At 40.8% G+C, this 70,696-nt stretch overlaps 5 protein-coding genes and 2 pseudogenes across 6 annotated transcripts; 3 read left to right on the forward strand and 4 right to left on the reverse strand.

Moving 5' to 3' along the window:
* The first annotated feature begins 2,123 nt into the window (after window positions 1-2,123).
* cog3 (component of oligomeric golgi complex 3) lies at window positions 2,124-13,798 on the forward strand. Of its 2 annotated transcripts, XR_011597617.1 has the most exons (24): window positions 2,124-2,291; window positions 2,578-2,724; window positions 2,826-2,887; window positions 3,333-3,498; window positions 3,999-4,073; window positions 4,387-4,479; window positions 4,769-4,894; window positions 5,003-5,083; window positions 5,166-5,209; window positions 5,324-5,450; window positions 6,111-6,202; window positions 6,571-6,710; window positions 7,259-7,419; window positions 8,304-8,412; window positions 8,512-8,630; window positions 8,767-8,856; window positions 9,475-9,595; window positions 9,883-9,971; window positions 10,097-10,231; window positions 10,691-10,766; window positions 10,905-11,032; window positions 11,672-11,770; window positions 11,938-12,178; window positions 13,037-13,798. XR_011597617.1 is itself a non-coding variant. In XM_070914405.1 (23 exons), the coding sequence occupies exons 1-23, from the start codon at window positions 2,124-2,126 to the stop codon at window positions 11,965-11,967; spliced, it is 2,478 nt and encodes an 825-aa protein (XP_070770506.1). In that variant the 3' UTR covers window positions 11,968-12,419. The 2 variants fall into 2 exon arrangements, 1 of the variants encoding a protein (XP_070770506.1); XM_070914405.1 differs by lacking the exon at window positions 13,037-13,798 and having other exon boundaries at window positions 11,938-12,419.
* LOC139292194 (glutamate-rich protein 6-like) lies at window positions 13,131-17,208 on the reverse strand (annotated as a pseudogene).
* Window positions 17,209-18,279: 1,071 nt separating this feature from the next.
* On the reverse strand, window positions 18,280-23,792 carry LOC139292645 (glutamate-rich protein 6-like; annotated as a pseudogene).
* A 906-nt stretch (window positions 23,793-24,698) lies between these two features.
* Window positions 24,699-27,593, forward strand: LOC139292057 (endothelin receptor type B-like). Its single transcript, XM_070914196.1, has 7 exons — window positions 24,699-25,115; window positions 25,273-25,385; window positions 25,584-25,788; window positions 26,106-26,246; window positions 26,334-26,467; window positions 26,567-26,675; window positions 27,423-27,593. The coding sequence occupies exons 1-7, from the start codon at window positions 24,699-24,701 to the stop codon at window positions 27,591-27,593; spliced, it is 1,290 nt and encodes a 429-aa protein (XP_070770297.1).
* Window positions 27,594-34,388: 6,795 nt separating this feature from the next.
* Window positions 34,389-37,382, reverse strand: LOC139292646 (leukocyte cell-derived chemotaxin 1-like). Its single transcript, XM_070915008.1, has 7 exons — window positions 37,314-37,382; window positions 37,016-37,150; window positions 36,263-36,403; window positions 36,032-36,145; window positions 35,755-35,908; window positions 35,146-35,333; window positions 34,389-34,616 (listed from the first exon to the last, which is right to left on the reverse strand). The coding sequence occupies exons 1-7, from the start codon at window positions 37,380-37,382 to the stop codon at window positions 34,389-34,391; spliced, it is 1,029 nt and encodes a 342-aa protein (XP_070771109.1).
* A 1,423-nt stretch (window positions 37,383-38,805) lies between these two features.
* On the reverse strand, window positions 38,806-42,180 carry LOC139292647 (protocadherin-8). Its single transcript, XM_070915009.1, has 3 exons — window positions 39,768-42,180; window positions 39,446-39,661; window positions 38,806-39,119 (listed from the first exon to the last, which is right to left on the reverse strand). The coding sequence occupies exons 1-3, from the start codon at window positions 42,178-42,180 to the stop codon at window positions 38,806-38,808; spliced, it is 2,943 nt and encodes a 980-aa protein (XP_070771110.1).
* Window positions 42,181-58,402: 16,222 nt separating this feature from the next.
* On the forward strand, window positions 58,403-69,445 carry pcdh8 (protocadherin 8). Its single transcript, XM_070915010.1, has 5 exons — window positions 58,403-58,507; window positions 66,061-68,355; window positions 68,487-68,557; window positions 68,817-68,950; window positions 69,096-69,445. Exons 1-5 carry the CDS (start codon window positions 58,403-58,405, stop codon window positions 69,443-69,445), a joined length of 2,955 nt encoding a protein of 984 aa, XP_070771111.1.
* The last annotated feature ends 1,251 nt before the right edge of the window (window positions 69,446-70,696 follow it).

Consider the following 70,696-nt stretch of genomic DNA (forward strand, 5'->3'; position numbering starts at 1 on the left):
CATTTATACTTGATCTCATTAAAGCTTGAACAAGCTCTCACAACACCACAGTGAAAGAAAAACACCAGCACCATAGAGAGAAGTGTCAGTCGTGCTTTACAGGACTCACTCTGACCCACACTGAGCCAAAATACAACTTCTGACAAGATCTGCTCTGACATCTCTTTTTGTTCTGGAGTAACGTGGCTTGAATTCTGCAGCATCTCTTTTCAACTAAAGTAGACAAGAGCAAAAAGGAAAAAAAAAAATCTGAACTCTGTGTGACCTCCCGTGAGACGCCCTGCAGATAGAGCTTGTAATACGTGAACACGGCCTCCTCCATGTAATGCCACCAGGAGTTGTCGTTTTGAGTTGAGATGTGTACATTATTCTGTGCAAAGAAACACTGGAAGCCATTTGTGTAATCATATCGAATCGCTACCTACTTCTGGTTTTGACTATAATTGTAGCTCTTTAAGTGATGAATAAAAAAATATATCATAATTTCAAAATGATCAACAAACAAATAATTTGTCAGTAACTTTTTTGTAAAGATTTTGTAAAAATATTAAAACTAAAATGTATTTTTTATTATAATCAGGTAATAAAATGTTTTCCTAATGTTGGGATCAGTTGGTGTGCAAGTTAATATATAACTTGGTTGATAAAAAATGCCTTAAGACCAAAAACAAAATGTGCAAAACAAAATTACATTTTAGTGTTGTATCATTTCCTCTCATACAACATGTAGTAGATGTAAAACATAAATGTTTTTCTCAAGACAATGAGCCATTGATTGTAAGATGTTTGCAATGATTTAGTCACTTACAGTATATTGAAACAAGAAAAAAACCTGTACACATATTTGTTCAGTGTCTGTTTTTCATTAAAAAAAGACCTTGTGGCAAAGAACGTATCTAAACAAAGACACATTTTTTGTTCTTCTGTGCTTTAACTTCTACATACCTAAACACAGACAGACACAGTAGAGTAGGCAGATATTGAAGTTAAGGCTCTGTATGTTGGGGATAAGACAAATTATCTTTGCGCAATGTGACTGCAACACTAAGTCTGATCAAATGCTTTACTCTGAGTGAGTACTTAGAGGAAATAAACTAAATTGCAGACACAATGAAAAAGAACTGAAAATCTCAATATGAAGTATTAAAAATGTGCCCCGGGGCTCCACCTGCTGGATTTGTATTTTCTGTGATAAATGATTTTGCTGCCAGAGGCCATATCTGGCCCACCCAGAAATCCCATCTATCATTTGTCTTGTGGTGTTGGTTTCTCGTTATATTATGGGCTTCAGCTGTCATCCAGGTGATATCTGAGGCAGATGTAGTTGAAGACAAATACATAATAAATAGCACTTGGTCAGGAGCAATCAAAACAAAACTAATGTGAAGTGAGTAACTTGTCAAAATCTACGAAAGGAATGAAAAATAAAGGTTATAAAACATTTTAACACAATTTTGTTCCAGCACTTCTAGCCATCTTTTATTTATTTATGTATTACAATTTAAACCTGCTAAATCTATTCATTCATGGACAGACACATTATGAATTGACTGTTTTGATTTGGTTTGATTTGAAGGTGTTATAACCAACACACATAACACACTTGTCCAAATACTTTACACTTCTACTCCACTACATTTCAGAGGAAAATATTGCTCCACTACACTACATCTCACAGCTGTAGTTACTAGTTACTTTCCAGATCAAGATTTTATATGTCAACATATGATCAGTTAATAGAATCTGCATTGTTATAGATGAAAGTGCCCAACAGTATATACAGATGTTAAAATGAGCTCTACCTTGACGACGTTCAGATGTTACTTGGACTGTAATGAATTAGGAATAAAATTCTAATAATAAATACAAGTACAATTTGCTGCTAATACTTTTGAAGGCTGGACTTTCTTTATGGTATTTTTACGTAAGTAAAAGATCATATAACTTCTTCCACCACAGATGAAAAGTAGTCATATTAAAATATCTTTGAGTAAATTGAACTATTTTTGAGATGTGTTTAGAGTACTGTAGCTGGGTCCGCCGCTACACCAAGCCCCGCCCACGCTCCCGGAACAGGAAGTACCTGCGCGTTGCTGCTGACGTTGGTGCTATACAAAGTGACGATGGCGTTTACAGATCAGTCCCTCCTGGACCTAACAGATAAAGAAACCCGGGAGAAACTGTCGTTATGGGATCGCCGCACCGATGCCATGGCTCCTCTCACAGACAAACAAATGGACTCTGTCCTGGAGATCCGATCCGAAGCTGAAACGCTCTCTATCCCGTCAGAGGTGAGATGTGACTCCGGTGCCAGCTAGCTAGCTAACAGGGTTGCTAACTTACTTTATAAACGTCAGTGAGGTTAACCAAAGCCTGACGCTGCCTCTATGTGAACTTGGTTAACTTCTCTGCCATGTAAACAGCATATGAAAGTTAATATATCACGGAATGTTAGCTTGTATGCTAACTAGCGGGCTTGCACTTGCACTCCGCCACGTCAAGCCGCCTAGCCAGCTTCGTATGAAGGCTTGTTGGGTATGTTTAGAAACGGAGAGACAGTCCTGTTTTGTTTTGCAGTTGCCCATTGAGGACTTGTGCAGCCTGTCGTCGCGGTCCTTGCAGTCCCCCTTCACAGCGACTGTGCCCGCTTCAACAGAGGACGTCCTGCTCAAGGGTTTCCAGATGCTTGATATGGAGAATGACAGGATAGAAACTGCACAGCAGGTGACTTGTCTTTGCCAGCAGTAAACAGTGCTGCTGCCAGTCAGACACACTGTACCATAATAACATGCACGATTTTAATACAATGCCAATTTGTGTTGCAGTTTTTTGCCTGGTTTGCCAAGTTACAGGGAAACATGGACCAGGATGACAACGTAAAATACAGGTGCATAAATGTTACAGTGCTTTACACACCTACACTGTGGTGTCCTACTGAATTTATTGGCCATATGCCTGTTTAGAGGAGGGCAGGCTTAGAGTAAAGTTTCTTGATAAGATAAATCAGATACGAATCACTTAGACAAGGCAAAGCAGTGTTGTTTACAGTTGATGGCAACATTGCATTGCATCATGACAAGCAAACTCGATGTGCTCTACATTAATGCTTGTCCATCTCCCACCCCACACCCACCAACCCAAAGTACATCTGCTGTGACCCCCCCTGTCTAAGGTTCGATCAGAAGTGCAACATGCTTGAAAGTGTCAACCCGTAAAGAACAGTGCATCTGTTAAAACATTGTCAAAATTGCTGTACAAACCCAAAGGTAGCTTCACTGCGTCGCCTTGTCTTTGGGTAAGCAAAACAGATAATATGTCTGCCTTCCCTTCAGGAAAACCAGAGATGATCTAAACTGCTACCAGGAACAATGCGATGCTATTCTGAAAGATGTCAGTACTGCCCTGGAGCACTTGGACTCCCTTCAGAAACAGTATCTTTTTGTGTCCAATAAGACTGGCACCCTGCATGAGGCCTGTGAACAGCTCCTAAAAGAGCAGGTAGGCTGCACGCCTTTCTATCCATCCATTAAGCCAAGCCACATGATGAGCAGATTGCTGAGACTTGACCAGCAGAAAATGTTTAAATCGTATGTATTGTATGCAAATATGAACATCACTCCCAAACCCAGAAACTGCAGAATTAGCTGTAATGTCTGTATGGTCTAAACTCTGGAGCGGTTCTGAACTGGAAAATTGTGTAAAACTCAAAGGAGTCACTGGAGATGAGTGGAAATGCAGCACACGGATAAAAGCATGTCTGAACATAAAATTGCTAGCAAGCATTCTCCAGGTCACAAAAAATCGGTCTGCTGCTCATTCTTTCTCTGGCATATTTAATATCTTATTTTCATTCCTTCTTTTCCTCCGCATGGCTGCTTATGTTCACAAATATATGTAGATTGGACCATTCGACTTGGACTGAACTGAACTTAAACCGAAATGAAACTGTCACGCCATATTGTGTCAACTGTGTGGTTTGTTGTTCTCTCTCTTTGCAGTCTGAGCTTGTTGACCTGGCAGAGAGCATACAGCAGAAACTGTCATATTTTAATGAGTTAGAAAACATTAACACGGTAGGCTGGGTGTTTTGTTGTTTACATCTTGAAACATTTGATAACTGAATTTTGTTAATTTCTAATTCAATATTAGAGTAGATTTAATTATTATCAGAGATCAGTTACGTCCCAGATAAAAAAATTATTCTGAAGAACTTGGATGTCAGCTACATTTCCTACATAATTACTTTTTGTTTCACCTTCTAAACCTTTCAAATGTCAAAGTAAAATCTGTGAAACTAGTTTTATATTAAAATATCCTTGAGCTGGAAGATTATAATCGTTTATGTGTGGAATTACTTCAAACCTCATTTTTTCTTTGTTTTTGCAGAAACTGAACTCGCCAACCTTGTCTGTAAATAGCGAAGGTTTTATACCAATGCTGTCGAAGTTGGATGACTGCATTGAATATGTTTCTTCACATGTAAGTAGATCTGTAGTCTTTGCAGATCTCATTTAATTATCATCGATAGAATACCTTTTTGAAAGCAGTAAATGTGTTTGAATGCTTCTATGTAATGAATGCACATTTGTGATGAGTTTTGTGATGTTTTTTCCAATGAGAAATATAAATCAAGATCATGGCAACATACTGTTGACTTGTTATAACTGTAGAGCTGTGCTTCCCTTGTAGTATGATCTGTGCATTGCTGTGTATGCTATGTGATCACAATTAAAGCTGTCTAACACTCGCCTATCTCTATTGATTGCAGCCCAATTTCAAGGACTATCCGGTTTATTTGGCCAAGTTTAAACAATGTCTTTCTAAAGCTATGCACTTCATGAAGATCCACATTGTTAACACTATGCAGAATCTCACAAGCCAGTTAACGAAAAGGGTAAGGAAAAGTCACATTTCCTCCTCCTACACAGCCAACAACAGTGTATAGAGGCATTGACACTGTATGTGCCAAATTCAATATCAATTTTTTTTTTGTCTCCCTCAGGATCCAATGGGCTTGACCAATGCAGACAATGCCTTCACTCTTTACTATGTAAAGTTTAGAGCAGTTGCACCTAAAGTTAGAGTGAGTATAATGTTCTCATTACCTACTGAAATTATGCATCAATTATGTTCTGTAATAAAATTAACATTTTTTTGTCTTTCAGTCACTGATTGAACAGATAGAACAGCGAGCAGAGAAGATTCCAGAGTGAGTCTTAGCATTTCTCCAGAATAAAGTAGCAACATTAGCATTCCTGTTATAGTTCCTTTCTACAGTTACCGTGCTAAATGAACTCATCCCTCCTTATATTGCTGTGAGCAGATACCATCAGCTCCTAGATGAGATCCATCAGTGCTACCTTGACCAGAGAGAGCAGCTCCTCAGTCCCAGCATTACATCCACCATCACTGACCTGACCAACCAAAACAGCAAAGACCACTGCGCTCTGGTAAGGCATGACTAGTTCAAAGCGGAACTGCCCTTTTAGATATAGTAAGGTGACATTTGAGCTTGCAAAGAATGCAAAGCATGGTTCCTCTGGGATATTGTCTGGAGTCTTTGGTACAGACACAAAGCTGTGCACATGATAAACGAGTGTAACCTGAGATTGTGTACAGCGGGCATCCAAAGCTTACTCTTGTTTTGTTCACAAGTGAATTACTGTGCACTGTTATTTTGTATACTCTGTCACACCTCCTCTATTAAGCAGTGACGATTGTGTCGTGTTCCTCTAGTGTTTAAAAATTTAATTGACCTAAAGGTTTATTCTGATGTCATACCTCAGACATAACTGATCAAATCTGGCACCTGGACAGACTATGTATTTTGACGCTGTTGTGGCATTTTAAAAGCACTTCACTAATTGGCTTGATGGGGATGCTATAATTAAAGGTCAGAATTTCACGCAATAAACATCATAACAGCCGCACCACCTGTCCGAGATTTTTTCCTTTAATGAAACTCGGAAAAGGTTATGCATCTTGTTAATGATTGCTGTAATGGGTGCCTGCATCATTTATGTGGGAGGCTGTGTTGCGTGTTTGAAGTGGAGCCGAAGCAAAGTATTGGTTGGCACTGCGGCAGCTGATCATTATGTGTATTTGTACAGGTTCGCAGTGGCTGTGCCTTTATGGTTCACGTGTGCCAGGATGAACACCAACTGTACAATGACTTCTTCTCTAAACCCACACCTAACCTAGAGTGAGTAGCATCCGCCTCGCTGGTAGCATGATCACTGAACACACACCGAGAGCGTCTAGTAGCACGCATGCAGTCATTATGTGTTTGTTTAAGGCGTGATGCTTCAAAGTGCACAATAGCCATTTCAAGTTTTCTAGCTTGATATGTTTAATGATTGAAAAACCAATTTACACAGCTTGGATGGACAATTTGTATTGCTATTTAAGAGCAAAAACTTAAAAAAAAAAAAAACAGTTTACATAATTATTTTTAGTCATTACTTTATTCCTTAACTTTGAGAAAACTCAACGCTTGAAGTGAACAGAAAGTATAATTTTAGACTTCTCTAAGTTGTACAAAGCAATTAAATGGTGTTTAATCTCTGACAGCGAGCTGCTAGAGAAGTTGTGCGTGTCCCTGTATGATGTCCTGCGGCCTCTAATCATCCACATCATTCACCTGGAAACCCTGTCTGAGCTCTGCAGCATCCTGAAGAATGAGATGCTGGAAGACCACGTTCACAACAATGGTAGGTTAGCACTTTTGTTCTCCTTAAAGCTTCTCACTTGTCACATGGGGTGTTAGATATTTCGTTAAGATGCAGCTGTTGTTTGATTAACAAACGAGATGCAGCGTCTTCAGATGTGCTGGTAGGCTGATTTTGTTGCCTTGGACAGAAACAGGCTAACTGTTCTCCCCTGCCTCCAGTCTTTGTGCTACCTGGCTCCTGGCGTTAGCAACATATTTACTGAACAAACTTTTTTGTTCAGTAAATTGAACAATCTTCAATTGCATGGGGTTTTTTTGTAACCCACTTAAGGGCCAGTGCACTTAAGTGGGTTAGTATCTGAGAACACAAACTTAAGTGAAAGTATACACGGTATACATGGGAATATGATTTTTCTTCCTTTGAAACATGCCTTTTTGGTTCTTATTCATTCTGGTTTCCCATCACTACACATCAACTTTATAGTTAAGACCCTATAGGACTTGTATCTGATGTATCTATTCGCAACAAAGTGTTGTGATTTTGATATTGGTTCAACTGTAAACTGACCCCTGTGTGCTTTAATGTAGCTGCTCAGTTGGGGGCCTTTGATGCAGTAGTGAAGCAGATGCTGGAGGATGTCCAGGAGAGGCTGGTCTACAGGACTCACATTTACATCCAGACTGATATCACAGGCTACAACCCAGCTCCCGGGGATCTGGCCTATCCTGAGAAACTGGAGATGATGGAGGTAAGTCTTTTGTGCTGAAAGGGATGTAGTTTTTCCCATTGTAAAATCTTCAAAAACAAAACCTCCACTGATTGTAATCAGTTTTAGCCAACCAGCTGTACGCAACATGGATGTAATTACGGCAACTAATGAATATTCTTATTAGGTGTTAATGTACTGTAAAATTCTTTTTTTTGATCGCTTGGTCTATAAAATGTAAAAACAGGGAAAAATCCCAGAGCCTAAGATAATGTTTTTCAAAATGCTTATGTCTGCAGGTCCTTGAAAAGTCTTTCAAGCTGTTTTTAAGTTGAAATGTATGTAAATGTAAGCCTTGTAAGGTCTTCAGGTTTGTGAATGTCTCAATATCAAATCTCCCCGATAGTGTAGGCATATGTCCTCTGGTATTTCTTTAGATATTTATCTGTCTTTTTGTCTGTCTTCAAGGCTTTTTCTTTTTAGCAAGTTTAATTTTATATAAGCTTTTAAAAACCTAGAGACTTCCTACTGAAGCAAAGGAGAAAAAAAAGTCACATTCCAACATGTAATACTTTATGTCTACAGGTCCTTGAAAAGTCCTAATGCTTTAAGTTGAATTATGCAAATTAAAGGCCCTCAAAAGTCTATAGTCTTGTGAATATCTGCACATTGTTAAATATGCCTTTGAGTCTTAACTGATATTTAACAGCTCTTTAATGTGTTTCATCTACACTATTTTCTTACTATGAAATCTCTATGATATTTCTTTAGAAGTTTATGTGGCTTTCTGTCTGTCTTAAGACTTGTTTTGCCAGTTGAATTTTATCTGTTAATTTAGCAAAAGAAGCAAATGGAAAAACACGACTTTCCAGAATCTAACGCTGTCTGTCTGCTAACTCTGTCCTTTCCTTTCCTGTCATCAATAGAGAATTGCTCAGAGCTTGAAGGAAGAGCAGATGAAGCAGATGTCACAAGAGTCCATGTTTTCTGATGTTCAGCTTGAGGATCCTGATGGTAGAAGAAACAGCAATGCCGGTCCGTGTTTCCAGATTGTGACGCTTGCTTTCTTTTACAACGTTTGATGTTATTGTCATTTGCCTGATGGCTCTTCCTGCTTTTGTACAATGAATCCAGGGAGTGTAGAAGCATCAAGCCTACAGACATCTATTTCTCCTGCTGATCTGCACGGCATGTGGTACCCCACCGTTAGGCGAACACTGGTTTGTCTGTCCAAGCTCTACAGATGTATAGATGTGAGTCTTCAATTTTTATTTGGCGCTAATTTATACTCTCCTATCCTAAAACATGTGCAGGATGTGTGGTATATAGTTTTTCCACTTTTGCATATCTTATTCCTGTGTTTCTTGCTGTGATTTGGTCTTTTTCCAGAGAGCAGTCTTCCAGGGTTTATCTCAAGAAGCCTTATCTGCCTGCATCCAGTCCCTGCTTAAAGCCTCGGATATCATCCTTAAAAACAAGGTTGGCACACATGGTTAAGAGTAGAGCATGGTTTTGTATTTTTACTTAACTTTTCAGATTGTTATTATTATTAAAATAGCTGGAAACGTGCCTTTCTTTTGACGTAATGAATAAGATCAGTTCCCTCTTAGATAACATGCTCTGTTATTCAAATTCCTTCCGGCTACAGGATCCTTAACTAAAGCAGCTGGGATGTCATTTAAAGTTTATTTTAATGGGTTCTTTATTATGCTCTACAGAGTGTTCAGCAGACCATCCTTTATTTATGGGCTTCTCTCACCTTCAGATTTGCTGTCTGTCTGTTGCTAACTGGCCCGTTTCAACCTAACACTTCAAATTAATGCAGCAGCATTAATCTCAGAGGATGTGTTCCCTCCCAATGTTGATGATGTCTTTTTCCAATGTTTTAGTCGTTAGATGAGTAATAAATGGTTTCAACTGCCTTTTTTGTCACAGTAATATGTCCCTTTCCAGCTATGGTTAATCAGCTGTTATTAATTAGATATATTCTCTGAGCCTGTGCTTTTTATGTTCTCTGTAGCTTGGCTACTCAGCAGATGCCCTTTTGTGTTGGCAGCCTGCAGTGTGGATTTAACAGTGTGCTATCACTTTCTGTAGACACAAATAGATGGGCAACTTTTCCTGATCAAGCACCTGCTGATAATGCGTGAACAGATTGCCCCATTTCACACTGATTTTGCCATCAAGGAAATCTCCCTGGACCTGAAGAAAACGCGAGGTAAGATAATTAAAGGTGGAGGGAACATTGGTGTTCAGCTCCATAAAGCCAGTCATTACATTCTCATGCTCATTAAGCAACTTGTGCCTATCACATGCACCAGTGGCAACAATTAATGTGGAAATTACAGTGTAATCCTACACCATAATGTACATTAACCGATGGCTCACAGGGCAGATACGCTCCTCCTATCACCCTCATCTCAGTCAAGGTCATATTAAATTTGTAGCACTAGAGGGCACTCTAATTCTACACCAGCCCAGATTTAATCTCTGCTTTGTGTTAAGATGCTGCCTTCAAAATCCTGAACCCTAAGGCTGTTCCCAAATTCTTCCGACTTAACAGTCACAACGCCATTCTTGAATTCCTGTTGGAGGTAATGTTTTTATTTTTTTTGCCTGTTTTATGGAACGTACCATACACTTTCTGTACTTTGATAGCACCCTGCCTTGGGGAAATGCCACTTAATAGTGCTAAACCCTTTGTCTCTATGGCCCCCAGGGAACACCCGAGATAAAGGAGCACTACATTGACTCTAAGAAGGAAGTGGACCGACACCTGAAGTTCAGCTGTGAGCAGTTCATCCAGCAGCAGACTCAGATCTTTGTGGGGAACCTTGAGGAGTTTCTCACCAAGGTAACTGCTAGAGCGAAGGCAGACTTAGCCTCAGGCAGCCACGGCTCATCCTGACCTTCATTTTTTCCAGCCTTTACCTTTAGAAAATCTTTTAAAAAAAGAATTTGCTTATTCACTGATCACTGAAGGACTCGGTACTTTACTGACAACTGAAGGTGAAATGGCTGTTTTTCATCCAGGATATTTAATTCTGTTTACTAGGCATTGGTGTGTGTTTCTATGCAGTAATTGTGCTTTTGTATTTGTAATTGTGCGGCAGTCATTTGTTGCTGGGGTTTTTTCTCCCTGCCCACCTCACTCAGTTTTCTATTGTCACTTAAGTAAATATTATTCTTTGTCTAATTCAAGACTGAGTTGAATTGGTAGCACAGCTTCTTGTGCTTGTTTGCATGGCTTACAGCAACACCGGTGCTATGTAAGTCTTTTCAAATTGTAATGTTTTATTTTGACTGCACTCAGGTTGCAGCTCTTAAAACTATGGCCATCCAAGGTGGTCCCACATACAGTCTGTCTCAGCAACCTTGGGCACAGCCAGGTAAGATTTGTCTCAGGAAACGCCACCGGCGTCACACTATAATTCATCAAAACTTGTATAGCGAATGCTAGAGGGCATGTCAATGTTTGGTTGTTTTTTGTCTTTTTTCCTCAGTACTTTTTTTTTTTCTCTTTTCAGCCAAGATCAACGATATAGTGATGGCTACCTACCGGGTGATGAAGAGCAAGCTGCCAAGCACTTTGCAGAGCATGTCCTTGTACTTAGCCAATAGAGACACAGAGTTCATCCTTTTCAAGCCTGTCCGGGTGGGTGGCAGGAATGCTAGGGTGCACTGTACTGCATGAGTCCATTTCTTTTCACGTCATTGTTAAATCTCAAACAATCCTTTCATAAAGTATTCACAAAGCAGGAATACCATGTGCTTGCACTCAAAGGTCAATCAATATATATTTTTTAAATAATATGAATTAGAGGTTTTCTCATGTATCACTGAAGAGTTCAACTCATAGATAGAAAGGCATTTTTGTCTCTCTCCCTCATAGATGTTGAATCTATCGTGCAGCGGTGTGTGCAGACATTACCATGTAAACAAACCTCACAGCACAAGAAAGCACCCATGACTTACATGAATTCATTATTTATTCACTGTAGTAAAAGGCCTGTCAATCAGTTTTTGAGAGACGAAGATGTCAATCCTGTACTTGGGCTGAGCCTTTTGTTTACATTTGGCTTGGAGATTGTGCCTTTAGCTGCGATTGAACTCTAATAGAGAAATCTTTGTGCTGCCTGTGTACTGTTCATCAAGGTGCCAGGTGAAGCTGAATGAGAGTGAAACAAAATTCTGCAGTTGACATGGAAACAAGATAGTGAGGGGACGTAGGCCAGATGGAAATGTAGTATTAATTTCCCTCCAGCACTCAGTAATAGGATGGCTTTTCCCACAGAATAACATCCAGCAAGTATTCCAAAGACTGCACACCTTGCTTCAGGAGGAATACAGCGGAGAAGACCTTCAAATCATTGCATGTCCATCTATGGAGCAGGTACAGTACTGTGCGATTGTCACAACCCAAAGGCACCTAACATTAGTTTTAATAATACCGCTACAACATCCAAAACTGCTGAGAGCAACTTCAGCAGAGAAATGTTTGATAACGTGTGCCAGCAAAGTCACGGTGAGCACTCATCATTTTTTTACGGCTCTTTTTAGATTAACCTACTACTGTCTGTGAATAAGTAATGTCCAAGTTCGGCGAGGAGACGCTGGTAAGCGCCCTCTGGATAGCAATGGGATGTTGCAACTCCAGCAATGACCAGGAGCTGTGAGGCTGAGTAAGCGAGATGACCAGAGAACTGCAAGCTGGCTGGACCGGGAGCGCTGCACTGATGGCAAAAAAACAAAATCCTGCACAAGGCCAAAGATTCTCCGACGGAGGCTCAAGTAGCTACAAGTATGTCGATGTTCAGGTATTCATCTTGCAGTCCATAACAAACTGGGAAGTGGAGGGTATTATTTTGGGAACTGAGTTGATCCATTTGTTTTGTCTAAAATTGAAGGTGGTGTTGTGTTTAGGGTTGTTTTCATGTCGGAGAAATCCATTTTGACAAGGGTGGATTTGTGATCACAGTTGCATCTCTCTTGACACCAAATTGTTTTGAATAACAATCATTTGCACACTATGTAAGGGTGAGGGTGGGGGAGGGGTGAATTGTATTAAGAGTGTTCAGACAAGGACACTTTGGGTGTGCAAATAGAGGCACTAAAGGGTTGTTCATCAGCCAGGTAGCTAATGGCCAGTAAGGGGGCTTTCATTCAGAAGACTAGATCCCCTCGATGGGTTTGGAAGGATAACGAGAAAAAAATGCTGCAAAATATTTTATTCCTCTATTTTAAAATGTAACAGCCTTTGTAACATTCAGTAGAACTCTATGGTGGCCTGATGTGCTACAGGACACTCGGGTCCAACAGGTTTTCCCCTCTGATCATAGCAAAATCGCGTTTTTGTTATTCTGTTGCAAATATGTAAAAAAAATACAATGAAATCTTACATTTTATACTTTTTCTTTTTATACATAGGATGATTGAAACTTATATACTTTTACTTTGGCAAAGTAATGGACTGTTGACCTTGGCAGTTTTGCACTGTATGAGTTGTGGGTATGTTTCCTAGTGGTCCTCCCAGAGTAACGACAATGCCAATATAACATTTGCTTTGGTGTGTCCCATGTAAAATGATGTGTACAGTTATACTATTTATGAACATTCGGATTAAAAAAAGGTTAATGATGTTCTTTGGTTTTATTTCTAGAGAGCACTTTGTCATTTAATTCAAATTCTGGGGACGCCACGGTACGAGTCACTTCACACAAATGAGAAACTGCCATTCAAGGACATCATCGGCTTTAGGGGGTCTTCTTGGCAGACTGCTGCTGTTTCATTGGCAGCCGCCGTCTTTCCATCTGTGAGATGAGGCTTTGCTGGGGCTTGACCTTCCGTGCACTGACAGTCTTTTGATAGGTGATGAGGGACTGGATGTTCTGGAGCAGGACATTGATCTCTGCACCCTTCTGCCGCCGATAACTCTGAAGCATGTCAGGCCCCGGCAGCGTTAGACCTTTGCCTTGATTCAGCTACGACAGCAAGGAAATATGGCCTAAAATTGCGTCTACTCTTCACATCCCTTATATTTCTGCTATTGCTACAAATTAATATTATATGAATATCATAAGCCACACTGACTGACCTACACTGTTGCCCCTACATTAAGCCATATGCTGTGTTCTCCAGAGGTGAAAGTGATGCTGATGTGCTCTTGGGATTGGATGTGGATGTTGAGGTTAGGGCTCAGTGTCAAGCAGAGAGGCTGCCAGGGCGGAGCGTGATCATGATGCTTATTGTCCAGCCACCTCCAGTGTTTCTTCAAATCTCCTGTGTCACTGCAGTAGGTGCCTCCCCATGGAGTCAGATTCACCCTGATAAAGAGAAGCAGTTTGTGAACAATAAGCCCCTCCCACCGGGGGTCATTATTTCTGTCTGCTGCCAATTTTATCAATAATTGAAATAAACTTGAAATGCTTCTACCAAGAGAGAGTGATAATGAAATATATTTTAATGACAAAATAATATGCCATCATATTTAAACAGGGAAATAAAATATTAGGAATGATTAAACAAACAATCATACCAAACAGAGCCATTGTTGCGATAAGAGATGCCCCGTCCTCTGGTGGTGAAAACTGCCTGGATGCGAGGCTGCTTTGTGTTTACAGGACCACCACACAAGACCAGTCAGCTGATTGTGCAGCAGAAACAAAAATAGCAAGCCTTCCAGAAGGATAGCTTTTAAATATGGTTAAGGTGAGCAATCAAACAAGTATTTATGATATAATTTCAATAAGTTGTCATTTAGATTCACTTGAAAGGATACGACACCTGCCCGGTTCAATCTGGTGAAATCACACTAAATGTTTGACCATTGTTGTAGTGTTTGACAAATTTATTAATAATTGTGTCAACATATGTGCTTTCAACATATGACAATACCTTCTGTCCAGCATTTTTTCCTTTGAAACAGAAAGTGTTTTCCAATTCCATGATTTCTATTTCAGGCAATGAAACCACCTCCTCGGCAGTCCAAGCATCATCTGAGAGTCGATTGTGTATGGTGGCAGATACTTGTCATTTGTGTCCTGTAATGTAGTTAAAGGTGTCACGTCATGGATGAACAAGAGGGAAAGATATGTGAATTTAATCAGCATTAGAGCTGACGGTCTGTAGTAGATTGTGTATGTGTGTAACTTGCTTTAGGGGTCTGACGATCTGAACTCCTTTCAAATTCCAAACCTTTCAACCTGCAGTCTGTCACAGAAAATCCAGCAAGATTCAATGGCATGGACATTTAATTTGAAAACCATTTAATGGTGGAAGCCAATAATGGACAAGAGCGATCCTGACCTTTGATCTTTCTGCATCGCTGGTTCGCTATCAGTCATGGCTTCTTCAGTGATAACCGCTGCACCCTTCAGCAAAATCTCTGATAACTCCATGCCTTCTCACAGCAGAAAAACTGACTCAAAGAGAGAAAGAAAAAAAGATTAGTGTAAATGTAGAAATGCTACAAAAATAATACGACCTGATGGCAAATGTGTAATTATTATTTATTAACATTTGTCATTATTACTCATCCCTTATGGAAGCAAAGTAAATTATAAAATCTAACCATAATGCATACTTAATGTTAATCAAACACCACATAATTAATGGCATTGAAATGGTTTGAATTCCCCTCTTTGAAATTTTCAATATGCATTTTCAAGTGGTTCTTGATTTTTGCACAAATGCAGACAGACAATTCTGATCTAAGAATCTGATTGAAGTCAAACATTCAGAAATTCAAACACCAAAATTCAAGATACATTGTATCTTGGGTAAACCAAAATATTGGACAAATTAAAATTTTGACCTGCTGGTGACAAACATCATTAGGATTTATATTCTCTGCACCAAATTTCACATCAATCCATCCAATAGTAGTCAAGATATTTCACTTTGAACCATGAATGTCAACCTCGTGATGGCGCTATAGGGAAAGTGAGGGGATCATCAAAGTCAGTAGGCTTCATCCCCTGGGGACCATGAATGTCTGTGCAAAATATCCTGGCAACCACCCAGTAGTTGTTGAGGCATTTCAGTCTGGACCAGAGTAGTTAACAGGCCAACACTGCTCTGCATATTGACAGCAGGGTTAGCTGCACACTCACTTTCACTCATTTTGGGTCAACGCTGTTGGCTATCTGATCACTGGTCACTGGGGGTTTCTTTCGCTGCTGGCAATTCTTACAGAAAATGTTCAACACGGTCTGCAGCGATGGGTCTGATGAGTCTGATCCACTTGAGGTTGGGATCTGAAAACGTTGTTGGAGTAGACACTTTTTTTTCTTTTTTCCTTTCTCCAAAAGACGGTCAGAAATTCATAGTGTCCAAATATTCCAGTTAATGAGGTATTCAAAAAGCATGTTACAGTCATGGCATGTTTTAAAACAAGCAGCAGCAGTGACAGGCAAGTTTTGATACGAGATAAACGCAGACTAATTGCATGTCCCGTAAATGAATTCATATTTATATGAGAAGAGGAAAAGGAACGGTTTAAAAGTGGCATTTTCCCCCATACCTTGTCCAGATTAGTTAAAGACTCCTCAGTTTCTCCTTGGCAGGCTGCGAGAGTTTGGGGAGTTTCCTTACTGAGCAAATCCAACACTTCATTATCTGGGGATATCTCCAACTCAGACTTCATGTTTTTAGGAACGCTCTGAGGAGAAAAAAACAAAGACACTTCATAATTTATTAAATTCTTTGAGGTCTTTAACTTGTGCTTCATGAATAAATCAAAACCGTGAAACTCCATGTCTCTGGATACCATGTCATATCATCTTTCACAAGATAAAACTTACACTGTGACAAGGATAGACAAGGCCATGAAAACTCAAAATTCAGTATTTCTTTGCCAATTGTAAATGTATCTCTAAAACACACAAAAAGACCTCATATATGCTAATTTAATCTATCCGCAATTTGTCAAAGTCCCTCCACAAAGTGCATTTCAAATGTTGGTTTAATCACATGAAAATACTCAGTCAAGTTCAGAGAAACCTCTAGTATTCTGAGTGTCTTAGCAAAGCTTTTACTTTGTCAAGGACACCATCTCTACAGTTGAGAGAGAGGGGGGTTTTTCAAGCTAGAATACCTTGTTGAGAGTTTGTCGTTGTAAATCATCTTCCGGGTATTTACCCGACCTTAACACTCTCATCTGCTTCGACGTCAACCCCAAATTCTTGAGGAGCTTTTGATGTTTCTTGGTTTGGGTATTTATAGTCTGCAAATAATTAAAAGTAATTAATAATTACCTCAAGACATTCACAGCCATTTACCAGCCAAGGTCAGAGATTCATAATTAGCATGAAATGTGAAGAAACTGTACCTTTGCTGCACTCTTCCTCATGTCTCCAGTCAGTCTGTGAACCAATGCTGACTCTGGTGATAAACTCGACCATCAAATGCACAGATTGTCAGATATCCACATGAGGTTACGCTGGAACCAGTTCTTCATTTTTGGCTTAATAAGCCCAAATATGTACAAGGGGTGTATGCAATAACTCCTGTAATAATATATAATAATACAATCCAATACAACTGCGCTGATATAAGTACTACCTGCTGTATGGGAAGTTTTTTTGAGACTGAATCAAAAGAATGAATAAATAAAACGTTCCTTTATTTTTCATCCTTTAAAGGTGAGGCAGTATCACATGCAAGCAAGATTTTTGTTTTCTGTCTTGGATCACAATTAGTCACACTGCTTAGTATTTGCTGTTCATGATGCTGTGACTAAAGTCTCTCTCCTAACCTCTGTTTGTTTACAAGTCCAGGATTTGCCATTGAATCCATCTCAGCTGATTTGCTAGGCGGGTCATGTGTTTGCATGAAAAAATCACACTAATTAACAGCCTTCCAGTGGGCCATATATAGTGACTAGATAACGGAAAGAAATCATTACAGTTATCTGCAACTGACTATAAGACTAGACTAGTTATAGTAGATTAAAACAGAGTTGCAGCCGCTGCCTTGCCAATACGAACCTTAGTAACACCATGCGAGGATGGCATTAGGTTCGGTATTGGGGACATGTCTGACTGAATGGTTATTAATGTTCAATACAGGAACATAACATAACAGATGATCAGTGATTATTACTACTGTTTAGTGTTTGTCAGTTGGATTACATATAAATGCCAAGTAATCGCTAGTTAGGGAGGAAAAGTGGTATTTGAGCTGGGAAAATGTGATGATTTTGGGACATGAGAGGTGGGATTAGATGGATGGTGGAGAAAGGGATGAGGGGGATTTACGTTAAAATCTGTGTGTTTATGGTTTAGTGTCTGTTTGTTGTTGCTGCTGGCCTGTTTGTACTATTTATAAAGTAGAAGATATGTACAACTTGTGTTTTTCTATTTAGGAAACAAGTCAGGTGTTGGAAATATTACTTAGGTCCCCTGAATAGTTGAAGGTCTTGGCCGCGCTGAGAGAGGTATTTAAATCGATTTCACACGTTTCTCAGTCTCATTCATTGTTCAGTTCTGTGATGTAGCTATTCTCTGTCATAAAAGCAATCCATTTAGCATTGAATCCATCCCCGCAGATCTGATGGAAAGTATATTATGATATATGGAGGAATTCATTTGTTCCCGGTGATCTTTTTAAATACTATATAAATGGCCCAAACACAGGCTTCTTCCCTAAGATTTTTTATTTTCTCCTTCAGTTCATTTTAACTATGAACTGATTTCTGATGTTTACAAAAATGTCTGCATTGCTAAACCAAATCACCCAATCTTCCATTAATCTTTTTTTATAAAGCTGAAGCCCTTTGCAGTCTGAATGTACCCGTGAATGACTATAAGCACCAGATACTCCAGAGGTTTAAAATAACATAAGGCTGTAAACTGTAACACAGCCATAAATGATACCAGCGTTTGCCAATTCTGTATTTCCCTCTTAATTTACATGGGCCCTTATCTTTTCGGGGTGACTTCTCCTTTTCCATTTGTCTGCTAAGCCGCTGCGTCTGGGCAATGAAACTGTAATGTGGCTTAATGTTGCTCAGATTTGCAGAGTGGTGGGACATGCAGGTCTGTATCTGGCCAAGCAGAGAGTAAATCTGTGAGCTCTTCATTTGGATATATCTCTCCAGAACGTCTTGCCCCAGCTTGTCATGGCTCCCTGGATAAATGAGCTGCATTAAAAGAAAAATAGCATGTTGTCCCTTTTCAAATCTATTCTTTTTTCTGTGCACATATTGCAAAGCACATGACAGCTGTAATTTGCTGCATACAGTTTGACATGGAGGCTCCTATATTTTCCATGCATAAGACAAAGAGAAACACTTACAGTACATCACTGCATGTGCATTTATAGTGTGTTTATCATTATCTACCTTAAGCTTTGACCCCGGCTGAAGCGCATGCTGTTTTGCCAATATGCCAAGTTGACGTACATGTGTTCTTGTGAGTGTATGTGTGGGTCCAGGGCAAAGGTTAGAGGCTTTAAGGGATGGTCACGTACACGCGGGTCAGAATACAACCAATTCCAGCACCTCCTCATAGCTCCTGTCTCACTGAGGCAGAGACCTCCAACAGGGGTCAGATTCAACCTCCAGACACACCACAGAGATTAGCAACACACACATCCTGCCCTGTAGCATGAGAGCAGCAGGTTAATCAAAAAGCTATCTCTGGTCAAAAAGTCATTAAGGAAACCTAAGAGGGCTTAACCATTTGGTGTCCAAGGTACAAAAGATACAGTTAAGATTGGGTTTTGATATCTAGTAACATTTTCATTCACTGCTTAATTGACTGATTCAAAGGAATAGTTTGTCCAGTTAGCTTAGTTAGCATAAAGACTGACGGGGGGAAACAGCTAGCCAGTGTCTGAAGGTAGCAAAATACACCTGACAGCATCTCTACAGCTCACTAATTAACATGTTATGGACTATTTTCTTGTCTGAGACCAATAACTTCCAGGAGTCTCCACTGGTTACCTGGCAACTGCTCCTAGTCATTGGCATTTTTACACTTTTTGCACAGATCACACAAACATAATATGACTTTAGACTTAGACTTTAGAGGTGCTAGTAGGCAGATTTTGCTACCTTCAGACACAGCTTGGCTGACTGTCCTCCTTGTTTCCAGTTGTTATGCTAAGCTAAGCTAACCAGCTGCTGGCTGTAGCTTTGTGTGGTATTGATCAACTCATCTAACTCTCAAAGCAAATAAGCATATTTCTCAAAAAAAAAAAAAAATCCCGTAAGGCCTTATTTTAGTAAGAACTTTGTTTCAATTATTGTAATAACCATTATTATGGAGTAACAATTACCATATGATTCCATTGGGATGGTAGCATGTGGAGTGGCCTTTATTTGTGAAAATGCCTTTGATGCTGGGCGCTACGTCCTTGTCCTCCAAGATTATGTAAGTGAAGTCAGCGGCTCCTGCAGAGGATATTATAATGGCTGCTTTCCCAGAAGGATAACTTTGTATATTAAGGATCATTAACACTGTGCAAACCTTTTATCAAAGGGAACAAATGTGTACCCTCTCATTAAGTACTTTGACCTTGTCCTTGATCTGATGACTTTGTGCACTGCTTAAAAGGATACAAAACATTACCCGTTCCGTCTGGACATGAGGTGAGAAAACATTTCCCACTTTTGTAGAACTTCTTAATTACTTCCTTTGAGTTGTGACACAAAATAGTCAAGTTATTTGTAACATTTCTGGTAAATACACTGATGATAAAGAGCAGCAACAATGCCATTATGAAAACATATCTTCAAACATACCTTTGGCTCACCATCTGTCTCTTCTTGTAGTGTAAACATATTTTTGATATCTGTCTGAGGGATGTGAAGCTCATCATTGATGAAGGGGAATCTCTTTTGACAGCCTGACGGAGGTTTTTACTTTTGAAGCCTGAGCAGACGAAGGAGAATATCCATTTAATGAGATTTTGTCAATGAGAAGCATGAAAGACTGCGTACTTCATGTCTTCATCATTTGTACTAATTTGTCTAGACGAGGGCCCCAGATTGCATACTTACCTTATTCTTTATTCAAGTTGTCTTTTTTGTCTTTTCTCTGGAGTTACACATGTCTCAACCTACATTAGATATTGACCACGTTATTTTCTGCAAAAGTGGGAAAATGTACAATACAATGCCAAAACCTGAAGGGCATGTTGAGAATCAAATTCAGATGCCACCTCGTACTTCCTGCTACAGTAAACACTGTATGGCATACAATATAGTACAATCAATATATATGCAATACAGTTACTATACATGCATGTGCTTTGCAGCCTTCCACATGATCCTAGCAACATATAAAATGCAGATGGGACAGGGCATGCATGTTACTCACCTCTTTCTTGCCTGCTCTTTAGCAGCTTCCCTCTCCTCACTCATGATGGGTGCATGAGGGTTCACATCGATCTTCCTATCTGACTCCTTCTGTTCCAGTTTTTCTCCCTCTCCCTTCTTGATAATCTCTCTAATTTGTTTAACTTGCTCACAGCAAAAGAGCTGAATAAAAAAACATTTTTACAACAATACACATTTCCTTTTCTTTTTTACTTGCAGTGCTCCTCCTCTCTAAAGCTTTTGCCACCACAGATGGAGATGATTTTGGCATTCTGGAAAGGTTATCTGAACAGTCATTATTTCTAATGAGTTTATTTTCAATTTCTTGTTGGAGGTAAACAAGCTACACTCACCCTCTCAAAGTCTGTTTCATTTCCCAACAGTTCACCGTGTATGAAGGGCTGACAGAGCTGCTGGCAATAGTCACACTGAGCGAAATGCACATCCTGTTTAGATTCAACCCCTGGAACCTACAGTGCAGCAAAAAAACTGATTCACAATCACCTCCCCACCTTTGATATTATAGCCTCCACATGCTGCTATTACTGTGGGGAAATGAAAAAGGCCATCACTGTCATTTCCAGGCACTACTGGCAATATAGAGATACAGGACTAAGTCGACGGTACCTTTCCAACAAGAGGAGTTTGTTTTGGCTCTGCCTTGTATGCTATGAGACGAGGTGGACCCACATAAGGTATGTCATACTCCTTCATCCTCTGACTCCTGATGTGAATATAAGAAGACTTGTGTAGATTGTTGGATATAAGCTACATATAACCTACATGTATAGCCAATAAAATTATCCTCACAAATTTGTCTTGGGGCTTTACAACATACAAAAATGTATGTTGCACAGATTGTGATGCCCTTGTAGAGACAAATCTATGATTTTGGAAATGGTGGCGGAAATACTCAGGTACAAGTAAAAGGCATGCAAAAGATACCCCAATAAAGTACTGCAGAATGACCCATTTCAGAATAATCTATATTATATTTTTGGATTATGATCATTGATGCATTAATAAATGGTAACTTGAATGTTGCATATGGTAAAGGTGGGTCTAATTTTAACTAATTTAACTTGCTAGCTAATTTTATATACTGCTGGGTACCTTAATCTATAATAATAATAATAATCATCATCATCATCATCATAATTTTTTCTTATGTTAATAATATGAATCTGCAAAGTAACTTGTAACTAAAGCTGTCAAATTAATGTAGTGGAGTAAAAAGTACAATATTTTCCTCTGGATTGTAGTGGAGTAGAAGAATTACAGTACTTGAGTAAACGTACTTATTTTCTAACACCAGATTTTGCACTGGACAAACAAATTCACTTCACTTGACTGAGCATAAAACACACTTTTTTCCGTGAGCAGCATACCTCTGACGGATGAGTGTCCCTGCTCACTACCTCTGCGTGCACCAACTGGGGATCTTCAATTTCCTTTTGAACTGCACAAGAGAGAAATAATTGGGAATTTGACAGATGTCTAAGTCATGAGAAGGCAAGAGGGGGCAGAAACAAGTGACCCCTTCGCACCCAAACTGATGACACGGCTTACTTCGACAGCTGAAGGAGAGGCTCTGCTCCACCCACTCCCAATCTGTCTGGGTCTGAGTGCTCACCAAAGTAATGAATCTTCCACATGCTGGGTACCTCCATGAACTCTGGTGAGGCCGAACTGCTCAGAAGAACAGAGCCAGTGGACAAAGAATTACAGCGATGCTTTACCCGAACAACTCTATTAATCTTACAGCGATATTAAATGATTTTTAGGAACCCCTCAACAAGCTAGGAAGAGATACATCTCACATGTTAGCAAACAGTCGCCTGTCCACACATTCAGCAGACATGAAGCAACATTAGCAATAATTTGGAGTCATTTGAAGCTAATGTTTCTGGTCATGATGAAGTCCTGTACTCTCCTTTCAGCTCTGTTTTGCTCTTCATCATCTTCAAAATATCTTGCTGTCTTTCTTCACCTAACTAACAATGTAAGAGGCTAAAATACATTTTGCTTTAAGGCCTCATTGTAGCCCAGATATAAACTGGTGACCTGTTCTGGGACTGTACCACTCAGGAGTGCAATGCATGCTGGGATAGAAATTATGGATTGCAAGTTTGCTGATTGATAACGTTGATTATGTCACGACCCGACTTCAGACTGTTTTGAGACTGAATAATATTCACATCTTAGACCGCTTTTATTTATTGAAGGGGATGATTGGCAACTGTAATAATCACAACCATCCATGTTTTCAAAGGAATCTGCATTCACTTTGACTATGCCACCGCAGTTATGGTGGCTTTAGTGAAAACTACTCAAATCAGACAGCAGCGGCAATGTTTTATATATACTGTATATATGTAGATATTATTTTTTCAGGCTGAAAAGCTTTTTAACTGCTTTGACCAGCTTGACCAGGAAAATGTCATTATATGACCATCAAAGGACAGCGTATAGACCAAAGGCCATGCATCACAAATTGGTTTCAGATCAATTTTACAGCATATCAAATCAAAATGTGGGTAAAAGAAAGTCACAAAAATACTGCAGGAGATTAAAATGTAACAGGTCAATGATATGGTCACTAAAAAGACTTCCTAAGGGAATGTTATATGCATATTATTGTCATGTTTATGGGTATTTCGGTCACGTTACTGTAAATTAAAAATGTTCCTTACAGCTCCTTTTTTATAGGTGATGAATTGAAGTATCTTGGTTCTCTCCGGTGGCCTGTATGGGGGAAAAAGTTGTAATAATGTAGAGTATATAGACAGCCTGGCTGTGAACAGTTGTCATACTTTTTCACTTTTCTTAATCAGTTGTTCTTGTGGAAACATGTCAGAACGTAGTTTCCCAAGGTCATTTGTCGCTAGTGGAGCGCAGATTTGAGTGTTCAAAAGAGAGCTGAAGTAGTTGTCGGTATGATATTAACAATGGGATCTTTGAGGTCTTCACATGTCTCGTGCTCCTCCGGGCTCTTCGGGTTGTCACAAAGCTGTCGAGGGGAGAAGTCACCTTCTTTAGGACTCTCAGGAGATGCACAGGCAGTATCTCTCCGGTAGGATGGAGACTGACTCATGTTTTAAAAAACGTGATATGTCAACTGAAGCAAAAACCTCTAGAGCACACTCACTGAATATTGCACGGTTCCATTTGTATCATTTCTGTTATTGTTCAAGTGCAGTTGCCCGGCAGTAGTTTTGCATCAGGCTCATGTACATTCAAAATGTCATGTAGTCGCAGAAGACAGTTTCCCTGTTCCCATTACATTCACTAATGATGACTTCTAAGTTTAGTGATAGAAGCTCTGTGGCTTTAAGCAAAAGAAAAAACATAATCTCTTCACTAAAATAGACATTTTGCTACATTTAGATTTTGTGTGGGACTTTTATGTCAAACAAGATAACGACCAAATTTTTAGTAAAAGAGAGGGGAACAACTGTAACATAATATCCCTACTGAAGCCTATAAAATGACCTCACTCTGTGATAACAGACAATGCACTTTCATTGAGGATGATGCATCAAGGGAAGTAATTACAGTCACTACTGACAGATTGATGACTAACGCTGACAACAATACCTTAGTCTATAAAACCCTCATTTCCCTCAGCTGGGTTCTAACATTTATAGTAGGCACTGCAATAAAGTAGTTGTAGAGTAGTCCTTTGAGTACAATACAGCCTATTTTGTAGGTATTACAGCGCCTCATCTCATGCAGAGTTTGTATGTGTTCTTCTAAAGGTAAACTGGCATAATTCAGTGTATCATATTGTATCAGTGCTTTGTTTATTTTATTATTATTATTTTATTTCATGTTTGATGCCTTTTGATCAGTAAATTAAATTAATCCTTTACCTCGCCTACATGCTTTTGCTGTAAATCTCAAGGCTAAGATGCTGTGCTAATTATTTTCACTCTCATTTTCAGTCCAGCGCTGGCAAAAAAGAAATCATTTCAGTGCCTTTCAGAGGAAATCATCAACAATGTGGACCGTGGCTCTCGTTCTTTGTTTGGGAAATATTCTCATCAGAGGCGAAGCCAGTGTTCAGCATTCAGGATCATTCCTTGTAATTGAACTCTCTGAAACGGCCTCCCCTGGTCTATTAATACTGGAAAAACAGAAATCCAACAGCTCAATTCATCCAACCCAAGTAGCAGGACCGAAAGCACCACACCCTCCTATGTGCTTGGAGTCAGCTGGAATCAGAGATGCCTTCAAGTATATCAATACTGTGGTCTCTCTTGTTGTGTTTGTTGTTGGAATAGTGGGGAATTCAGCCTTACTGAAAATCATATACGTAAACAAATGCATGAGAAGTGGACCAAACATTCTCATTGCGAGTCTTGCTTTGGGGGATCTAATCCACATTGTGATAGACATTCCAATCAACGCATACAGAGTAAGTTATTCACCTCATGCTGTGCAATGAGAAAACAATGCTGCGCCTTACCCTGTTCTCTCCTTTCTCTTTTATCCATTTAAACTTCAATCTCACCTTGAATTGATTGTGTGTTTTTGTTTTTTTTTACTGAAAATGTTCTTTGTTTTTGCTTCAGCTCATGGCAGAAGATTGGCCATTTGGTTTGGTACTGTGCAAACTCGTCCCCTTCATACAGAAAACCACTGTTGGAATTACTGTGTTGAGCTTATGCGCTTTGAGTGTTGACAGGTAAGGACATAAGCGGCAGCACTATTTTCTTGTTCTGTGGCCCACAAGAAAATAGTGTATGCTGGCCACTATCTGTATTTCATCAAGCAGACAGATTTGTTTAGCATTAGCCCTTGAAGTGTTCTTTAACTGAAAAATGTATCATTGTTACAGACAAAAAGTCCCCCAAGCCATAACATTTTTCCATTGATTTTGCAGATACCGCGCTGTAGTATCCTGGAATCGAATCAAAGGCATCGGGGTTTCAGTGTGGACGGCAATCGAAATAACTCTGATATGGGTTATTTCTATCCTGCTGGCTGTGCCTGAAGTTGTCGGCTTTGATATGATAACAATGGACTATAAAGACAAGCATCTGAGAATATGTCTGCTTCATCCCGTGCAAACCACACAGATCATGCAGGTAATGTAATAATCTCCAGCCAATGCAACAGGATAAAACAAACAGATCAACATGTGTTTGATTTGAGTGTCTATTCATATCCAACATACAGCAATATTTATAAGCACTGACTAAACATGAAACGAATAATGGCTTTAATATTATTTCTGCTCACTTCATTCAACAGATTCCCAACACATTCTTGCAGATGTTCTTGCAAACATATACGTGTGTCTCAAATATTGTTTTATGCATGGTGTAACGTAGCAGCCGCCGAACAACATCATGTCTTCTGCAGCACCGACTGACTGTGGGCCTCTGTCATGTTCAATCAACAGTTCTACAAATCTGTGAAGGACTGGTGGCTCTTTGGCTTTTACTTCTGCATGCCACTAGCTTGGACTGCCGTCTTCTACACGCTCATGACCAGGAAAATGCTGATGAATACTGAGAATACATTGAGCAACCACACCAAGCAGGTTACTAGTCAACACCTTGAAGCACATTTTGCACTTTTCTTTCTCATATTTTCAAATCTAATATGGATCTCATCTTTCCTTTTTAAGAGACGAGAAGTTGCAAAAACTGTCTTCTGCCTGGTGATCGTGTTTGCACTTTGTTGGTTGCCTCTGTACCTCAGCAGAATCTTGAAATTAACCATATATAATGAGAAAGATCCTGATAGGTGTCAGCTACTGAGGTGAGCATGCAGAATTAAGTACCCTTTCTTTCATTGTTCATTATCTGGTCTGTGCTCTGTTGTCTGATTAATACCTAATGTTTATCCTCCTTTTTTCAGTGTCTTTCTTGTCCTGGACTATTTTGGCATTAATATGGCATCACTCAACTCGTGCATCAACCCGATTGCATTGTACATAGTCAGCAAAAAATTTAAAAGATGTTTCAAGGTAAGATATACTGCCGTGCGCTTTTTAATTTTCCATATGGAGGGCACTACTCAATTGTAGACAAATCTGGTGGGGTTGACAACATTGTGATCCACATTGGATGAGCTATCATATGTGTCATCAAGGACATAAGGAGTCATGTCTGTAAAATGGCCAGACTGGAGCGAGCAATGACCTGGGGGGGGAATAAGTGAAAATGGTTTGGAAAAACATCGTCTGAAAAAAACAGACACTTGGCAATCTACCAGACAGTTCATCACTGAATCAGAGTGATGTGTTATGTGGAAGAAGAAAACATAGCTTCAAGGCAATTTTCAAGGGAAATTTTTTTAAAAGCCTTTATTGTATTACTAGCTCAGAAGGGCAAATCTAAAACATACTTTGATTTGTTTTGGCTGTCATCGGGTTTCTGCACTCCACAGTGCATGAAGAACTACTCTTCCTCTGCAGTAATGGTTTTTATATCAAATTTCTTACATTTCATGTGCGTTTTTCCTTTTAATACATCCCTTTTCCTTTAATTAAAAGACAACCCAAACTTAAGATTGCTTTCAACAAATGCCTCTACACACAGAAATAGAACAGAGCTGCTTTCTAGTATGCCCTGAATTCTGTATTAAAGCAACAAGGCTTTTACTGTAGGTCATTACTCAAAGACATTCAAATACGCAAAACTGCATGACTACATACTGACGGTAAATGAGTGTTGTCCCCTGACCAAATGTCTTTGTGTGTGTGGTCCTTCAGGCATGTCTGTGCAGTTGGCGTCTACCTCTTCAAGCTGTTCCCCATGACGAGGTGCAGTCTGTTTTGAAGTCCAGAATGCAGGATCAAGCCTCTGAGCAGAGCTGCAACATCAAAGCTCACAAGCAGACTTCCACACCTCCACCTGAGCAGGAGAACACCTTACCGTGTTAACAAAAACCCATGTGGATGAAAATACTTTGTGAGTTCTTTAATGTTTCTTTATTAAATATATATATGGCCATCAAAGCAGCTACCAAAGCTGTACAGCAACCTTGACATGCCATCCTAATGATATAAAATACCTTGTGAATAACATGCAGCACTGTCTTTTGTACTGCTGTCGTCAGTTGAACATCTGCTTTGGCATGAGCAACCTGGAGTCAGACTGTTCAGACTATTTGCCCCCGGGGTTTGACTCACTCCCAACCATTACATCAGATTTTACCTAGTACCTATCCTGTATCATGCATCACAGTTCTCAAATCACTGTTTTGGGCACGATGTTAACCTGGCACCCATCAACAGAAATCTTGTCACAGCTTACCGCCTGCATATATATTATTTTGATTCTGTTTCTGGATTCTGGAAAGACACTGTGCCGTAGGAAATCAAGCAAATGGGAATTCAAAATTATTACGGTGGGTTTTATGGGGTACGGTGTATTATTAGCACATAAATGTGTGTTTTCATCTCTCTGTTAAGTTTCCCCATACACAGCAGCCTGAGAGTTTATAGCGTTCCTTTCGTTCTTGAACCTTGAGAAACATATCAAATTGGTGCCACAAGTAGATTCTGTCTCCGCCACTGAATGACTGATTGATGGTGGCCTATTTTTAATGCATTGTTAAATGTGTAATGCATGGAGACACTTTATAAAAGACCTGAGAGTGGGGAAGAAGGAAAACGAAGATGACAGAATGAGGTCAGGAGGAGAGAGGGATGGGAGGGGGGGTGTAGAGATGAGCACCTGATAGGTCTTCCTGTCACAGGACAAGGCAAGCACAAATAGAGCGCTGTTCTTCTAGCTAATGATGTATCAGTCGGCAAAACTGTCTTGATGCTGTGCGCTGGAATGCCTATTAAAAGTTTATCTTGTCTAAGTAAAGAGCACAACTCTCAACTGTTTGTAAAGATTCAGTAGTTTGTTTGAATAAAAGCGTGTGAATGTTCGTGATGCTAATGTAGAAGAGGTGCGTCGTAAGGAGATGACTTTATGAGATTTTCTTAACATAATTAGATTTTCCAGTAAAGTACTGTATGTTGCTCAAATTAAACGTTCATTTTATTGCACTTTCTGTTATTTTGAAGCACATATAGTATAAACACATTGTGTTAAATAAAACCTTAGACAATTGAAGCCCCATACTTTTGACCCTCTTTTCTTTATTTTTCAATTAAGGAATCTGATATAAATACAGTTCAACTCTATAATTTGAAATGAAGCCATGTATATAAAAATGCCCACTTTGTTTTATGTCAAGACTTTTTCATATCAGTGCCATCATACAAAGTGTTTGTCGCTCTAATAGCTCTTGGCACATCAAATAGAGAGCACAAGGAAATGCTGGTTCCACATCACATCACATCAAACCAGCAGGCTGTCATCTTTATGTACCCAATCGATTATCCTTGCTTTCCTCAACACATAAACACTAGATTGAGCAAATGACAGTTAGAGTCAGGTTTAGGTTTGTTTATTATGACGGATTAGCAAGAATCAATGTAATCCTTTCAGATTTTAGTGTGTGTAGATACATCATAGACCTCAAAATTGTATATCTATATAAATTTAAATGTCATCTTACTGTAAAGTCAAATTTTAGCCATCTGACTCAAAATGTGTTTGTGATTAGAGATGCCAAAAATATGTTTCAAGAGAACAGAGAAAGTAGCGGGTGCTTTCCAGCCCACACAGTCATATTGCCTGCTGTGCTATACACTCGTGCACCTCTCTCTGTTCTGACATAAGAGAGAAAGTGTCTCTGTCTCTTTGACTCTTTGACTGTTGGATACAACAGGATATGGGAGTTCAATATGCTCATTTACGCTGAAGCCAATTTGTACTGTTTTTGATCTGCAGTAGCACAACACGGTCCATGTATTTCATGTGTTTATGTGTGTGTATGTACATATTTTGGAATCTATCCTGTTGGATTCTCTTATTTCTTCTTCTTTTGTATTATTTTAGACTCTTTTTTATTTCATATTGCATTTTTATGGCACTTTAGATGGCTTGACTATTAACTGGAAATCCAAGGTTTACATACTGCACTTCATCAGACGTTTCTGTCAAACACTAATTTGTGTCAAATGCTGTCAAATGCTCCAGTCTCCTTTGTTAATGTAAATGCCAGCAGATAATCAACAAATGGAGCAGTGCTATCATGTCCCCAGCAGTAAAAGCTCACAACTGCCAGATGACACTGACACAATCATGCTCTGGTATCCAGAGGAGGGTGACGTCAGTGTCAACATCAGCGAGAGAGCGGGTGTCTGAGACACCTTTAGTAATCTCTGTACACACCAGGCTCAGATAGGGCTCCCCACAGTGCTGCCCAGACTCCCCAGACTGTGGATTTAATTAAACAGTGTGAAATTAATTAATCAGTGGGGTGGCAGGTAAAAGGACTTCTCACTGGAACTGCTCACACAACCAAGACAAGCATTTCATGTGCGCTGACAGTTATTAATTTGCTGTATGTTTTATTATAGTGTTTCTATATAGAGATGCTGAAATTGTGGTAGATTAAAAAGCTTGGCATGGGAAAAAAGTCATGCAAATTATCAAAATAACAGCTCCCGAAAAATCAAAGTGTAAACCTGTGTTTGATCTGTTCTATCAATTAATTAAAAATTTCAGTTCTGTATAATAATGTGTTGCAAATTAGATGGAAATGAGATAAAATATTCATTTAGTTATCTGGGGAATCTGCCTGGAGGGCTTTTTAGTCTTCAGTCTGGCTCAAAATGCTGTCCATATGGCAATTATGTACAGTAGTGTTGCAGGAGGATTGGTCTGATGCCTACTGGCAGAGAGGAGCCTGCCTGTGACAAACTGCTGCTAGGATCTGATGTGAGTTGAGGGAGATAATGAGGCTGTTGTAAGCCTTAAGTATAGAGCCTGCCCCCGGGGTGGCATATCTAAGGGCTCAGGCTCCCTCATTGTTGCACGTGCTGCTGAGGATTAAAAACACATTTACTTTTTTCTCATAAACTTTGTCAGTACTTCCCACAACTCTGTGGACAACTTCTGCTTTCATGTGGCAAGCCTCTTGACATTGCTTTGTGGAGAAGCTGTTTTTTTTTTGTTTTTTTTTTACAGTTTGTAGATGTGAAGTCTTGATTTGATTCTGCTTTGAGCTATCTATAGCTCTTTTTAAGCACCCCACCAGAGGATGTGTACGTTCTGGGGTACATCCTACAGTTACTGAAGTTTTGACAAACTCCGTATTTTGATGGAGAATCTTTTGTATTGGTGCCATCGGCACTTCACTAACAGGGTAAAAAAAAAGATGATATGCGTGAGGTAACATAATTATGTTGTTGGTTATACAGCGACCTCGGAGAGAGCCCATGCCTGCTGTGTTAGAAAGATAACTGCCCACCCCCTCTTGTGAGGAACTCTTGACATCCACTGCAGGTTGGGCGCCTCCACCACACTGTCACATATACAGTGTGTCCCTAGAAAAACAATGGTGCAAATTCCAGCACTGTGTCCAATTTAGACTGACACCACACTACAGCTTTTCTATTTGAGTGTAACAAGGACACCATGCAACCAAGTGCAATACACAGGGAAGAAAACCCTGCTGTGTGTGCCGAGTAATTGCTATAATGTTTCATGACATAGAAAATGTAATTCACTGAATGCAGGTAGGTCTATAGACAATATTTACAGTTTTTACTTAGTGAAATAAACAAAACAGACCTCCTTATACAATACCAGCAGGCATTTAATTAATGGCCATTTGGGGCTTGCATACTAAACAGGAGGGAGAGAGAGAGAGAGAGAGAGAGAGAGAGAGAGAGAGAGAGAGAGAGACAGAGAGAGTGAGAGAGAGAGAGACAGAGAGAGAGAGAGTCGAGCAGACCCTCCAGCCAATGGCAAGGAAACTTCAGAGAGACCTGCAAATGGCAGACAGAGTCAGACTACTGGGCAGAGCTGCAAGTGGTCACTCAACCATGGGATTAAAAAGCATTTAAGCCTTGTACCAAGCCCCCTCCGTCCAGCCATGTTATTTCTGACCCTTCAGGAGAAAAGAAAAGACAAATGTTTGGTGCCTGGGTTGTTATTGCCGGCACAAAACTGCGGGTTACAGGTTTTTCACGACGCCAGCATCCATAAACGTACTGCAGTGCTGTCTTGCAGAAAAACATAATGAGCTAGCCTAAAAGGGTTTCTGTGTTCTGGTTAAGGTGCAAAATGGACTGTCACTACTGTTTATTTCATTCATGTCAGGATGTAATGGAAAACATGCAATCAAATGTAGGACACGTTTGCTAGAGTGGTTCACTTCACACTCCTATTCACACTTCTAAGGCCTCTTGGGCAACAACAGGCAAATTTATGACAGGCTATTGACGTATTTATAGGGAGCTGTAGTGAGTGCACGGGCTTGATTAGCACAAATTGTTGCCACAAAATAAATCACCAGCTAAGATATCCCAAATGTATTGCGCTGAGTGTTGGTGCCAAGAGGATGTTGGTGAAAAAGCTTTTGATTCGTTGGTCACCAGAGAACCACAGCACCCTGCCCGACTGTGCTTGTTTTGATGGGCAATGATGAAAGCACAGGTGGATGCGAGAAAGCCTCCCCTCCCTCGGCTGCTGCGGACTCCTTTTCTGTGGTTTCCTATTAGCACAGGAGTGGAGGTTTGCAGTCTGGCTGCTGGGCACAGTGGGTCAGTGCTCACAAAGCTCTGTTTGTTCCCTGGCCTGCAGGGCTCCCAGGGTAAGCTTGGCTCCAGAGGGGAGACAAACAAAAAGGCACCACTGTCTCACGCACTGAAGCTGCTCTCCAACACATTCGTCTTTTCTACTCAATGGGGGTACATTTCTCTTCTTAGGAGAGGAATGGCAAAAGGAAACAAGTTTTTTAGAAACAGGGCCTCAGGATAACAAAACTGCTGTTGTTCTGAGCTATGTATTTTTTCTCAGTTTAAATGCCATTTTGAGTTGTTGCTTGTGGTGATATGTTTTTTTTCTTTTTGCTTTGTGTTTTTCATCTCTTTTTGTCTAGCTTAGACTCAGAGCTCTTTGTCTTGTGCTGCTGTATCAACATATTCTGAGTGAAACCCAAGGAAACCGCCGACAGCAACAGGCACATAACACATCATATTCAAATATCAGCTGCAGTCACTAACTTTAGAGATTCCATGTGTTTATATAGTCCTGCTGAACCACAGAGCAACTAAGATACAAGAAGGTATCTCAATTGATGAATCATTTCAAGGTATCTGTTACGTCCATATACACCGTCTGCCTGTGATTTCTAAAGATGAAATAGTGCGCAAGATAGTCTTACAGCTGCTGTCAGGTCAGACATTCACTGTTGTGCTGCAATCTGCAGTCCAAGTATAACTCCATTATTGAGGGGACTTTAAAATGGGAGCTGTGTGACACACAGCGGGATGATTTAGTTTAATGACCATGGCAGTGACAGTGCTGTGATGGAAATTGGACTCCCCCTGCAAATTTACATCACTTGAGGGTACTTGGGGCTCCTTTAGCGGCTGCACTCCAGAGCACGAGCCATCAGGAGGTCCTGGATATGTCATGCTTGTCACCTTCCTTTAAGTGCATCTGCAGACGTGGGAGAGGGATTAATATTATATAGCCTACGGAAGCACAGAGGCCGTCTTATCAGCGCCGCAGATGTGATAAGCACCTCTACCCCCATGAAAACCAGAAAAGATCTCCAAGCAAAGAGACAAGCATCTCTTTGTGTTGTTTCCTCACACTGCTTCAGAGTTTCAATGCGGCTTTACTAGCAGATATGGTGCAATTTCACATCTGTTGTAATTTGATGTGCCTGGATCACCCTCTGTGAAATCGTCTTGATCGCAACATGGCTCCTTTCAATTATTTAGAAAGTTGGCATATGGCTTTGGAGATAGTAATCTGATTTCTTTTGATTTTGAGGTATTCAGAATAGTCTACACCACAAGCCCCAATAACAGCTGTGCAAAAAAAAAAACCTGTCTCTGTGATCATGTTATTTGGTAGCTTAGCATCCACACTCCTCTTTTTTCATAGGAAAAGTGGATTTATTTATTTAATAAAAATGTCACTTTTATGGAAATATTTTCCATCATTGCCATGACACTCATCTCACATTAGTTCACATCAATGCAGATGTCAGTGTGCACAAATTGCAATGCCCTCAAACTGATTCTGAGCTGTGAATGGAAGTTATGACAACCATTGCTGTCACTTAAGTTTTATCAGAAAAGCACCCAGTGGAACCATGGAAACAAGATGTGACACAAAAAAACATGTACATCAAAGCCAGCATATACTGTAATTAGATTTTATTGAAGCCTACTCAGTCAGGAAAGGTACATATTCTGCAGAGCCTTTGGATTCAGTCCCATATCTTCCATTAAACACAGTACAGTGCATTAAGCCTTGGTATTACGAAAATGAATGTGCTCATTTGTGAGTCTGTTGTTACAAATAGGAATATAGCATTTATGCATTCCAGTCGTACTGTAAAGAAGTAGAGTATGCCTACAAAGAGAAAGCACTTGTTTATATATAAAATGTGTCATAGTAAGTATAGGTATTATAGATATTCATACATCATGATCTGCATTTCATGCCAACAGGCGTAAATTTCTGACAGTATTTACAGTCAAACTCAACATATCTCCATACATAACTGCATAGAAGCTGGAAGTTTAGAGACCTTGGAGGTCTTTGAAAATAAAAAAAGATATGTTCTTTCTCACGTGTAGCTTGTTTTCTTACACAACACCTAAAATGCGTGCCACCCACCAGCGACAGGGCATAATGACTCGGCAAGCTACCTGGCATCCTCTGTAGTTGTAGGGCCAGGGCCAGTAGCCACGCAGAGGCTCGCATATTCTCTGACAGTGAGTGTAGCTGCGTTGGCATTCTGAGCAGCAGATCCCCTGGTGGTCCAACATGGTGTCAAAGGTCATGGCGCCGTCCTCTCCGGCCCCGCCGCTGCGCTGCAGTTTTGGAAGCAATGTTAATTTTGAAGAGCAATCTTTTTCTAAATTTATACTCATTTGCAATTCAAATGTTTTTCCAAAACTTCTCATCTTCCCAAACACGTGAGCACAGTTCTCTTAGGCAACATTCATTTTTATAACCAATGGGAATTTTCAGTTCAGTTCATAAGTTTATCAACTTGGATTTGCAGCTGTTACCCCCCTGCCCTGTAATTATAGCCACTAATATAACACCCACTCAACAGGCGCAGCAGTATATACCCACAGTTGACAGGAGGACTTAATCCAGGTTAACACATTTCCACACCATGCACTTCTATTTCTGTGAGGCTACATTTTTAACAAGCCTGGTGTTATGAAGTCATCTGTAAAATTGTTGACAAAACAGAGAAACTTCAATTCATAATGTTACTTTAAGGGTTGCTTCAGGGCTCAGTATATGCGCCTCTTGATAGTTAATCAAAAATTCACCAGCTCTGGAGCCTTGTTTATCGTAAACAGTGTTGTTGATGAAGCCTGTACTCACATGATAGGGGTTTTCGGGATTGTACGCTGACCCTGCAGTAGACTGAGCCCCCTCCTCTTCCTCCACAACTCTGGAGGTGTCATCCTCTGCGTGACTCACCGGGTCCCTCTTCTCAGCAGCTGCCTCAAACTCCTCCATGTTAAACTGCCGTTTGGCTCGCTGTGTGTCTCTCTTTCCCCTCTCCCCATCTGTTACAGCAGCCACGAGAGGCAAGAGTATTGGGTCAACATCCACAAGACGCCATACATGTCCTCAGAGCTCAATCCTACATAGCTGGGGCTGTCTCCGATGTCCTGAATAATTAAATTAGCAGCAGTGATTTCAAGCAGTCCTGCATATTTCAAGATCATTCTTTTTTGATTCAAGACCGGGGCCTTTTTTTGGTGAGTGACTCTAAATGTAGTGTATGTTCAAGATGTTCTCGGTGTTCTCAGGCAAGACTTTAAATTTTACAAGTATGTCAGCGGATAAGCAGGACAACCAAGACTTGAATAAACTATGAAAGAATGTACTATAATTCAAATGGAATAGACCATGCTCTATGATAGCAGACTGTGTGGGATGGAGGGAATCAATGCATCATAGCTAGAAAAAAGAGAAGAAGGCAACCTTTAGGATAGATAGGTTGGAGCCAGTAAATTGGAAGTTTCCTGCAAAGACCCAGAATTTTGTTGCTCAGGAAGCTGGTGTCCTTCAGCGGCTGCTCTGCAGCAACCCATATGAGGAACTCCTCATCAAATCTCACTGGCATGATTTCATCTGTCTGGCAAGAAGAAAAAGATAATGTCCTTGGATTACAAAGATGGAAAAAGAAATGACAGTGTTAAAAGCAAGCAGAAGATCCTCTGTAATTTGCAACATTCTGTATCAAGTAGTGTGCATATACCAGGTCAAACATCAGCGACTCTTTGTTGTGAGCTCCCATGTGTGGAAGGTGGGCTTTGATTTGGGATTTTATATAGCACTTGTCTCCTCCAAAGAAGCGGATTCCAGTTATTCCCTGCACCAAATCACAGAGATGCCATGTTTACACTCACGGCTTTGCTACTTTGTTAAGCACACAGAAAGTCTCAGCTGAACTACCTCGGCAAGAGAGAACAAGGACAAACTCACTCACAATTTGAAAGTCATGTATCTCCACGGCTTCCTCAGCTCCACTCCCAGTTTTAAATCGCTCCAGGTTGTTGTCAGAATCAATTTCCACGGAACCCTCCCTCACCTCCCCATTGATGCTCATACTGTAACGAACATTATAAACCTGGCAGCATTCAAAGTGGAACGTTAAAATGACTGATTAGTCAAGTTATGTAAATCACACTGTAGCAAACACAACAGAAGTGGGCTACAGAAAAACAAGCCTCATGTTGCTCATGCTATTCCCCTGCACAGTAATTGTTGGTGTTGCTTCTCTTACAGAAATCCTGTGTAGTTTAAGTACACTGAGAAGTGAGCAGAGCACCACAGGAAAGGCTTTTGCAGACCTTGATGGGAATGTTTTCCCTACAGGTGAGCTCAATAGGACACAAATAAACATTACACTCTTTCATATAAGATGGAGTAGAGTAGCAGGAGCAATTTAAACAGTGTGTCTGCATTGTAGACAGAATTAAAGGTGCAATTTCACAGTCTGAATTGTGATGATGAATATGATTATCGATAGGGCTTCTCACTCATTAACATAAATATCTCTAGTGATGGTCTCAAGAAAATAAAACTATGCCTATAATAACAAAGTTGATATTATCAGAGGATTTTGTAATCTACTTTGGATCCAGTTTGCTCCAAAAGCCTCCTCCTTGCATTCGCTTTGGATATCTGTTATTGAAGGGGCACAGTAATAACTACAGCATAATCCTCAGTTGACACTTACATTTTTATCGCTGACTTTCCACAGGTAGAGAGCAGCCATGGATGCACACAGCATCAACACTGCACCAACAATAAGAGCCACAGCTCCAAATCTCAGGAGGCGGCCGACTGCAGCAGAGGTCGGTGTGCTTTGTTCCTTCACGCAGTTCAGAGGATGCAGAGTAAGAAATGACCCACACTAAACAATAGCCAGGACAACTGGTAACATGCCTGGAAACCTTAAGAGTTTACAGAGTTTTATTTACATGTCATGGATGTCAATTATATTTCTAATGAAAAATGTATTAAGCTTGTCTTACCGGAGGCGTGCAGTGTTCAAAACCAGATCCATGAGTGGTATTTTGGACCTTTTCCATACTCTCTCTCATGGTGTCCTCTATAACTCCTCCACTAATACTGTTGCCTCTCTTTGGAGAACCAGGTTATGCTACCAGGAGGCTTTTTGACGTTTGAGTGTGAATGACGTACAGTTGATATAAATTCTTTGAGCTAAATTCTTCGTCTGAATGTTACCTGTAGGTCCAGGTTGCCCAAAGCAAGGTGGCCATCCTGTGGTACCAAACTAAAACAGGACTTTTGAAGCAGTTCTGAGCCCATCAGAAAATGGCTGGTGACATATGTTACAGGCAGTGATGGAATGGTTAGTAGACCTAGTTCTAGCTTTCAGAGAATATTTTCATGCCTTTCATTTATTCTCCCTCTTCTTATATATACTGCAGATTCCCTCCAGTTCTTCGCTGGTTTCAGGTGTCAGTGAGAATGAACAGATTGCACTACCTGTAGTCAAAACTTGTATGCAGAAGCAAGTCTTCTTCCCGCAATATGCTACAAGACAGCACTGACACCCGAACACCTACAGACATAACCTTAGCCTAATTACAATTTTTTTAGATTTGACAATGGGAAAAAGGTAGTTTGGTGGTCAAGGTAACTCGGCCCTTATCATAACTTAAAAGGAAGAAACCTAGTAAGAAAAGAGATTCAAATGTACAGTGCTGCTGTTGCTTGGAAACAGATTGAACCACATTTTTTGGATAATTGGTAAGCTGGGAGGCAATCAGAAAAGGTGATGGGATTCCTTGACCTTCAAGAAAATATGTAATTGTACAACCATTTGATCAGCAATGCAGTATTTGCATGCAAATTGAGGCAGCAGACTAACTACCATGTGTACCATGAAAAGAATGACATTTTGCTATCAATGTAGCTGTGATCGGTAGAGGAAAACATCTTATTTATTGCGGCTTATAAGCCTTTAAGGCAAATGAAATGCATTCAGTTGGCTAATTGAGGTTATTCTGTGTGCTTTCTGAATACTCCCTCAGGACAATGGGTTGTACTCTTCTTATAAGATTACATTTGAGTCCTGTAAGCCCACATAGCTCAACTTTTAAACCATCGTTGAACAGCGAAAAACAATTTTGCTTTTAACTGTTTATTTGTGCAACAATGTGACAAAATCTACCACAAACATGGTCCTCTTTTATATTGATTGTTTTCCACAGCAGAAAGGCCCCTTTGAGCCTAAAGGTCCATAGGTCATGCCCCTTAAATAGTAACACATGCTCTTGAAAATTGATAATAAAATTATTCTTTACATTGAATCATTATGAAAAATATATTATTAATGTACAAAATCTTGCATATTACACAATGATACAATGAACAGTCTTATATGAGCCAAAAGACACAAGACATACTACAAAACACTGCAACAATCCAACATAGTCAATTATGATAAAAGCACTATACAGTATAAAGACAAAATCCCTTTTGATGACTTTCTGATCTTTACGAGTTTGTGTACTCTGGAATGGATATCTCATCCGCTTCCTGTATTCTGGCCGGTGTCGGCGGACCAACAAGAATATAATCAAATTCCTGGTGTTGAACTTTCTCGTACACGCTTTGCAGAGCGTTGGTTTTGGGTATGTGAGCTGGGTAGTAGTTTTCCCTTCTGGTGTCCCGGGGAAGTGAAGCTGTCTTGGAGAAAGTTGACAGATGCGGTCCACAGGCCATGCTCGTGTTGGGCCTTGTAGCCGAAGGGCTCCAGCATCGGTCAGAGTGTCCCAACACTTTGCACTCGCTCGTACATGCCCAGAGACCTGTGGAAAACAGCAGTGCTGTCAGGGTGTAATATGAATACGTATGCTCAGGCTCACCTGGTTGAGAGTGTTTGATGCTGAAAGACCCCAGTGAGCCCAGGTAAGATCAATCATAATGTGTCCACTGTAACTGGATACAAGGTGTATGGCACATGGCTTAGATTAAAATAGAAACCGCACTGTAAGAAGCACATCACTGAATGGGTTTCCTTCCTTTACATCCTCTCATTTCAATCATTTTGAATTTCATTATTTATCTTATTTATATATAAATATCATTTATATATATTTATTATTATTTTTTATTGTTTTTTTGTGACACTCACTGTTTGTCGGTGGCGACTCTTTTTTGTGCACATCTCCACTTATGTCAGAGTCACTGTCATTGAAGTCACTGTCTCCTTTTCCGCTGTCTTTGCCACTGATGTGGGGGTCTCTTGCTGAGATGGTTGTGAATGAGTTACCCTTCCATATTGTTATTGGCCTGACGGTTTCTTTCCCATATCCCGGCAGCGTAGAGTAACCCTGCGGAAGATACGAACACATTCAACACAAATTCTACAGTCAAGATGCAAAAGACAAACAAAGTTGGTGTGAAACGAGCTTTAAATATCTCCGAAAAATGGTTACTCACCTTTAGTTTACCCTCCATCACCCTGCTGTTTGACTCAAAGATGCCTGCTGTCTGCCTGCCATCCTCACAGCCCGTCTCTGTTATGTTGCTGCTGGCCAATGGAGGCTTCTCTGGAAATGGATGGGCATCAAACACTTTGCCTTTGTGGTTGGCAATCAATGAATCAATATGACCACTTTCCACTTTTTCCACATTTGGTATGTCTTCTTTTTCATACCCCCCCTCTCTCGTCTCTTTTTTCCGGCGGCTGCAAATGGTTGTGATGAGAATGATAGCCAGCAGGAGGAGAGAGCAGCTCCCTGCCAGGACAATGATTATGGCTATGGACATGTCCCATTCAAAAAGCTCCTCGCTGCCATTTTGAGCCAAGGAAGGCATACTGGGTAGAGTTCCTTCTATGAAGCTGAAGTGTATAATGGCTGTGGAGGTAAGCGCGGGGGATCCATTGTCACTGACCGCCACTGTGACTTTGACATTGTCTGCGAGATCATACGTCAGCTGTCGGCTCACGTGCACCTTCCCTGTGTCTTTGTTGATAGAGAAACCCAGGTGGCCCCCCTCTGTGATTTTATAGGACAGCTGTGCATTTATGCCTTCATCAGCATCTGTTGCCTTTATCTGGGTTACCACATAACCTGCAGGTGCATCTTTGGGCAGGAAAACCTCAGCAGATCCTTTGTAAAGGGGTGGCTGTATGATAGAAGGTTGGTTGTCATTCTGATCAACTATTTTTAGTCTGATGACAGCTGTGCTCTGCAGCTGTGGTGACCCCCCATCACTTGCTTGGATGTGTATGTCGAGCTGTTTCATTACTTCATAATTGAAACTCCTCAGGGCATATATGGAGCCAGACACGGAATTAAGAGACACAAAGGTGTTCACTGGGGACCCCATGATAACACTGTCCACGAGTCTGTAGGTGATTTTGCCGTTATTGCCCAGATCTGCGTCGCTGGACTCCACTGTGGTGACATAAGCGCCCGGGGCGTTGTTTTCCACCACTAAAACTTCATAGACAGCTTTGGTAAAGTGAGGGGCGTTGTCATTCTCGTCGCTGAGTCTAATGGTGTACTGAGTGATCTTTCTCAGCGGAGGTGACCCAAAATCCTCGGCCATGACCGTCAAGTTATACTCACTAATCCTCTCCCTGTCTAGGGCTGCTGCTGTAACTATCATGTAGCTGTCCTCGTAAGCCTGCCGGAGTTTGAAATGGTCGTGGCCGTATAATGTGCAGTGGACCTGGCTGTTAACACCAGAGTCTCTGTCCAGGGTGCTGATCAGCGCCACCAGACTGTCCTTGTCTGCCGCCTCGCTGATGTATGCAATGCCCGTCGTGATGGAGGTCATCGGGGTGATGCTGATTTCTGGGGCATTGTCATTAACGTCCGTGACGTGAATTATGATTTTGCAGACGGAGGGGGTCGGGTTGGGTCCCAGATCAGTCGCCTGCACGTCTAGCTCGTAGGTGCTTTTGTCCTCAAAATCCACCGGGCTCCTGAGCGTCAGTCGGCCCGATTTGCTATCCACTTGGAAAAGTTCTCGGATCTCATGAGAGACCTGTTTTCCGAACCCGTAGACGACATCTCCGTTCAAACCCTCATCAGCATCAACTGCGTTCAAGTCCAGTATGACAGCGCCAAGCGGTGCGTCCTCTGGCAAACTGACTGAGAAACTATTCTGATCAAAAACGGGACTGTTGTCATTAAAGTCAGTCACTTTGATAGTTATCTTTGTTGACCCCGATCTGTAAGGGTTCCCCCCGTCTGTGGCGACCAGCTCCACAGTGTATGATGACTGAGTCTCCCTGTCTAGCTCTTTCATTAGCACCAATTCCGCATATTTAACCCCATCCGCTCTCAGGAGCACATCAATGGTAAAATGACTGTTGACAGAAATTTGATAGCTTTGGATGTAGTTTGAGCCGACATCCGCGTCCACAGCTGGGTCCAGAGGGATGCGGGACCCCGCTGCTGCATTCTCCGAGATCTCCACTATAGATTCCTTGTTTGGAAACTCCGGAGAGTTGTCATTGATGTCCTTTATTTCCACCTCGACGTGAATCAATTTGTAGCGGTCTTTGGAGAAACTGACCACGTCAAAAGTAACGAGACACTGTAAAGTGTGTCTGCAGATTCTTTCTCTGTCAATTCGTTCCCCGACAGCGAGTTCCCCGTCGCTTTCTCTTACCCTGATGAACGAATCATTGAATTGTTTCATCATCCTGAAATTGGTCTTGGAGGAATGAGACAGACCCAAGGACATGTCCTTGGCAAGGTTTCCTATGACTGTACCTGGCGCGTCCTCCTCATTGGTCTGGTACCGAATAGTATTTCCCCCGGACTGAGCCAGCGAGGCAAATAAAAACTGATGGATTGAGAATATAAAAATCCACCGGTGCCAATAAGTTACACATTTGCCCCGTATCATCTTCGTGGTAATCTTTCCCTCGGTAAGCAGCCTCATTGTGTGCTGAACAGATGGGAGCAGTTCACCTCTGGAGTGAGCTCTCCATACAGCTCCCGCTTTTATGAACTCAACTGTGCTGGAAGTGAAAGTTACTTGCTCCTCGCGCGCGCAGCCAGTCAGACAGGCTTGTTGCCTCGCCGTCAACACAGCTCAGAATTCTGCAGTGGCGGGGTTTATACGGCTCCTCATGCTAATGAGACGAAGTGTGACCAATCCCTCGCTTTAGAATTAAAAATACCCCCTATGAAAAAAAGAGAGAGAAGAAGCTCTAAGCCTGTTTTCAGAGTGTACACTGAAGGAAGTTGCAAAACAGAAGAAAAAAAAAAAGCAGACAGATATGCCGCTGCTTGAAGATATAGTTCCTGCACTGTTTATCGTCTTATTACAGCCATTACTGAGTGATGGTTTTATTTAGCAAAAGCCTGTTTCTTCTCCTTTTGATGTTGAGTTTATTGTATGTTGCGCGAGCAGGTGTGTACGTGCGCTCACGCGGCCAGCTCAATTGTTTTTTGGGGAGCTGTGCAAGGTTTTGTTCAGGGTGGAAAAACAGCTTCATTATCTGGTGGCACATTCGCATGAAAACATCCACAGCCCCTCCGAGGGAGGAGTGCTGCCAGATCGATCGCTTGATATAGCAATATCGGATTTTCTTTTGATTATTTTTCTTCCTGGTTTTCTGTTATGTGCTGAAAAAGATTATCAGTATTATAGCATCTCACTTTGTAACCTCTATGTAAAAACAGCAAATGAATAAAGGGACACTTTCCAGTGTCTCCCTGAGATGTTCTCATATTTGAGATTAAGAGATTGCTTATTTTTCCAGTCGTCTTTATCTCTCCAAATCACACTTTAGACCTGAGGCTACATCTTGCCTCTCTTCTGGTTTAAGGGAAACACATATTTGTTTGCTACTTATGCATGTTTATCTCCTGGGTTTTGACTAAAACCCCCCACTCTGAAAACATTTCTCCCAACTGTTATGAATTTCAAATCACATTTGATTCAACTAACATTCAGCAGACGTTGATAAGGTTGAGCCATTTACTTTTGCACCTTTACATGTACAATTGAACAGGAACTACACTAGGCTATATGGCCACATACAAGTATGTGGACAGCCCTGTTCATGCACAGTACTTTTGTACACGTTTGGTTTGGGGCTAGGTTTAGTTCCAGTTTAGGGAATTCTTAGCATACAATGCCCCCATGCACATAAAGAAAGTCCATAAAGAAATCGTTTTCAAAGTTTGGAGTGAAAGAACTGACTTCAGCTCCATCAACTCCTCTGGGTTGAATTGGACGAATCCCTGCAGCCCCAAACTCCTGTGGGAATTCTTCCCAGAAGGGCAGAGGGTGTTACAGCAGAATATCAATGCCCATGGTTTGGGAATTACATGTTTAACAATCACCTATGGATGTAATGTTGGGTTGTTCACGTACTTTGTTCAGGTGTCAAAATACTTTTGGCCATGTAGTGAACTCCTGATCTTAAGTGCTAAAGTTGGACACAATTCAACACCGCCACAATCTATAGCCTCAAAATTCAACCACAGAAGTGAGTCTACTCTTGTCTGGCACATTGGACTACTGTTTTGAATTGCAACACACCTGTTTTGGTGTATTTGTACAGTGTTGGCACAGCTATATATCAACAATTGTTAAGCTAATTTCCCATTTTTTTTAAAAAACGTGATAGCTGGATTGTCAGTGTAAACGAAAAATAAGTAATAATATTAATAATAAATCTATAAATCTTCACTGAGGACCTGATTTATTTTCCACCAAATATGTGTACATGCCTGATGTTGTGCCCAACCTCTAGTGGAGCTTATTAGATTTGATAGAGGGATTTTTCTCTCTCTCCAGTATAATTATGTTTTTTGCACTTCTTTGTTCTGCTGCTGTGGAGACATAGTGAGAAACTCAGAGGATAACTGTTCTACTACCCAGCATCTGGATAGAAGTCACTAGTGTTGGGGCCTCTGCTCACAATTTATCTCTGACTATTTATTTGTAACTTCTCCATCTACTGTATATCTTAATGGGTCGTGGAGACAGATGGCAGTTTTGTGTGTGTTTTGTTCAGAACGATTCATTAGTCAGCCTTAGAGTCCACAGCGTGCTGCTGTTGAAGTACAAACAATAATCTGAAAAAAATAACGCTAACAATAGCAATAATGATCTGAAACATTGTGAAAAGCCCACAGAGACACATTGAAAGGGAAAAGGCTGCAGTAAACAACAAATGTAGGAGGGAAATTTTACAGTATAAGCTTTCCAACTAATGGAGAGAAGCATTGTGACAGATTGTATTTGTTTCGTAAAGCAGAGGTGATCAAATTTGGCAATAAACTGTGTTTAGAAAATGTTTTGGAGTAAGATAATATATTCAAATTGCTCTAAATACAGACAATAATTGATTTTTGTAATCATCTAATTAGATTCACACCAAGGCTGCCAACATTTCTTGAAGCACAATGTTAACACGTAGTTTGTCAAAATTATCCACTCAAATAGAAATATACAAATGGACCAAGGACCTAAACACGTTTCCTAACTTTAAAATGGGTTGTTCACACATACCTCCTTGATTATCAGTGAGCTACGGTGTGTTTAGTGTGCAGAGGTAAAGATACGTTGACAAGGTATATGAGGATTCCCACACGATGATAATTCAGCAACAACCCTGTGGCATACTCAAATATGTTGTTACCTGTTTCTGTCTCATCCTCAAATCAATTCCTTCCGTTACTGAATAATGCTAGGTATATTTTTAAACGCCCAGCATATAATACAATCAGTCTCAGGTTAAAATGTTATTTTTTTAATGTTGTCACTTTACTGTAATTCAGGTGGATGTGTGGATGTTTGATGTTGTCTTAAACTTGTGCTGTCATTAAGAGGCTAAATTTGGAGGTGCTCCGCTGAGGATGAAATTGAGAAAAATGGTGGAGTTTACTGCACCCTCAGGGGGATTTTGTGAGAACACTGGCTACAATAAAAGCTGCACTAATCAGTATTTTCATAGTAACAATGGCTCAAATGACCATGTGCAATGTAAAAGGTGTTGTTGGCAGTGACAAACCCACAGAGAATCACCACCTGACTCTCCGGTTCCATCAGCTTTATGGAGCGTTTTAGCATTTTTTAGCTCACTGCTTCAGTGTCTTTTCCAGCAGCAGCAGCAGCAGGCAGCTGTTTACAGCCAAAAAGAAACACCAAACAGCAGACAGACAACTAGCTGGTGAACATAGTGGAACATTTAGCAGCCAAAAAGCCAGATATTTCCCTAAGGAGTTGGTGGAGTCCAAAACAGGAAAGTGGACTTACATTCACCAGGTGGACACAAACACGACTCCAAATGAAAGTCAATGCTGCTCCATATCTGCTGGATATGTAAGTATTTGTTAACACATTAGCCATACCAACTTTGTTAGGGGATAATATGTCAGTGCTGTGTTTGCAGCTTCTTGTAACCAAAAAAAAAATCCATCTAAGTACATCTAACATTGACTGGTGGAGTTTATATTGCAGAAAGCTAGCTTACTGTTATCTTCATCAAAATAAAGACTAAATAAAGAAAGAAAAAGGAAGTGAAATTCTGCGTTGCTGTGATAACATTCTACAAGGTCGTGTCATGCCCAGACCTATTTATACAACTGGTGGTGTCAAAGTCAATGCTGAAGTGGCAAAATAGCAGTTTAATGTACTTTTAATGCGGCAAGGAACAAGCGGAAACCACTGAGGACAGTTCATTAAACAGTTTGATAAACAGTTTTGTCTTCTTTCAGCTCAATTTAGAGCCACATGTTGCGTAGGCTGATTTTTACTTTAATGAGAACAGAGGTGATCATAGATTCAGCGTGGGCGATTCTCTTTGGATTACATTAAATCAGGTCAAATGGCTGTGGTGATAGATGGATTATTATACTATAATACAGCATTAGTTTGAACTGGGGCGCGGAGGAGTTTTAGTGAATTTATGATGAGCAAATGGTTGTTTATGGTTGAGAAAGGTTATTTAGCAGATGCTTGTTTTCATTGTGGTGTGCAAACTCCACAGTTTGCTGTAGCTACATTTACATATTACATTTAATTGTATTGTGTGGTGATCGGAAATATATTGAATGTTTTTGCAGTAATAGATTTTATGCTCATTATGATCTGTCAGAGATTCAAGCTGCGTGGATGTATGAGTTCCAGATAAGCGGTGCTCTCCAGTTAAAAACGATAACAACACAGAGAGCAGAATTTTACAGTATACTCTAATACATTTTCTCAAGGTCACAAGACTTTACACTGACTTTACACTCCATCCCAGCCTCTGAATTCAAGCTGCATTTTATATTAATATTTGATTTCATATCTTTGTAGCAATTCATATAATTGTTTTGCATTCCTTGTGCTGCAACCGTCAGAATCATCTGTCATAAAAAATGTCTGCACAGTGCTGATGGAAAATCACGATAGCATTTTCATGATTAATGTTATATAATTGTGTCCAGTGTAGCCATTTCCATGAAAGTTACTGGCAAATTATTCACAGCCTCAAACAGATTCAGCAAGAGACTGAAGGAAGCAAGCGGCAAACAGAAAATGTATGAGAACTGTTGCAGGGAAAGATATTTCAAATTTACTGTTGGCCCACAGACACAATTCCATATTTAATGGGATTGTAAATGCATTCAGTTTCAAGGGATGCCTTTGCATTTTAAGTTCTCTAATCACTCTGGTCCATAATGTGCCTGAAGAAATGCCATGATAGTCTGCCTTTGTGGAAGGCACTTAGCCTCGCATTCTTTTACAAAGATTAGAAATCAGAAGCAAATTATACTGTGGTGGAGCTCAGCCCAACTGAATATTGCTCTAGTGGGAGATCGCTTGCCTTAAAGACCTCAATATTCCATGATTTGAGAGACGTCAGACTCCCCTCGCACTCTCTGTATAACCCCCCCCTCACCCCAACTCTGTGTGTTTCATGTCAGTCATCAAGTGGCCTTTCTGACACATCTGGCAAATGTGTACTTAATTGTTATGTTACAGTTCAAGCAAGTGCTCTCTCTGCTCAGGAGGAATTGTTAGAGGAATAGTTTGACATTTTTGGGAAATATGTTTATTTGCTCTCTTGCCGACGAGATGAGAAGATTGATACCATGCTCATATTTGTATGCTAAATAATAGCTACCACCAGCAGCTGGTTAGCTTAGTTCAGCTTGGCACAAAGACTGGCTCTGTCCAAAGGAAACAAAATCTGGTCAAAATCAAAGTGTAAAAACAACAAATTGTGGTTTTACAGGGAGTTATGTGCCGGAGTATTTCCGGGCAACATGTTTTTACACTTTGGCTTTTGTACAAACTAGATATAACATGTTAATTAGTGAGCTTTAGTTGGGCTGGTGGGTGGATTTTGTTACCTTCGGACAGAGCCAAGCTAGCTGTTTCCCCCTGTTTCCAGGCTTTGTGCTATGCTAAGCTAACTGGCTGCGGGCTGTAGCTTCATATTTACCGCACAGATATGAGAGTGTTGTTTATCTTTTCATATTACTCTCTGCAAGAAAGAGAGTAAGTGCATTTCTCAAAATGTCAAACAATGACTTTAACATAAAGTAGTCAAAACATTTCACAATAAAAGCTGTGAATGTATATGTGAACAAAGAGTATTGTTGTCTTTGTTAAACTGTTGTTTATAGAGTTCTGGCTGAAAGGATTTCTTTCGCCTCTGAGATAACATGTTAATGGGGTCACAGTCCCCTCCTATTTAGCTGTGTCCTTTGTCTTCCATTGGTATCTACATATGTTGACCTGGTCCGCATTATTGCCCCATTGTATTGCCATGAGTGATATACTTCACAGGGGTTTAACCTTCTCATGAAAGTGTGTCTAAACATGCTATGCAGTTAGATTATTTTCAACACAAGTCTTTGAAGTAAATTTTACTCACCAAGGGGATAGATCAGGACATTAAAAAGCTGTGGTATATAGGGAAAAAAGATTGGCTGAGTTTTGTAGACCAGATATGAGAGGCACTATGGATCATCTTAGCTTATTATGGGGCTGTTGAAATGCATTCTTCAAAACATGCTTTTAAATACAGGCAGCGAAATCTCAGATGGCCGCAGATCCCATAGGCAACATCAGATCTTTTTGTTCTGAAGATGCTCTCCGCTGATTAATTCAAACATCAAAATAAAACTCTGGTGTTTTCATATGCGAGAGTAAAGCCTCCGAGGTCACATGGGGGTTTCAAACCCCAGCGGAAGTCTTAAACTCAAAAAGAAGCCAATGTTATGTTTTATTGATTCTTCTCCTGGAGTTTGGAGACAATCAGGCGGGTGTATATTTCATTTCTCTCTTTATGTTTGGACTGAGAGCTGTATCCCAGTGTTCAAGGTGTCTCTCCAGACATGTCCCATAGCAGACATAAACAAAGTTATTAGATGAGCAAGACAAGAGTCAGAGGGAAATTCAATGCTGGGAGCTTTGGAGGAGCCCTCTGACAGTACGTTGGCAATTCAGACTGTCATGCTTCATTGTTCTTTGGGCAAGATGGGTGTTGTTTGACTTTGAATGTTGCCACAGAGATTATAGACTCACCGGTGTTGAGTCTCGTTTTGCAATATTGTGCATATAAATGAAAATTTATGTTTTGGAATGAGGTGGTACACAATGGGTTTGGCATACTGAAGGCAGATCAACTTAAATATGTACAGTAAGTGCAACGCATTGTAGAAATGTAGGTCATCTTTCTCAGGCAGTGAGATATTCTCTCTTTGTGAGTATATTTTAAGAGGAGGCGGTGTTATATGTGTGTGTGCACATATGGGGGGTTGGGGGTCATATCTGTAATGCAGCGAGACCACCATGTTTCATACAATGCAGATGAAGGAGGCAGCTTCAACATTTAGTGTTTTCTTGCCACAAGCGTTAATATGGCTGTTTCTCCTTGTGCTGTTTTGCTGCGAGCAACATGGTGTTTGAGGCATGTGCTTCACAGGACTGAGTGAGGTATAATTATGTAAATTGCATTCAAAGGAATCAGCAATAGCTCATGTGGAATGGATGTGTCAACAAGGTGTCCACATTCACTGTGAGAATTTGCTAATTAAACATGACACCGTTTCTCTCTCAACACATGGGCACAGTGAGACACTGTGGGATTTAAAAATAATACTCTGGTATATATTGTATTGCTGGCTGAAATATAATCTCCTTGGAAAAATAGGCTTTCATTTTGCCACTGGAAGTGTAAAAAATATGCCCCCAAGTTCACTACAGGACCATTAAACTTTATACATGTTGCTGACGTGTGTAATGAAAGTACCTAAACTTCAAACAGCCTGTCACAGCAGCCTCTCTGATGCCCTACTACACAAAAAGGAATGATTTATTACACTGGTTTTTTGTCTAGCCCACTAATTGCTTGAATTGACAGCAAACATAGATAAACTACTGTGCCTGAATTTCTGAAAAGCAGTGTACCTGAAAAGCAAAGATTAATTCAGTCCATCAGGAAACATAAACACATTTTCCCCCGTTTATTGTGTGATATCTGTCCCTCGTTAAAACAGTCTGCGCAGACTGTTCCTTATCTACTGTGAACTTAGCAACACGGAGAACAAGACGGAGGGGAATAGCTGAGCTACGATCTCCTCACCTTTGGTTGTACTCAAGGCACGAGATGTTGGCGAAGCACTGACACAATTAATGAAGGAGAGACAAAGTGCTTAGAGAGCTCCTGAATGACACAAGAAGTGGAAAAAAAATGAGTTTTGAAGTTTTTCTTTTACTCCCTCCCCCCCTCTTGCGTTTGCCCAAGATGAATTGGCTTTTCAGATTTAAGAAAGTACATGGCTGAAATACAAAGAGAGGCTCATCTATCAGCCCCTGAATAGTGAGAGAAAATCCTATGGCTGTGTGGAGGGAGGGGGGCTGGGGAGGGGTGTGTTGTTGGTCTCTGATTAGACCTTGGGCCAGTTCTACTCAGGGGCTTGCAGCACAAACATCAATCCTCTCCTCTTCCACTTCAAATCCTTTGAACCACTTGAGACAATTTCTTCACTATAAGCAACCCTTTTCAAAGATTTGCTTTATCAAATGTGCCAGCATATGTGTCAATGAACACTTATTGCAGCTTGGTTGTTTATTATGTAAAGTTCTAACTTGACTAAGGCAAGCTCTGGGCATCAGTAATGGGAGTTAAAAAACAACATCCAGCCCTCCATCATTCTAACGGCAGTGTGTGAGTGAGTGAAGCTGCAGATGAGGCAGTAGGAAGAAAAAGAGGAGCAGTAGACATGGCTCCACAGCAGGGCTATGTCAGTCAAAACACAGAATGGAGAAAAAACTTTAAAATTTAAAACGCTTGCCGTCCTCATAACACACACACAAAAATAGCAATTACACACAGAGCGGCATTATAGAAAGCTTTTATAATGTTTCCAGGGCGTCAAGATCTTAATTTTTGATGCCGCTTTATGTGCATCCAGAGTATAAATTGGCCTCCCCAGTTTTCTGAAGTGATAAGAGGTAAACACCAAAAACCAATAACTGTCAGCTGAACATTAAATCAAACTGACATGTCTCTTAAAAGGTGGAGCCATGAAAAATTAACTGGGGGATTTTTTGAGAAGACTTAAAATGTGGAGTTTTTTCTTTTCATCTATCTCAGCTGGTGTGATCTACATTTTTTCACACTGTGGCTGGCTTCAGTCTGAGCTCGAACACAAACAATTTGGATGACAAAGCTTCATTCAATAGCAGCGCAGACAAAAGTGAATAAAAAAAAAACTCTTTATCTCAGACAAGATATTAAGGTCAACTCTTTTAATTTACTATGTGACAGCTGAATATCACCTCATGTCTCATTCTCATGTTCCACAGAGGAAAGTCAAAGGAGGTTAACTTGACACGGATATACAGACTCAGGTCGAAACAGTCACCTTGACTTCCTGTTATACAGCTCTTGAACATCCTGTCTCTGCACAGCTGATTCTGTGACCCGTGAGTGGAGACTTTAAAGATTTTATGGGCTCAGCCAGTCTCAGCTGTGTCCTGGGTTCAGGAAAACTGTGAGAGAATCAAGTCAAACCCCCGACAGAGTGCGAGTGACATTAAATCCCTAATAGTTATTGGTAAGATATTAAGGGATTACAGCACCATGGGATACTGAGACCGAATGGAAAACTATCTGTCAAATATCCTCTCTCAGATTACCACGTTACATGCTGATGTGTCTAACAGCCATTCTGTATGTACCGTAAATCTCATCAAAATGCGTATATGGCAGTTCTGGAAATGCAGACTAAATTTAGAGATGGGAGAACTTCATTGCCCTGACACATGTAGGTCTTGAGTCACTTGGCTCACGGTTTCCAGAGAGCAATCACTCAAAGATTGAGCAAAGGTACGGCAAACTTAAACATGTCAGCCAATTTCAGATGTGTGAAGCAACAGAGTGCTCCAGCAGCGCTAGCGGCTCATGGCCTTGGGCCTCGGGCTGTCTGAATCTGAAATTCACAGTTCAGAGCACACCCGGAGATGGAGCCGTAGAAATCCTTGATGCCCTGCACAATGAGGCCATTTCATAGCAGATCACGGTAGTCTCTTGCTGGTGTTGAAGGGAGAGGAAAAGCATTTTGACAGGCCAATGAAGAATTTATTTGAAATGTCTTGTGGTGTTGAGAAGATTTGGGTGCTCTTCAAAAAAAGTGACAAGGGAAAACATCGGAGGGCACACAGATATGAATTTATACAGCCGTTCCTCCAGCCTGGTTAGAGTGCTTTATCAACACCTTCACCAACTAGTACTGAAGATGATCAGTGCTTTATCCACAAAATCTTGGGCTATTTTTTGTGTGTCTGAATTGTCACTTTGATTCAACACATCACTTTTGACAGTGTGTCCACATAGCCTAAGCAAACCACACAGATTACATGGTATCTAGCTGTGCACAGCAGTTTGTAGGAAACATGCAACCAAGAGAGAGAGACGCTGAACATGAGGGAGCATCAGAGAAAGTGATTTAGGCTGACAAGAGAGTTCTCTGCTTGATTTTTTTGGTGACAGGCTTTGACAGTGCTCAGAGTGTACAGGTAGGAAACAACAGTGGAGATATTTGCTTTGAGTATTTGTACAAAGTATACTTGTCGCCAAACCTAAACTGAAAGGGTTGTGTGGCTCTTTAAAGAGTTGGTTCACCCAAATTATGAAACAAAAAAACACATTCTCTTTAAAGGATACGGCTGACAATATTTAATTATTGTCTACAAATCCAATGAAAAGGCCTTAACCAACAGTGTGTCTCTCAACTGTGTCTGCAGCTCTCGCCCCCCCCCCCCCTTTTGTTCCTTTTGTTCCTACTGAAGACAAAAATCTTTATAAACAGGTCAACATAATAGGCCAAATAATTTCCTAAAACAGCTAGGCACTTTTTTAGCAATCCACAATAAAAAGAGCTATGTCAGGCATTTGACTACATGGTCAATACTTCATTGTTGGTTTTGGTCTTTTTAAGGAATTTGTTGACAATAAGAAAAATATATATTATCACCAGACTTTAATCTCCAGTCATTCTAGCCATGCAGACAGTTTTGGCTTTATTTACCAAGGTTTTGAAACATCCATCCCTGAAATGTCTGCCTCCACGTTAATGCAATGGAGATCAATGGATTTTCATTTGTGGTGCTCACAGCATTGAAAAATGACATCTAAAAAAATTCAATAGAAACAGTTCTTTCCAGACAGTGCCTATGTTACTCTGGATAATCCATACACATGTCTAGGGGCTCAGTAGAATACCACCATTGGCACATGAGAATTATTATTTTTTTTTAACTTGAGTACCAACCCAAGATCTACAGGGTCGGTAAGTGGCTCAGTAATACTGGGGCGTAAGTTGTAAAAGGCAAGGCGAGGATGAAGCAGACCTCTTTTCATGCAATTCAAGCAATTTGAGATGGACATTCACTGTGTGAGGGGAAGTGCTTTGCAGGATGTCACATACAGTAAATCCGAAATGCAAAGTTTGAGTAGTGAAGTAAAATATTTGTTCCATAAGAAAGCTGGTTTCACACAATGCACCAAGTACATAATGAAGGTAGAGATGAGGTAAATCTTTGTTTAATGAGCCCTGTGTTGCCTTCCACACTGATAATAACTATTTGACTGTGAGGAACATAGCAACACTTTAAAAGTGAAAAAGCTGAACAGGTTTGTAACTCAGTCATGGGGAATTTTGTGGAGGTATGTCCTGAAATGTTTGTTAATATGTTGCAAATGTAATGCATGGGTTGGCTGATTGTTTAATCTCTTGTGTAGTGATTTGTGAAGACCGGAGCTGTGCCTCGAGGACACGCAGACCTGTGGCTGCCTGGGCTGGGTGAATATCTGTGAAACAGACAGTATGTACAAGCCAGAGGGCATGTGAAATAATTTACTTTTATGCTGTACTCCTGTCTAACTGTCACTGTCTTTTATTTCCAGTCAAACGCAGATTATTATCTGCGAGATTGTTTTTTAGCACTGTGGGTTTTTAATATTTTAAGACCGGTTCTTCTCTTGATTTTCCTGGTGGCAGACTGCGGGTGCACTGGGGACAGTTTCCATTTAGGTGTGGTGCATGGCATTTACTGAGGAGAGGTGTGCGGTGGTAAATTTGGGTCACATAGGATGAGTGTTTTTATCCATAGTGGTAAACCTCCTGTCAGTGTCTGTCTTCTCTTTTTTGCCCCTTTTCCTGCAGAACCTGCAGATTTATCCTTTTCATCTAATCAATAAAACAGCTTGTAACAGTGCCTCATTTGGCCATTTGATTGCTGTATTCATTTATTAATGAATGTAGTAGATTAGGGGGTATTAAGTCCTGGCTACTGATGTTACATCACTGCTCCTCTACCTCGGTTGACTCAATTATTTTTAACTAATTGTTCCTCATGAGGGGTTAAGTCTAACATTTTGTAGCAGCAGCCTTGTGTACTGGCATATGTCCCTGGTTTGGTCCTCAGCCTTCTCTCCACTCCTACTCACACACACACACACACACACACACACACACACACACACACACACAAAGGTTAATTAGGCACAGGTGTGCTTTGTTGACCTGCTGGATTGCTCGTGGCTCTTTGCGATGCTCACTGTGTCACCTGCTGGCCATACAGCTTTAAACAGAGACACAGGCTCCCAGCAAAGATTGAGGCAACCAATGAAATCCCTCACTGCAAACATCAGATTCTCTCTAGAAATGCAAACCAAGGCTTCCACCACCGCACCAGAGAATTAATAGTGCTCTAAAACATATGATATACTTTTATTCTTTCACACACAGTGTCGTACACCCATCTCTCGAGCTATGGCCGGGGTCACTGGAGTAAAATCCACGCTGTATCTGTTGCAGCGAAACTAGAATAAATTTTAAATTCTATCATGCATTCCATTTGTATTCTAAAACACTGGATTATTGAAACAGAATTTGAATGCATTATGTATGGAAGTCGATAGCCTCTCTCATCTGCGCTTTGTATGTCTGTGCATTTGATTGTCATGTCATGGCCATTCAACCTACTGGGCACCATTGCTCTGTTAACATGAGGGGTACAAAGAGGGAATTGACAAGTCACACTGAGTAGTGCACTGAAAGCTCCAGACTGTAGAGAAGACAGTTTAAATATTAAAGTAGACTCAAAACATAAAACAGATCCCCCCCTGTTCGCTGTCTCTGTGTGTTGTTGAATATATTCATATTGGCTGGCTGACTGTGCTGATAGCAGATGCATTAAAAATCTGAAGTTTATAAATGATAGATTGAAGAGCACGGAACTGTTCAGATTTCCCTTTTCTAAGGTGAGCAGAATGGCCTTGTGCGCTGATTATTGTTCTCTCCCTTGAACTAATATCTTCAGGGCTCAGCTTATGGCCAAGGACAAAACATTCTGGGATGGTCTATTCTTCGGCTTGAATTAAATATTTATTCTGTTTTGTGCGGAGGGTCATTTCAATTTTGCTCCTGCAGGCTCCTCTAGTCGTTCTATTACATAACTCACAATGGAAACGCTAACAATAGTTCATTTCCTGCTCCTGAAGCACCAAAATGTACTCCGCCGCTACCTGGGCTTCAACATGAAAGTTGATCTCATTCTTGCAGACTGACTGGCCCCTGCTCTTTGTCCATACCCTCTCTACTTCACTCCACACTGTAGCAACCTATAACTCATACCCCAAAGGAACACAGGAGCATATGGCAAAGAAATTGACTGTGTGGAGGAAAAACAGTGTGATGCTGTTGAAATGCATTGCACATTTCTGTTGCCCTTATGCAGCGTTGGTTTGCAAATGTAAACATGTCCCATGTTTAAAATAGGTTTCAGAAAACTAATCATGAATGCACCTACATTTCCAGATTTGTTAAACAGTGTGTTTTTGGCTCAAGATTCACCATACTAATTAGCCCCTAGGAGATCCATCTAACAGTTTGTGATTTTTCCCTGATTTTTAATCAGTCTAATTTCTCTCTCCAACACACAGGCACGTTCAGCGCCATACACACAAAGCCTCTGTTTGCATAATGTGCTCACTGTCTGCTCCTCTGAGACTAAGTACTGTTTGTGCATCCCTGCATCTATGTGTTTCTACTGCTGCATGTGTGTATGTGTGTGTGTGTGTGTGTGAGTGTGTGTGTGTGTGTGCAAGCATGAGATTGTTCAAGTTCATTTGTATGTGTTTTGGGAAAGAGGGCTCAACCCCCTCCTCCCCAACCCCCACTCCTTTTAGTTTGCTGCCCTGGTTGTGGCTCGACCATGATTGCTCTGACAATTCAACGGAAAAAAAAACACCTTCTGCCAGACTGTTTTCCCTGTTCTGTTATGGAAATGAGATTTTCCATCTCACTTCATCTTCAGTACTTAAATACCTCTTTGCTGAGAATAGGACTGTCTAGCCTGTTCACACATTTCCTCCCATATAAGTGCTCTGTTGTTCTGCAAGGCTTAGTTGAATTTTAGCTTCTGTGCCTCCACAAAGAAATTAGATTTTCTACAAATTGTGTGAAATGTGAACTGTCCTATTATGCGTACGTTTATTGCTCTCTAAATCACAGTTAGTGTTATGTTGTCTTGATGGCAGGCTGCTGAATCTCCTGTTTGTAATATTCCCAAAAGTCGTGTCTTATTGTCGTCTTCATTCACTTTTCTACTCAGACATGCTACATTGTGAGTTGGATTGTGATTCATGGTAAATATCTTCAATCCCGAAAGCACATTATGTAATTGTAGCCTTCATAATGCCCTTTTATTTATAGTGCACTCTTCCAATTGCATTTTAAAGTGCTTTACCAGATAAATGAAAAAGACACAAGTGAACGTGAAAAAATGGGCAAAAACAAATGAATAAAGAGGTAAAAGCAATAATACAGAAAAAAAGTCTGACCAATCATTTCTTTGTGCCACAGTGATCATCAGTGGTTCGAACCCTCAGATGGTTAACACAGAGGACATCAGGTACATTGTCATAAATATGCAGGACCATCAGACAAGCAGCACCATGCACCAGCCTCCTAATCTAAAAGATTACAGCGGAGTGTTTGAGCTGAGGCATGTCAGTGGTGTTATCAAGTAGGTGCCTCCCTTTACTGATGGTTTGTTGAGTTTGGCTCACAGCAGAAGAAAAGCAAACAGTGCAATCCAGCATCCTGGAACCAAACACGACCACGTCCAAACCTCTGCCTAGCATATGTGTGTGTGTGTTTATCTGTGAAGGGTTAAAATTATGAATCCCTGTTAGGGTTCATCCTAAAGTCTTGTTACCAAGTTACCAACAAAGCTATTAATTGAGCTACCACAAGACATAAAAAGCACAAATGTGAAAAATGAAAATATAGTCATTAGCTGAAACAAAAGAAAGCCTAAAAGGTATGTTTAGCAATGTGTCCTGGTTTAATGAGGAAGGAGTGATAACATACTAGCCAATTTGTGCAAGCAGATGCCATTGACTCACAATATGAAATTAATTTAATACTAAAAATCAATTAAGATAATCTGCCCTTTAACAAACAAAGCAGACATGGGAAACATTGCTGCAGAGCTGGAGAGAGAATTTCTTAATCTCAGATAATTAATAACTAGGCCCCCATAAAACACTCATTTGGTTTTGCTCTGGAGAATGTGGAATCTCTTCAAATGTACACCAACACTATTCTTTATCAGGCCTTGTTCTGCAAAAGCACAGAGCCCAGATTAATTTTTACGAGAGCTTACAGTATTCTATTCATAGAGCCCTTTAGAAATAGCAAGCATTCATAATGGAGTTGGGATCTGATTAACCTCGTCGCTTGCCGGCACAATGGCAGGCTACCCTGAGACTCAGCCCCGTAATGGAGTCCGCTATCACCAAGCACACTCCAAACATTCTTCGCACCGCAGGACTCGACGACCAGATTGGAATCCCTTAACTCCCCTCTGCACTCGGCACACAGTAGGGAAACAAAACATCCTCTAAGCTGATGCCCCTCAACATTAATCTATCTCTCTGCTCCACTCATGCACTTGTGCACACACACACACACACACACACACGCACGCACACACACTATACACCGTAGGCATCCTCTTCAGTGCCTTTGTTGCAATTTTGCATTCCTAATTGTAAACTCTTTTGAGCAAAGGCAGAAAAATAAGGGAGTGTCATCTCTATTCAGCATATTTAACCATTTTCATTTTAAGAGGCTTTGATCTGTGAATATGTACCCTTAATATACAGTATACACAGAGTGTGTGTCCACCTACTGTTAAATATAATGCAATTAAGTGTTATAGCCCTGCAACAGGCTTTACACTATATTTGTGAAGCTTATAAAGTGTCATGTTTACTTATTTTGGGTCATATTTTGTGGTGTTATTGTATCTTATCTTGGGAATAAAACAAAATCTAATACAACATAATAGAGGACCATTAAGTGGGAATACTCCTGTGTTGCATTGGATTGGGTTATTTCATAAGGTTTTTAATAAATTGCCATGACTGTTTAATCCATACTTGCTTTTTTTGGCCTCTCATATTATACGTGTGATGATAAGCGTTTCATATGTGCATCTCCCACCTCAATGTTGCCATCTCCTGGCCTAACAGGATTAAGCAAGACGCTCACACAGGCCTCTCTGTCGTGGAGCAAATGGATAGCTTGTGCCAAATATGTCAGAGGGAGTGATTACACCCCTCAGTGGCCAGTTGGCCCAACAGTCCGCCCCCAGTGGCCAGCCCTGTGGGGGCTGTCAGGACCAGGCAGACTGGAGCTTGGTAAGGAGCCAGTCCCACGTTTAACAGCCAGCTCCTGCCCAGCCCAAGTGTCATCTGCACCTGCCAATGGGAAGCAGTTCTCACCCATCAGATAATGGCTGAGAGGAAATTGCTTCAAGGAGGCGACATTCTAGGATGGCAATATGGAGATGTGAAATGTATTCAAGGAAGAGGAGGAGAGAGGGACCTGGTCCTTGAAAAGGCACAAATTAGCAGTGACATACACACACACACACACACACACACACACAGGCACATATAAATATACTCATGCATACACATTTCTACATGTGCACACACACACACACAAGCGAGGAGGCTATACTTAATCTTCCCTGCTTTGAATAATATACCCGTCCAAGAGAGAATCAAATTTATTCACAGCCTGGACTACCAAGCAAATTCTTATTTACCTCACCTGATATAGTAACAGGCAACAGCCAACAAGCCACGGGAATATGGATTGCAAATGTGTAGATCATCGCTGCAGACGCACTGAAACAAGGAGATTTCCAGTAGCTGTAGTATCTACAATGACCAGTTCAGCGGTGACGTGGAAAATGAAAATCAAAGTGAAAGTTGGATAGGGATGTGTCAAGTCAAATATGCGCCTGCAATCATCACACGCAAAATATCACTTGGAGGTTAATGTGCAGGCCTGCTGATCTTTTGGGGCCCTCATCCATGTAGCTTAAGGCAGTGAAATTCAATATGAAGCATGAAATGTGAAGTAGTCATCATAATTGGATTGGAACCCATAGTGGATCCTTCACCAACAGAAAGTACAAAGCACACACCAAGACCACACTTCACACTAAGAGGAGGGGAGCTGATTTCAAGTAGAATCCAATTGTTTGGTGCTCTACTTTGAGGTTGCTAATCTCTGCTCTAATTAGCCTGCTAGATCCTCCAAGTCAAGACTTTGTGTTCCCTCAAACAGGTGGTTCAAATATTGATGTATCCTTTATTAGTGGGAGAGTTGCTGAACTGTGTCTGTGTGAAAAGTATTTGATGTAAAAGTGCACATGCATTCAGGGTGTGTCATTGCTTGCAAGTCATCTGATGTTAACATGGCAAAGTTTCAACCTGTAGATGGCACTCTCATCCCTGGTTTTAATCCAAGCCTTTAGGGTTGACTCCCCATTTTGAAATGACTGGCCTCAATTCTGAAACCTGTTTTGCTTTGTTTGTCATTATGATTCTTTAGCAGGTATTTTGTTAACGGTGGTGCGGCAGGATTTTGTGTTTTTCACTCAGCGCTTAAATTATAATGACAAATGTGTGCAGCGGTGGCATACCTGTTTGTACATATGGTCAAAGCTTATTCAAAAATGCTTCTGCATAATGAAGTGCAGCTAGCAACTGTTGTTCCAATCGTTCTCAGGCAGCAAGCATTAGTTACACAGTGGGGAATGGTTGGAGTTGAGTGGGGGTAGAGGAACCTCAGCCAAACATGGTTTGTCTCTGAATACTAATGCCTCTTTTGATCTGCTTCGGCTTTTAGGAGATTTAAACAACAAAATCTGTCTCTCCAAATTTCTTAATAGACTCAGCCTTTTGTGGCCAACATGAAAAAATCCTAGAAACATGTTTACACGGCATCCATATTAATGTTCTGGATTTGTTTAAAACATGTAGAGTCCACTGAGATCTTATTACAGGAAGCCCTGTATTATTCATGCTTGGCCCTAATAGACTAATTAATTTATCATAAAATAGTAAGGCATTTTTATGATTTTCTTATGTTATGCATTTATTTCCATAATTGATCTTTGTTTTACAAATACATCTTTTTAAGTTGCCCCTCACATGTCCTAAATTCAGTATCTGTGCAAAAGAGATTTCATCCCTCCTGAAATGATCTGAAAGCATTAGTTACAGATCTAAAAAGGCAAAAAAAGAAAAACTAACAGGAAGAAAAAACAATTAGACCTAATAACATCAAGGCTACAAGTACCTATGTGATTTATATGGTCCTAAAAGCTATTTAGGAGCATATTGTGACAGAATGCTAAGTGTGATTAGGGACAGTATGTTAAACATTTGGCCAGTTGTAATCAGTTGGAGAGCTGTGAGGATGAGCTGTGGTTGGGGGGTTATCTGTGCCTGTAACGCCGCAGGAGGTGCCAAAAGCAACAGAGACCAATAGCCAGTCTGAGTATTTGGCACCTCCACAGCTGCTGCTCACATGCTTCCACCCTCTCGTCTCACCAAGGGCCAATACCAAGCACAGGATAATCTTGTTTTATCTGCCTTTCAGACAGCCCAAATGGCCGCGATTAAACCCTCCACATGACCCTCACGGCCAGAGCAGTGACATGTATACCCCCAGTTTATTAGAGCACCTAAGGTTAAAGTGAGATGAGGAAACTGATAAGGGCCCGGCCTGAAAATGGCTGGATGAGTTTCCAGCCTTAGCAAAAAGTCTGTGCCTATCTAAATTTAATAAACGCTGTGTCATGAATACAAGTCTATCTCTCCTCAAGGTTGTATTGTTATCAAAGGAATCCATTTAGGTATTTAGCAGCGGGGCGTGTAAGTTACTAAATGACCAGGTACCAGAATATTTACAGGTGTTTAAACGTACCATAGATCAGAATAGGTATGGTAGTATGGTTTTGTGTGTGTTTTCAATTAAAATGTGTGTATATATATATATATTTTTTTTTATTTAAACCCTTGGTGTTGGCAGAAGTAAGTTGTGGAACAGTTGATAGGATGATGAAATGATGATTTTCAGATTCCATCAGAGCGTGAATGTGTACATGCGACATCTGTGACAACATACAACATACTACATTCGCATGTCATAACTGTCATTTAAGTAGATGGAGTAACATGTAACACAGCAGTCTCTGTTGTTGTCACCAACTCGAGCCAGAACAGTTATGGAAATGTAGCTGATTAGTGTTTTTTATTCTGTGTCATGTATGTAGCTTGTTTGTGCTTTCATGCTCATTTTTTATGTTGTCATTTGTCTGTGTACACTGTATGAGGTTCTACCCTGTATCTGTGCCACTGAGACAAACCAAACTCATAAATAAAACTATTCCCAGTTCACCTGTTGATCACTGTGACTGCATATTTTGGTGTTGTTACAAAAGCCCCACAGGGTAACTGTACAAAATTAGACTGTAAAATATACCAAATAGAAAACAATATAACATATAAAAATAGCAATTTTATAAAATCATTTTCTACATTTTACCATATCTAGTATCTATCTAAGTATTTTACTGAGAATTGGGAACCTGAAAACTATAGAAAAAATAAAAACCTGGCTGACAATTTTCTAGCAGTGGGTGACATGGTGGCTGTTATCCAAAAGGTGGGCCTTTGAGACATTTGTTCCCAGTGGCATATGCCAGGATTACTGCTCCCAGTGTCACCAAATGTTTTCCCTGCCTTCCTACCTGGTGGCGTGTGAGATGCAGACGACGCAATCTTCAAATGGCCTTCAACTGATGTCAGAGGCTGGCTGACATCAGACTGATTTCTGACCATCACTGTGATTACTGTGATGGCGACTGCCAAGGCAAGATTAACAATATTCTTACCATTAATTAAAATCACCTCAGTGAGAGAACAGATGGCCAAACCCATTAATCTGCTGTAATGCTCTTACTGTCACCACACACGTCTTAATCAAGCCGTGATCTGCGTTAATCACCTGACTTAAGTGACAAACAAGTATCACTCCTGTGTTAGCCAGGCTTTGTTTGTGGCCAGACCTCTGGTGACCTTGTAGTGATGTATTGATCAGGAAAATACTTTAGACATGAGTAGGTGGTGTTTTATATTGAGGCAGTTAGTTCAAACACAACATAGGATACATAAAGAAAATCATCAAGTCATCACTATCTGTACAGCTGCTTTTTTAATCATTATGTCTTTCATGTTAGACTGAAATATTTTCATCTACAGCTGCTTGTTACCTTGAACCCGTTGAAACACAAAGTGGTTGAGTGCGTGAGACATTTGATAAGATTAAAGTGTAATCCTCTTAGAGGCAAACAACTAATTTGGCTAATAATTCTGCATTTCCTTCTGACTCCTCATAGCCATAAAATCCTGGATTTCAACACCCAGCCAGCATGGGACTATTGTGCTGAAGGCTTTGTGTGTCTGGTAATGGCAGAAAAGTATCTTATGTTTGATCCCCTCCTGGCTCAGTGTTCATATGTTCAGCGTGATCTTGTTTTTGACAAAGGATGAAAATAGAGATTGAGAGCAAATAAAAATAACCAAGAAAGGAGTAGATTATGAGAGAGGCAACATTTCATATTTATACTTAACTCAACATCAGAATATTTCTCAGCATTGAGTACCACAAGTGATGATGCAACGCTATTGCACTTCCAAGATTAACGATTTAAACTAATTTAAGTTGATTTAATGATTTGTGGCATAATACTGGCTTCAGCAATTGGGTAAAAAACACTTGCCGGTTTGGTGCCTTGTGGATTTGAGAACAAACTCTTAACATCCACTTCTGCTGTAGTGTGATCCGACTGAAGCACGTTCCAAGTTCAATATGTAAATACTGCAGCTTTCAATAGCATGCATTCTAAATTGGCCTACTCTGCTAGAAAGTGTTTCAACAGTTTGTTTTTTGTTCACACTGCTGGGTATGCTTGCCAAGAATAGCAGGCAACATTATCTGAAAAAAAAAATCAGTTTTCAGATTTAGTATATGTGAAAATTGATTTTGACATGTGCTAAATATGGCCTGCCCTATCTGAACCTGAGCGGTGCTTTGCTATTGGACTTCTGTGCTAGTCATGGATTGGACATAACAAATACCATGTTCGATCATAGCATTCATAACTGTACCTTAGTACAATTTAGGCCAAAGATCGACATGATCAGCTCCGCTGCCGTATGTCTTGGACACCTGGACGCAGGCTATTGAAAAGCACTTGGTGGCCCCACAGAAGTTCTGGCAAACTGTCAGGAAGGGAAAGCAGGGCTCGGCTGAGGCTGTATTATATAACTATATATATATAACTGCTGACCATGACTGGGGATATTGTTGAGTGCTGGAAAAAGCACTTTGAGGATCTCCAGAACCCAACCAACAGGTCCTCTTTGGAGGAGGCCAAGTTTGAAAACTCAGAGGAAGCCTCACCCATATCCCTGACAGGTCTCTGAGGTAGCTAAGAAGATTTTAAATGGCAAGGCACCAGGTGTAGTTAAGATTGTTGGGCTGTCTTGGCTGACACTTTGACATATTGACCTCTTCAATGTTGCACAAAGGTTAGGGATAGTACCTGTGGAATGGCAGACTGGGATGGTGGTCCCCATTTAAAAAAAAAAAGGGGAAAAAGGAAAATGTTAGAATGCTCCATCGGGGTTGGGAGGGAGTCGCTTCTCGTGGCTTGGAAATCCATCGGGATCCCTCAGGAGGAGCTGGAAAACATGCGACATCTGATCCACCTTGCTTAGCCTGCTGCGACCACGACCTGACCCCAGATAAGCGGCAGAAAATGGATGGATGGATGGACATTTAGTATATAAGCAAAATGGGGCTTAAAACTCTTTGACAGCACAGAGCTCCTTGTCCTTATCACAAGCAGCGCTGCTCTCTATGTGACTGTTTATTGTGTGCTTTTTAACACCTTCCTGTATGTGCCCTCTTGGGGGCTCAGACAGATTTAACTGAAACTTTTGTGAGGTGTCAAGAGCCCTTTGAAGGGCCCTAGACACCTTTTAATCAGCAGAAGCTAATCACCCATATGGTTGACAATGGTCTGGTTGACTCATACTCTTTTGTTATCACTATGGGAGCTGTTGCTGGTGTGTGTGTGTTTGTTTGTGTGTGTCTTTGAGGTGGGAGGGGATTCATTCACTGTAGTTTATTCTCCTGACTTCTTTATTCTGACTTTCAAGGCTGTTGTTTTAGAACTATTGTTGAAAAGGGTAAATTAAGTGCATTTGAGTGTTTATTACAATACAAATGGTCTTGATTATGCAGTCATGTTTTCCTATAACACAGAGCTGCAATGATATTCTATGTGTAATTAACATTGTGGGTGTCCAAAACACAGCACTAATCAAATGACACTTGTCTGGCTTTGTGGGTTTTCTTTACCGCATTACATTGAAATTCCTCCTCCGCTATTTGAACAGATGAGATGGTGTGTACAGCTGCACAACAGAAAGAAAGATTTACTTAGTTATGCTGATCATTTATGGGCAATGTTTACATGGATAGATATGACTGAGAGAAGAAGGGAGTAGTAGAATACATATTTATGGATTCATAGTTTCGGTTTTATTAAGCCTAAATGTCAGGACAAAGATTTTGAGGAGACTTTGTGATTATAATAGTTGCATATGAATAACAATAAAAGTCTGGGATCCTCCATTATTAGATGTTTCGTCCAGTTTTCTTTGCAGTCATGGGAAGTAACTAAGTGCATTAATTAAGTACTGTACTGAACTATATTTTTAGGTACTTCTTTGCTTGAGTATTTCCATTTTATGCCATATTAGACATCCACTTCTTCCGTGGGAAATAATGTATTTTTAACTTCACTACATTTACTTATAGTTACTAGTTAACTAGTTAGTTAGATGATAAACCTACGTATGCACTGTATGCATAATATGATACATTGTTATAGATTAAACGAACCCAGCAAGAAAATAGTTAAAACCTAGCTACACTTTGACCAACTACAACATTAAAATGCTGCTTACTCATTAATGCATCATTAAAAACAATCCAATAATATAATATAAACTAGAACACTCTGAGAGCAGCCATTCTGCAATATTTTATTAGAATACTTAAGTACATTTTAATTTTAGTAATTTTGAATGCAGGACTTGTAACTAAGAATTTTTATTATTGATGCTTCAACTCAAAGAAAAGAATTTCAGAACTTCTTCCACTAATGTTTTATTCCGATGGTGCTCATGACAGTTTCTGATGTTGTGAGCCCTTGTTTACTTTTGCAGCAATTATCAGCAATTATAATTACACTGACATGTGGGTTTTTCCTCTTGCATTTTTATCTCTTTCCACCCCAGCTTCTGCATAATTTCCTGTAACTGACTGGCTAACACAACCAATCAGTGCTTCAGGCTCTCAACAGTTAGACTTCAACTTGCTCTGATGGCATGTAGTCCTATTAAATCCAGTCCTCTAAGTGATTCAGTTAGTTAATTAATTGTCATGTGCAGATTTATTTAAGTAACATTGTTATCAGCCTGATTAAAGCTCCACAATCAGTTTATCTAATAAACCATTTGCACCCAACAAAAGTGAACAGCAGTTTGCTGCAGAGCCAAATGTCTCCCTGTTGGTGCACTGGAAGGCCATTGGTCAATGGAGCAGGCTATTTGCATAGACCGGGGCTTATAGTCCCACAGCAAAGTCACAGTTTAACACAGTTGTGATTCGACCCGACATATCACAAGTGGAGGATTGTTTGCATCATTTATGACTTTTTTGAGCAGCATTTTGTAACCCCCTCAACATGGGATTTTGCAAGTTTGCAGGAGTTGGATTGTGCATGGTGCTTGCTTTATGTTTATACACGGTTCAGTGTACAACCACAAGGTATTTCACCTATGAAGAAGATGCGCCGGGGACGGAGATAGGGAATTTGTCTCAAGATTTAAAGATTGATCCAGCTGATGACCCTGACACGTCGTTCCGCTTCATGCAAGAAAACAACTCTTCTGTGATTCAAATGAGGGAGAATGACGGACTTCTGAGTGTTGCAGAAGTGATTGATCGAGAGCAGCTCTGCCCCAGGTCTCCGCGCTGCTTCATCACCTTCGACATTGTGGCCTTCTCCAGAGAAAAGTTCCAACTCATCCACGTGGAGATCGAGGTAAAAGACATCAACGACCACTCTCCCCACTTTCCCCGCAACGAGACGGAGCTGGAGATTGTGGAGAATGTTCCCCTGGACTCCAGATTCCCACTGCAGATTGCTCTCGACCAGGACGTGGGTGAAAACTACATTCAGAGCTACAACATCTCCCCCTCTAGTCACTTTGCCATTGAAGTGCGCGATCGGGAGGATGGAGTGAAGTTTGCTGAACTGGTGCTGGTGCGGGCGCTCGACAGGGAGGTGGAGGACTCCTACACAATCGAAGTCATTGCAACTGACGGAGGAGTGCTTGCAAAGTCCGGGTCGATGGTTGTAAAAATCAAAGTGCTGGACTTTAACGACAACAGCCCGACGTTTGAACACAGCTCGCTGAAGGTGGAGCTGAATGAAGACTCTCCGGTGGGTCACCGAGTTCTCAAAGTGCACGCTTTTGACCCCGACGACGGCGTTAACGGCGAGGTGATGTACGCGTTTGCTGACGGGTTATCGCCAGAGACTGGACGTCTTTTCCACATCGACCCTTATTCCGGGGACGTGACCTTGAAGGCGCTGGTTGATTTTGAGAAAAGGAGGTCATACGAGCTGAACATCAAAGCCTCAGATTCAGGCGCGAACTCCGTCCCATCCAGCTGCAAAGTTGTGATAGATATCGTGGACGTGAACGACAATGCACCTGAAATCAGCATCAAACCGATGACCTCCAGCAGTGACGGAGTCGCCTACATCACAGAAGCTGCAGCTGCGGAGAGCTTCGTCGCTCTGATCAGCACCTCGGACAGAGACTCTGGCTCCAACGGGTACGTGCGCATCAGCCTGCTCGGGCACGAGCATTTCACCCTCCAGCAGGCATATGGGGACTCTTTCATGATTATTACCAGCACTACTTTGGACAGAGAGAAGATCCCAGAGTATAACCTGACTGTGGTTGCAGAAGACCTGGGAAGCCCACCCTTCAAAACTGTCAGACAATACACCATCCGTGTAACAGATGAGAATGACAACCCCCCTCTCTTCAGTAAGTCACTTTATGAAGTTTCAGTCATGGAAAACAACATTCCAGGTTCATATGTAACCACTGTTGTTGCCCGAGATCCTGATGTGGGAAAGAATGCCAAAGTCTCTTACCAACTCATGGAGTCAGAGGTGCCAGGAGGATCTCCAGTGTCCACTTATGTGTCTGTGGATTCCCTCTCAGGGTCTTTGTATACTTTGAGGTCTTTTGATTATGAGACTCTTCAGCAGATTGAGCTGGTCATCCAAGCCGCAGACAGAGGTTCCCCCTCCCTTTCCAGCACATCAACAATCAGAATTAAAGTTGTGGACCAGAATGACAATTATCCATACTTCACCTTCCCTGTACTACTGAACGACTCTGCTGACATCCCTCTGCCTTTTAATGCACCTGCCGGCTATCTTGCCCTCCGTGTCTCAGCTGAAGATGAGGACGAGGGAGTGAATGGCAAGCTCTGCTACCAAATTGTACAAGGTGACCCAAAGCTTTTCACAATGAACAAAGACACAGGAGAGATTGCTTTAAAACAATGGCTGACAGCTGAAATTGGAGACGTGCTGGAAATGAAAATCGCCGTGAGTGACAATGGCAGGTCCCCGCTCTCCAGCAGCGCCACTATTAGGTTTGTCATCTCAGACACGGAGCCCTCTGAAGACCAAGTTGTCATTGTGTTGCGGTCAAGTGATGGAGAAGGCACCAGCTTGGACGGCTCGCTAATTGTCATTATTATGCTCGCTGGGGGTTGCGCATTGTTGCTGATTGCAATAGTGGTTGTTGTTGCCACATGCAAACTCAGCCGTGGGGGCAGAAACCGTGGACCCAAGAGAGACGTGTGCCACAGCCTGTTTGACGGCAGGCCCATGCCCATGCTGGGCTCAACAGAACCGAACATATACACCGGCCAGCGAGGCTTCTTCCACGAGAGGACCTCTTCCTCTCTGGATGATTCCTGCCTGTATGAGGAGAGGAGTAGGGACTCAGAGACAAAGGTGAGTCAACTACAAGAGCATTTTTTTCATCTTTTATTTTCATATGCATATGATGTTCCAGAGTGCTGCCTTGATCTTTGTGCCAGAAATGGAAACTAAGCTCTCTGCTGTCATTTTGTTTGTTCCCTTAGATGTTCCTGCCCTCCAAGCATTTCCAAGCAACATCTGTGTGGCAAGGTGACAAATACTGCTTGCAAGTGAGGTAAGACAACTAAATGTAATTTCTTTTCTCAGATAGTGTGTGCTTTATTCGCAGTCAAAATCTCACTGAACACAGAAAGGTACTTAGCATGCACCGTGCATGCATTTTGTTGCTTGTGGCATTCCTGTGGAATGAGGTTAGATGGGTAGGATAGAGACAGGCCTTGTATGTAAAAAAACAAAAAACAAAACACACATCAATAATCAAGCTAATGTGGTGCAGCGGTGGCTCATACTGTATCTGTTGATTTTATTCGCAGTGGCATCGGCAACACTGACCAACTGAGCGTGAAGGACAGTGGCAAAGGGGACAGCGACTTTAACGACAGTGACTCTGATATCAGCGGCGACGGAGGCAAGAAGAACTTCAGTACCTTCCAGCCAAGGCTAAAAAGTGAGTTTTCCACTCTTAAGTTTTGACATCACACACTACTGAATTAAACATAAATATTCACCAGAATGACACAAATGATAAATGGTGGTAACGTAATATCTGCATCCACAATTTCTCATCCTTATTTTTATCACTTTTATTTCAGGTTCATCCAGCACCACTAACAGCTTGTCTGGGGATTGCCAAAGCACCTACTGTGCAATTCCACCACAGAGCTTCAGAGCCCTCAGAGACAATGCATACACAATGGGCTTCTCCCCAGCTCCAGTCTTCAACAATCCTCATGGCTATCCCCACTTTTGGAAGGACTCTGGTTACGGCACAAATCGGCCAAAATCAAGGAGCAGCATGCAGAGCTTCTCCAGGACCGGGACCCTCCCATCTTACTTCCCCCAGCAACAGCGTGAGGCTGGTGTGGGAGGTGCTGAAATCCACCAGCAGAGTCCAAATATTGTAACCGTGGCTACAGCATTAGAGGTTGCAACTATCTTTTAAACACTGTGTTGTTAAGCTACCTGAGATGTATCTGGAAGATGTAAGAATTTGTAAAACTATGTGGTTGTACATATTTGTTTTAGTTGAAAGGAATTATTATAAGATATATAATGCTTATTTGTTTCACTGTCCTGTATTCTACGATGCACACTGGTTATTTCTTTTTCCAATAAAAGTGTGATTAAATAATGAAAAATGTCAAACAATTTCCTCAGACACCGTGTTATGACTAATACAGTGAGATCAGACAAAAACCAAATTCAATTGAGAAATGTTGCATTTTGAAGATTGAATATCATTCCCTTGCTTGTCGAAACTCAAGTCTGAATTTGTAAACATGTAGAACTCGTCCCCCAGTTTTGAATCTACATGATCAAGAATCCAGTCAGAGATGATCAGATGTAAAATCTCAAGCTGCTCCATTACCTGGGAGACTGGCTTTGAAGACGCCTAGGTTGCTCGGTTGAGTTTCGTGCATGCAAATGAGAGAGGAGAGCTGGTACTCAAGTGGAAAATAAAGTATAAACCATTATTCCTACAAAATACGACTGGGTGCTGTCACACCTGCCTCAACTCTTCTAAATAATTTACATCACTGTACGCAACACAGTACAGCGAGTACTAGCTTGCTTGACAAATCCCTGTCATTTGTTGCTATGGGGAGCAAATGTTTAGCTCTTATATATAAACTTAGAAAAAAAGTGGGACAAAATATACACATTATGGAATACAGTTTCCTCATGTAACTGACATTGATAAGGCACTTGCTTGCCTAACTATCGAATATGCAGAGCTGATCACTATTAAGTTTAATTCAACCATGAATATGTGGGGCAAGTGCAAACTGTCTCTGGTCCCGAATGATTTATTGATGAGGCGCTGATGAGGTTAAAAACCATATCCAACACTGACAAACATCACCCTGAATACTGACGGTTAGTTGTTGAGCTTTCATATGTAGCTGTAGCCTACAGATTATCGAAATGTACATTATTTTCTTACATCTCTAAAAATAGAGCAGAAACCAGAAAATCTGTAACAGAATTATGCAAGATAAAAATCAATTAAATACATCTCTCAATCAAGGGATGGTGTCCATGGGGAAGTAGGGTTTTCATCAACAACTTCAAATGCACAGGGCCTGCTTTAATATCGCTTTTCATCAACATTTCAGAATCTGCTCTCAAGTTCACTAACAGAGAGGCTAACTGAATACATACATGTTAAACAATACAAAAATACCTGCTGATT

Source organism: Enoplosus armatus, chromosome 11 (assembly GCF_043641665.1).
Source record: "Enoplosus armatus isolate fEnoArm2 chromosome 11, fEnoArm2.hap1, whole genome shotgun sequence".
Taxonomy (NCBI): Eukaryota; Metazoa; Chordata; class Actinopteri; order Centrarchiformes; family Enoplosidae; genus Enoplosus; species Enoplosus armatus.

What these genes read in the sequence shown, in the direction of transcription:
- pcdh8 (XM_070915010.1), top strand. Translation starts at nt 58,403, where the DNA reads ATGTCAGAGGGAGTGATTACACCCCTCAGTGGCCAGTTGGCCCAACAG. An exon ending in ACCAGGCAGACTGGAGCTTG is followed by an intron (nt 58,508 to 66,060) that starts GTAAGGAGCCAG and finishes TACACGGTTCAG; the next exon opens with TGTACAACCACAAGGTATTT. An exon ending in GTAGGGACTCAGAGACAAAG is followed by an intron (nt 68,356 to 68,486) that starts GTGAGTCAACTA and finishes TTGTTCCCTTAG; the next exon opens with ATGTTCCTGCCCTCCAAGCA.
- cog3 (XM_070914405.1), top strand. Translation starts at nt 2,124, where the DNA reads ATGGCGTTTACAGATCAGTCCCTCCTGGACCTAACAGATAAAGAAACC. An exon ending in ATATCATCCTTAAAAACAAG is followed by an intron (nt 8,857 to 9,474) that starts GTTGGCACACAT and finishes CACTTTCTGTAG; the next exon opens with ACACAAATAGATGGGCAACT. An exon ending in TCCTTTTCAAGCCTGTCCGG is followed by an intron (nt 11,033 to 11,671) that starts GTGGGTGGCAGG and finishes CTTTTCCCACAG; the next exon opens with AATAACATCCAGCAAGTATT.
- LOC139292647 (XM_070915009.1), bottom strand. Translation starts at nt 42,180, where the DNA reads ATGATACGGGGCAAATGTGTAACTTATTGGCACCGGTGGATTTTTATA. An exon ending in GTCAAACAGCAGGGTGATGG is followed by an intron (nt 39,662 to 39,767) that starts AGGGTAAACTAA and finishes TGTGTTGAATGT; the next exon opens with GTTCGTATCTTCCGCAGGGT. An exon ending in AGAGTCGCCACCGACAAACA is followed by an intron (nt 39,120 to 39,445) that starts GTGAGTGTCACA and finishes TGTTTTCCACAG; the next exon opens with GTCTCTGGGCATGTACGAGC.
- LOC139292646 (XM_070915008.1), bottom strand. Translation starts at nt 37,382, where the DNA reads ATGAGAGAGAGTATGGAAAAGGTCCAAAATACCACTCATGGATCTGGT. An exon ending in CCAACCTATCTATCCTAAAG is followed by an intron (nt 35,334 to 35,754) that starts GTTGCCTTCTTC and finishes CTGCTGTAACAG; the next exon opens with ATGGGGAGAGGGGAAAGAGA. An exon ending in ATCCCGAAAACCCCTATCAT is followed by an intron (nt 34,617 to 35,145) that starts GTGAGTACAGGC and finishes CCAAAACTGCAG; the next exon opens with CGCAGCGGCGGGGCCGGAGA.
- LOC139292057 (XM_070914196.1), top strand. Translation starts at nt 24,699, where the DNA reads ATGTGGACCGTGGCTCTCGTTCTTTGTTTGGGAAATATTCTCATCAGA. An exon ending in TGAGCAACCACACCAAGCAG is followed by an intron (nt 26,247 to 26,333) that starts GTTACTAGTCAA and finishes TTCCTTTTTAAG; the next exon opens with AGACGAGAAGTTGCAAAAAC. An exon ending in GATAGGTGTCAGCTACTGAG is followed by an intron (nt 26,468 to 26,566) that starts GTGAGCATGCAG and finishes TCCTTTTTTCAG; the next exon opens with TGTCTTTCTTGTCCTGGACT.